Here is a 72,089-nt window from a genome sequence, read left to right on the forward strand (position 1 = left end):
GTGTAACTGCAGGGATTTTTTTTTTAAAGCTGTGCGTGAGAAACGTTACAGCTTTTTATGATACCATTCCTCACACTGAGCATATAACCTGTGTGACGGAGCATATGGATTACCAGAGTCTCTTCCAAGATATCACAAGGCTTTATTAGTAAGGTACTAGGATGCCTATTTATCTTATAAAGTTATGTTAGTTTTCTCCAATTCATGTGTATGGGAAAAATGTTAAAAAGCATTACACGTTACTCCTGAAGTATTTCTACTTCAAGGTCGTGCCACAGTCTGACCGGAAAATATATGTAAATAATTGTTGTGACAATTACAGCTCAAATAGATGCCATTTCAATAAAAGCCAATGACAACATTCCAAACGATTACATATTTGGGTTATTGATGACAAGAAAATCACTAATTTCAGCATGAATTTTTCTTCAGTAACATGGTACAATGTTTTTAATGGCTCAATCTCAGTAGGCAATTTAGAAACTTTTTCTGTCCAGATTCATAAAATTCAATGTTTAAGCTTTAAAATTATATACAATTTATATATTTTTGATCAATTCTGACACTGGCACTGAAGGCTGATATTTGTGTGGAATGACCCTTGTATTGGAAGGCAGAGTAAAGAGCTTAGTTCTTGCCCCAGGCTGCCTCCATGGCCACCTATAAAGTTAACAGTACATTTTCCAGCTGGGCAAAACCCTGTTGAGTTTAGCATATCTCACAGATCTTTTTTTTAGAGCAATCCAAATCATGTATGACACACAAAACCAGTAATCACCGTAGCAGGATGTGAGTTGTCATGTATGACATATAACACCAGTAATAACAGTAGGAAATGAGTTCAATAATATTTCTGATTTGAGGTACTGTACCAATCAGGAACTTAACATAGATGCTCAATTTTTATTACAAAATAAACACTCCATCAGACAACACAAATACATACAGGAAAACCAACAATGCAAGTCAAACTTCAATGAAACTGAGCATTCAGTTAAGAGCATAAAATTAACAAGAATCACACCGTAACTAATGAAATACATATTAATGTTTTCTTATACATTAATAGGGGTACAGGGAGTAAAACCAAACTGAAAAAAATACAGAACTGATGCCTGTAACATTAAATATAAATTATTTAGTTTGATGTACCCAGGGAAGTCTGATGAGCAGAGAATTGTGTTATCTGATAATCAGTCAATTAATACACAAATTTTCATATAAAATCTGATGAAAATACTGTAGGCTACTATGCTGGTCTGAATGATGTACAACAAAAGATGACAAAGAGAATCAGTAGGAGGGGAGAATGGAGCCACTTATAATGAAAATAGCAGAAAAGGGAAGATGAATGAAAGAGTTCAGATGTATAGACTAATCTGTCTGAAAAAATTTTGCTATAGCCATCCCGTGATTCTGCTTGCAGGTTCTAAATACAAAACAAGGTTCTAATAAAAGTGATGAACAGAAAACCAGTGCAAATACAATACAAAGATGCTGCTATTCTACCTGTTTCTGATCCTGGGTATTATAATGGCAAGAAGAACACCAGCAGCCACAGCAGTCAGAACACCGAAGGTAGGAAGGAACCAACTAGGTTCTGAGGCATCATTGTCAGGCTTTGTTTTATTTTCCACATCTTTTTCTGCAGCAACTGTAGAGTAAGGTCGATGTTGTGTCTTTGTTCGATATGAGTCTGGTATTGGTCTTCGGGGAAAGCAGCATACTGAATGGTCTGTGTTTTCTCGAACCTTGAAGTCTGAAAGCAAGATGACAAAGATATGGTAAGAGAAACAAACCATGCAAGAATGAGGTTAGGTTGTATTCGTATGAACTACTGTTGTTTTGGCCTCAGGTCCATCTGAATTTGAACCCAGTGAACTGCAAGCTAAAGTTACCCTTCTCCTGTGATCCACCATCCTTCCAACAGGGAACAGGTAGGGAGCTGAGGGACATTTGTAGAACCTGGAGCTGTCCATTTATGTTGGTGCCACCACATGACGGCATCCCTCTCCATCATCAAGTTACAGTAGAGCATATTGTTCACATGTATAAAGTGCACAGCACTGAATAATACAAACATCTGACAGTCTATAACACAATTAACCCTAACTTAAAGATATTTCATTATTACACTGATTAATTAACATCTAAGCTTCGCTTCAAAGTTGCTCAAGGTTCATTATAAACTTGTTTTGAAGTCCGATATAATTTTTGAGTGTGCGCTTTTAATTCCTTGATGGTGCTGGAGGGGGATGCCTTCATGTGATGACTGATACAACTGTGTAGTTCTGCTACCTGGTTACACAAATGTATAGCCAGGCACTGTCAAAGTAGGAGCATGACCATGCACAGTTTGTGTGCTGGAGGTGGTTAAAAGAAGTTGAGGGAGTTGTTGCCCCTCCTGATATTGAGAGGACTCCCTCTATGCTAAGAAGCCTTTGTCTGCAGCATTTGTTCATTTGTTAGGAGTATAATGCTATATGGTAGTGACACTTGGGCAGTAGGGGAGGAGGATATTCTTAAGCTCATACAGTACATACAGAGGCAAGAATTATTAGATGGATGTGTAGTGTGTCCCTGAATGGGATGCCTTGGGGAATTGGGACTCCAAATGAAGAGCTGAGAGGAAGGATAGGTTGAGTTATTAGTGTGAGGAGAAGAGGCAGACTATGATGGTTTGGGCATGTGGGGGGGATGAAGGATGACAACTGTGTGCAAAGGGTGAGAGGTGTGAACATTGTGAGTAGAGCTGCGAGAGGTAGACTAACAAAGGCTTGGGATGCTGTCATACGAGCTCTGTTCAGAATGTATCTGACCTTAGGCTCTAAAAAAATAAATAGTAACCTCTTGAACTAAGACACTAATTCCCCTCAAAGTAGACCCCTTCTGACTTGACACACGCAGCCCAGCGTTCTTTCCGCTGCTTGAAACATTTTTCAAAGTTGGTTTTCAGTATCTCTTGTACGTGCTTCGTTGCATTCGTCAAGATCTCTTCTCTCGTCTAAAAAAAAAAAAAAAAGAACCCTTCAGCGGAGTTTTGCACGTGGGGAATAACCATAAGTCACATGGAGCCATGTCTCGTTAGTAGGGAGCCTGCTGGACATGTAGAATGATGTGCTTGGCCAAAAAATTCCTGAATCAGTTGAGGAAAATAGGCAGGGGTATTGTCATGGTGCAGCTTCTAGCTTGTCGCTTTCCAAAGGTCTGGCCTCTTCCGCCAAAGTGTCACAAAGACGACGGACAATGTCGAGGTTGTAATATTTGTTGACAGTCTGACCTTCTGATGCATATTCATGATGCACAACACCACGGTAAAAAATGTCAACATGCGAGTGCATTTCACCTTGCAGCAGACCTGTTGTGCTTTTCTTGGCCGAGGCCACCCTGCATGCTTCCACTGGGATGACTGTGCTTTGGTTTCTGGGTCTTACCCATACACTCAAGTCTCAGCGCCAGTGATAACAGTTTGCAGAAAGTCTGGATTGTGATTTGCACACTCAAACATGTCTTACCAACATTCATTTGAGAGATGAGATCATGACAAATGAAACGAAGCACCTGCAGGAGATACCAAAAACTAACTTTGAAAAATGTTTCAGGCAGTGAAAAGAATGCAGAGCTACATGTATCAAGTCAGAAGGGGCCTACTTTGAGGGGTATTAGTGTCCTGGCTCAACAGGTTAACTATTTATTATTTTAGAACCTAAGGTAGGGTACTTTCTGAACAGACCTTGTACAGTGTGACCTCAGGGACAAGGGACTGAACAAAGAGGCTGCCAAGAAATACAGCAGTGTGGAGAGCTGCCATTAGGTGAAAAGGGCTGATGCATGAAAGCATTTTGAAAACCTTTATAAATGAAACAGAACAAAACTAGTCACTTCCCAACTTAACCTAATCTACTCACGTCAATACCTAACCAAACCTGACCTAGTCATTCCTTAGCGTATCCTAACATAGCCACATTCAGTGATGTAACCTAGCCTAACATAAGCACTCTGTAAATTAAACTAACCTAATTGTTCCCTAACCTAAGCTAACCTAACGTACACACACACTATAACCAAACTAAACCTAATCACTCCACAATTTAACCTATCATAATCACTCTGGAGCCTAATTAACTCACCTCACACCCTGACTTATCTTACTCATTCCATAATCTAACTGAACCAGGCTTAATGTACTCAATTCATAATACGATAAGATCAAACCTAACCTTTCCTGTTACCTCTGTACCCTAACCTAACCTATTTAGGTATAGGTGTTGTTGTTTAGTCCTGGTCTGTCTGCCTGAACTGACCTGTCCATCACAAGTAAGCAACTGCTTCTGTGGGGCTGTGCGACACATCTATCTATCTATCTATTGCCCGACGCCCTAATTCCACAAAGGATAGCCACAAACAAAACATCTCCAAGTCACTCTGTCACCCACCATTTAACTGCCTTCCCCCCAACTCACTCCCCCCTCCCTCATATACCTCTCAACTTCATCCCTTCACCTCATCCTCAGACTTCCCCTCCATCTCCCTTCCTCCACTTCACCTACATACAACCTCTTAGTCAGTCTTTCTTTCTCCATTCTTTCTACATATCCAAACCACCTCAGTGTATTTCTCCTAATTTTCTCAATCACATCCACACCACAATGTTCTTTCACTTCTTCATTCGTCAACCTGTTCCTCCATGTCACTCCACATGCTCCTCTCAGGTAACTCATTTCCACTGCTCTCACTCTTGACTAATTCCCCTCTAGCAAAGTTCATGCCTTGCTTCCATACATCAGGGTAGGGATCACAATACTATCATGCAGTGACTTCTTAACTTCCATACTCACCTCCCTATTTCTCATCATGTCCAACACATACAATACAATATATACGTCATATACATCAGGGTCCTTTCCACAGCAGAGTGCAGGGAAATGTGAGGAGATTTGGCTCCAGGGTGGATGCTACAACTGCTGCACTCTTGGTGCATAGTGCCACCACATGTAGGCTCCTCACCAGTGCCATAGGTAGAATAACGTGATGTAATATAATGTGGTGTAACTTAACTTAATCTACCCTGACCTAACCAAGTCACCATAAAACCCGACTTAACCTAACCTAAACACCACCACCATGAGCAAACCACCATTACTTAGACACCACCATAACAGCACCACCACTATCCAGACACCACCATCACCAACCAGATCCTGTGATCAATATCCACAGCTCAGCATCACCATTAACCAGTCACCACCATCACTACCAGCACTACTCAGACACCATCAACACAACCCAGATACCACCATAAAAACTGCCACCTCCCAAACACCACCAGCACCACTCATACACCACCGTAAAAGCATCATCATTCAGACACCACCACCATCATTACCCATACTCCACCACCACAACAACTCAGACACCACCATGAAGCACTGCTAACACCCAAACACCACCAAGACACCATCACCTTCCAGAACTCACCATTACAGTATCATCATACCAGATCCCATCAACACCATTCAGATCCAACCATCAGTACCCAGACCCCACCAACACCACTCAGATCCAACCATCAGTACCCAGACCCCACCAACACCACTCAGATCTTACCATCAGTACCCAGACCCCACCAACACCACTCAGATCCTACCATCAGTACCCAGACCCCACTGTAAGAGCACCACCATAACCCAGTATCCACCATCACAGTAACACCATCACCTAGACACCACCATCACCATCCAGATCAGATCATTACTCTACATCCCCACTATATTAGTACCACCCCTTCCAAGACCCATTCCAGGAATGGTCAGTGTGCATATCCTAAGTCATGAAAGGAGTGGCTTGAGCAACTTGAGATCCTGGACTGTTCAAGGAACAAGTTGCGAGGAGGAAAATTCAGTGATACTAAACAAACAAAACTTAACCTAACCTAGCACAACACCCTTAACCTAACATAATTTAACCTAACTTAAACTAAGCTAGCATAACAATTAATAAAACCTAACTTAACCCATCTTAACCTAACTCAACACTGCCAAAATTAATTTAACAAAACCAAACCTAACTTAACCTAGCCTAACTTAACAACAACCCATGGTTCTGTGAATCCAGTGGACCTGGTGGTCCATACACCAGAGTATAAGGAATGATGCTTGGGTGTTTGGAAAATGAGCACCCAATGAATCCTTGGTTGTAGGTAAACCTGGCAGTGCGAAATCCAGCAGCTGGAGTATGTATGACATGAGATTCTCACACCCACAGACCCTATCATCACACCACCATCACCACTCAAACAGCAACATCATCACTCAGATCCCACCATCATCAACCATACACCACCACCACCACCACCACCATTCAAAAAGAAGCAGCATCACTCAGATCACAGCATCACCAACACTCAAACACCACTAATGCCACTCATACATCAGTATCATCACTCAGATCCCACCATCACAGCATCACCACTACCAATCACACACCACCACCACCACCACTCAAACACCAGCATCATCGCCCAGATCACACCATCACCACTACCAACACATTACCATCACCACCCAAATCCCACCATCACAGCATCATTACAATCCACACACCACTATAACCACTCACACACCAACATTACCACCCAAACACCACCATCACCACCCAAACACCACCATCACCACCCACACACCACCATCATTGTCCACACACCACCATCACCATCCCAACACCACCATCACCACTCACACACCCCCATCACCATCCCAACACCACCATCACCACTCACAGACCACCATTACCACCCAAACACCACCATCACCACCCACACACCGTTGTCACCACTCACACACCATCATCACTACTCACACACCACCATCACCACCCAAACACCACCATTACCACCAAAACACCACCATCACCACCCAAACACCACCATTACCACCAAAACACCACCATCACCACCCACACATCACCATCATCACCCAGACACTACCATCACCACCCACACACCACCAACACCACACACACACCACCATCATCACCCACACACCACCATCACCACCCACACACCACCATCATCACCCACACAACACCATCATCACCCACACACCACCATCATCACCCACACAACACCATCATCACCCACACACCACCATCATCACCCACACACTACCATCACCACCCACATACCACCATTACCACCCACACACCACCATTACCACCCACACACTGACATCACCACCCAGGTACCATCATCACCACCCAAAACATCACCAACACCACCCTACCAGCATCACCTCCACCCTGACATCACCACACAGACACCACCATCACCATCACCACACAGACACCACAATCACCATCACCACACAGACACCACCACAACCATACAAACACGCCACAACCACCCAAGAACCACCATCACCACCCAAACACCACCATCACCATCACCACACAGATACCACCATCACCAACACCACACAGACACCACCATCACCAACACCACACAGACACCACCATCACCAACACCACACAGACACCACCATCACCAACACCACACAGACACCACCATCACCAACACCACACAGACACCACCATCACCAACACCACACAGACACCATCATCACCAACACCACACAGACACCACCACAACCACCCAACCACCTCCATTACCACAACTCAAAAATCAGTTACCTCACAGACACCACCACTAACACCCACATATCACCACCACTCCCAACATCCTCATAATCAATATCACATCCCAGACATGGCTTCCACTGCCACCCAGACACCATTACCACTACACAGACATTTCCATCACCATCATACCCAGATACCCCCATCACAACTCAGACACTACTAACACCTAGATATTATCATCACCACTTAAACATGACCTCCACCAAGACACCACTGTCATCACCACCCACATACTACCATCACCACCCTGCCACCACCTACACCTAGAAAAATCACCACAATTACAAAGCAGACATTATCATCACAACCACAGGACAGACAGTATTATTACCACCACCATTGTCTGCACCATCAGAAGGGCCATTCATAAGGTCCACTGTAATGAGAACACTTACAAACACCACTCTCGCCAAGGATATTCCTTGGTCTAAGTGGTGCTTGTAAGTGTTTTCTGAGCAGTGGAGCTTTGATATTCCACCACTAGCAGTGACATGGCATCTCCATACTTGCTTCATGCACAGGGTAATACAACAACTTGATCACAACATCATACTACAAGCTCCTCCTCCTAATGTCCACTCATCGGAGGTGTTCTGAAAATGAGATGATTGAGTTTACTTAGCCAGGCTTAGTGCATTACATCGCCCAGCCCTCCTCAGCTACCAGTTTAGATATGGGTTGGGTGGAATCACAGATGACATGTGCCCAGCTTTTGGATTAAACCAACATGATATATAATACATATTGGAGCCCTGCACACTACATGCCACATTAAGATGCAGATACAAAATTAATGATGAGGGGAACCTATGGGACAACCCTGCAGGGGCAGCTGCTTACCCGTGGTTCATGGGTCTGCTTGATCAGATGGACTGGGGTTGAGCAACAACAACCAAAGGAAATAATCACTGTGACTACATACTGTACAGTTCATCAGCACTACATTAAAATATGCTAACTTAAGCTGGACACTTTCTTCACTGGCCACAAATGTTGACAACTTTCTATAAATGCAAGGGGTGCCTACTGGTTCTGGTGAGGCACCTACATGCAGTGGTGCTGTACACCTGGTGTGGAGAAGCTGTGGCATCAATCTAAGAGCCAAACATCCTCATATTTCCCTGCACCTTGCCATTGAGGTGCTGGATCCCTATACGTGTGTATTGTACAGGACAGTCCCACAGACACAGTTGTTTACTTCTGGTTGATGGGTCTACTTAGCCAGATAGATCTATTCAACCTTTTGACTATAGTGCATTTACTCTAACCTGACAATGATCACTAACTCCTACCAGCTCAGTTGACAACCATGTGTAGTCATACTACAGGGCCAATGTGACTATAGTCACAGCGCGCGACTCTGAGGTTGTTATTGTCATCCCCTGGCAACCTGCCATTCAAAACTGCATCTGATTTTGTGTATAATATGAGGAGCCTGTGATTCATGTATATTATGTTTGTGTATGATAATATTTGTGTATAATATATTCGTGCATAATAATATGATTCATGTAAAATACGAAATCAGATGCAGTTTTGAATGGTAGGTTGCCAGGGTACGATAATGACAAACTCAGAGTTGTGCGCCACGACTATAGTACACAACACTAAAGGACTCCCTGTTACTACATAACTATGGCTTACAGACTCTCAGCTTGACTTAGTAACCAAGCTCTATGAGTAGTCCAGTTCCCTCATATAAAAACAATTGTGCTATAATATATGTTACATCATCCCAAAGAACAAAGTTAACAAGTTCTCTGCATTATACTGCATAATGCCCTGAAAACATCTTCCCTACCTAAAACTAAGCTGTGCAAACATAGGCCTTTTCACTTACATATGGTCACCAAACCCATTAACCCTTTAAGTATGTAATGTATCCCCTCTGCTGAGTCCCCAGATGCAAAGCACTAGGATAATGGGGATCGATGGTTATGAAATGGGCAAATTCCTCTGACACCTTGTACACGAGACTACATAATGTGACATCATGTACTCCGCTATGTATTTCTATAGTACTAATAAATATCAAGAATAATATATGCACTGCCATTCCAGGATGGCCCATGTTTCAAAATGTTAAGTGCTGTGATTAGCAAGGTGCTCTTTTAGAGAGGTGTGCAATCAGTGAAATAATTCACTTACCGAACAACACTTGTGCTGAATTATAGAAGTAACGATTCTGGTCTTTTGGCTTGTTCATCCCCAGAAGCTGAAGTCCTGCTACAGTCTGACACCCAAAATTAGAGTTCAAGTGATGGCTGTAGCTTGCAGAGTCTATTTTTCTTGGGGTATGCTGTGCAGAAAATTATATACTGAGCACATCTTACTTCAATAATAACAATGCCTAAAACCTGTGCACAAATATATACTGTGACACAGTCTATAACAAAAAGCTAATAGTTGGCTTTTTTTCATGTACATACATTTCTTTCTCAATTACACTGTTGGGCAGTAGGCTTGTAACCATCGTATGAAACCACCTACAGTGATGGAAGGAATCACCCCAGACACAGACAGACAGGAAGAGGATGTACAGTTAGCCCTCCATCACAAACATCCTCACAAGTAGCAAAAGTCTGTGAGCAACTGGCACCCTCACAAAACTGCCCTTGAAAGTGTTAACAATATTCTTGTCTAAAAACTATTTTAGTGCCCTAAACATCATCAGACATTAAAATCTACTTGCTTAAAATGTATTTGAATAACCAAAACTACAAATATCAAATCTGCGAATATGGAACCAACTGTATTACTTCCTGCCACACACTGAAATGCCACACAGAACATGGCAAGTGAGTCTTACGTTAAGGTCAAAATTATCTTGCTTGTTCCAGTTAAATAATCCCTCCTGTAACGCCCGTGCTGCATTTCCTCCTGGTATTGTAGTGCCTACAATGCCATTCCTTCTCTGACTATGCCTTTTCTAACACCGCCATTTTTTTGTTCTCCCCCACCATTTTTATGTGTGTTTGCTGGTGTTCCCTCTCCACTGCTGGGCTAACGTCATTAATTTATCCCTACTCCTCCACTATGCAAGCACCCTGACTAAGAGGGTATTCATTCATCTTACAACACCATCCACATGTTGTGACAGGAGGAAACATCTCAGACTCCGAGAGATACAGACTGAGTGCACTGTTTCTTGTCTAAAATTGAAATGGCTCACAAGGCACTGCAACCTTCCCCCCTGGATCAAGAATGTCTTTTCCACTCATAAATAGCATGAGCCTTATGATATGCCTTTTGTCAATCTCTAGGGGATGTGCCAGAACCCTCTTCTTGTGATGGTGACTAGTGCTGTAATGGTAAAATTACTCCTTCTCTTCTTAATCACTAGATGAAAAGAGGCCTGGTTAATCAGGATTGTTTATATTGCACAGTGCAATTCATAGGGTACAATTTATGTAGTAATGTTTAATCCAGAGTTCTAGGTGTGTGTGTGTAGCGCGGAATGCACGGCTTTTATCTATTAACAAGCTTTGTGGTGTATGGTAGTATCATGATCTTCCCACAAGATCATAAAATCTTGTCTTTTCTTCAAAATTATAGATTCCTGATTAAAAATACTTATCATGACAACAACACAGTACAAGTTATTGCCATCACACAGCAAGGATAAAATAAAAAACAAAAACACAAGCTCCACACACAAAATATTAAATACTGTACCAGGTACACAGTAAAACTTCTCAAACTGAATCCAACGATGAATGACGAAACCAGAGTCCTCAGAAAGGGGAAAATGGCTCCTCCAATCACTCACACACACACACATATATCCTCACAAAGCAATGTGGAAAGAAGGCAAGATTCACCTTCCACAGTGCTCTGAGACTGGGATACTTAGCAGAGGCATACAATCAGAGGAACCAAATAATAAAAATGGGAGGGGCTCTTCCTTCCAGAGATGATACAAAGCATGTATGGCCATTCCCAGGTTGGTCACAGCATTTTCCCAGCAATGAAGCATGGCTGCTGCCACCAATGGAGCCTATTTGGAATACAAAGTGTAACACAACCATGCTGCCTTAATCACAGTGAAGTATGCCATCAGGTGATATGGCCTAACAAGGAGAGGCAGGTTTCTTTCTCACCTCATCTGGATGCTCATTCTCTTTGTCTCAAATACACTGGCACCCAACAAAATGTCACCTTCCAACCACAATGCCCCAGGAGGAAAGGATATTCTATGATCTCCCAAGAGCAGAGAGGGCCAACCTTAAGTCACTATATACAGTAAAACTACCACCTTTAAAGAAAAGAAAATAAGTTGCAGAGCTATCATGATTGCTGAAAATTCAGCAGTAAAAACAGAAGGTGATGGGGGTAGGCTGTCACTCTAGCTAAAATTTGCTTCAAATCCAATGCAGATGTCAGATTTCAATCACTGGTAAAAATGAGACAGATCCTTCATCACAGCAGCATGAGAAACAAGCTGGATGGAAAACACCCTTTAGGACAAAGTGGCATTTGCAAAGACTGACTTCACGTAACATGCTGGGTCAAACCACAGATATTCCCACACACGAGATCAGATTAGATGGGAAACTGATATCAGTTAAGACACCTTTCACCTGCGGGGTTAAGATGTTGACTGAATTCCCGCAAAAAGACCTCCATGCTAGGAGACTGAGAAAGGAAGTAGCTCAAGATTGTGACACACAGAGAGTTGCCATCAGGTAGCAGGATATACACATGTTAGCGTAGTTGAAGATTTCTGTATGTAAACAATTATCAAAGGGTTGGCCAAACTGAACCGAGAGGTCATAAACAGGTGGCAAGGGAAACTACAAACAGTCATATGTTCGAGTCTAAGGAAGCCTCCAGACTTGGTACCAACTCCTCACAATATGGGACTGATGCCACATTTCTAGCCCCACACCCCCAACATCCACAGGCAGGCCTGTGACAAGGGGTATGTGAAATGTTCCTATAGCTAAACAAAGGCACGTGAGACCCAAGGTGTGCACGCTGGCTGAGGTACTGTAGCTAATGAATGCACCTCAGAATTATACTCCAGGTTGGATAATGTTTTGTTTCATCTATAATGGCTCCAACATGCTTGCATGTACTGGCCTTGGTCACCTAATGGCAGCTCTCCACATTGCGTGATCTCCAGCAGTATCTCTATTCAGTCCCTCGTCCCTGTGGTCACACTGTATAACTTAGTCTCATGTCTTTTTCAGTCTGCCTCTGACAACTCTACCCTTAACGTTCATCTTTATCACCCTCTGCATCCAGCTGGTATCCTCCATCCTCTCCACATGCCCAAACCATCTCAAGCTAGCACTTCTCATCACAATGCTAATAAAATCATGACCCATTCTTCCTAACTTTTCAGTATTCCTCTCCGTTATCACTCCATTTCCATTCTCTAAACAGTCTTCTTTTCATTTTAACTGCGACTTCTACCAACATGCAACTAAGGTCTTGGTGGGCCCCTTGTCCAGCCAAACACTGAATCAGGAACTCTCAAGGGATTGTTTTTGAGAGCTTGTACTGCTCATTTACACTTCTGCCTGCAATGGTCTTAGAGAAGAATCCCAAACTGCACCTCTGAGCGAAGGTAAAACCCCAGGCCAGCTACAGTTGCCACTCGAAACGAAAACATGAGAGATACGGTCACTGAGACAGAAAAGTTGTCTAAAGAGATAGAGATCTCTTCAATTTCCTCTGGTAATATCTCTATGCACTCATTAAAGGCAGCAGTAAATAATGCTACACTCCAAATAGTGTACTCTCCTGAAGAACTCGCTACTTGGAAAGATCTCACATCCCTTATACACCCAAAACTTCCTCTATGAGAGAAAGATTTAAGAAAAATAGGTAACCAGCTCCAGACCATATAAGCATGACAATAACTGTGTTGCCCTCCTGTATCATCCACTTAGAAAAAAGACGTGTTGCTTGGGGGCAAACGCATCACAAAAGGACACCTTGTCACAGAACACTGTTGACAGTATATCTTATCTTTCAAAAACCACACTAGGATTCGGGTAAAAACTCATCCTCCTCCAAAAGCCAAACAAGGCAAACACGAGTACCCACTCATGTTTAATAATATCCAGCTCAATCCTGCATTATGTCTGGACATGCTTGGGGTTTGATTCACTCGGGACTTATCTTGAAAAGATCATATTACATCTCCTGTAAAATCAGCTTCCAAGAGATTAGGTGTGCTAAGCCGACTCCGTACCTTCTTTGCCCCTGCACAGTTGTTGACTCTATACACAGGTTTTATTCGCACCTGTGCAGAGTACAACTCTCATGCATAGGGATGCTCCCCACATACAGCTCTTCTCAATATAGTGGAGTCAATGGCTTTTCGTCTCATTAACTTTCTTCCTCTTACTGGTTCCCTTCAACCTCTGTCTCTTCGCCGCACTGTTGCATCTTTATCTCTTCTCTATCGCTACTTCAATGGTCACTGCTCCTCTGAACTGTCTGCTTGCACTCCTCCACCTCTACAACGGGCACATAGCACCCGTCTAGCAACAAACTCTCATCCCTTTTCTGTCCAACTCTCTAATGCAAGAGTTAACCATTGGCGTCTTCATCATGGGTCCACCCCCCAGAGGCTGTCGAAGAGAAGAGGAGGACAGCATGGGGGCCAAACCACCACAAACCCTCCATGGCCCCTCACAAGGCTCGAGTACCTGGGAGTTGCTTTGGTCGCCTGGGCAAGTACCACATCTCCAACACAACACACACAACAACACCGTTTTTTCTACACCGAGAAATGACTCCCTGGCTGTCATTTCTCAACAACTTCTTCTAGCCGGGGACATTGAAAGCAATCCAGGACCCACCAACAAATACATATGTCCAACGTGCTCAAAACCTATCACGTCGAGCCGACAGACAAAGGGTTCAGTTCAGTGCAACTCTTGCAAACACTGGACCCATTACACCTGCACAACACTTGCATCCAAAAAACATTATAATAATAATAATAATAATAATCTGGCCTTTTGTTTCTCAAAAGCGCCAGTTCTTCCTTTTAAGAATTCACTAGCACTCGACACACATACATTATTTTTACAATTACAAGAACTGTGACATTTCTTGTATATAATATAAGCTACATCATATATACATGAAAGTGGCAATAATTAAACCCTATAATCATCCATCATAGTACCTCTCTCCAGGTCATAGCATTTTGAAAAAAGAAAGGCTTTCAGCTGTCTCTTAAAGGATTCAACAGTAGAGAGTTGTCTTATGGACAATGGCAATCTGTTATATAATCTAGGGGCTCTATATGCAAAAAAACGATCAGAGAAAGATGACTGGTGAATGGCTCCTGGCTCATCAAGATGCAAGGAATCATCTTCACTGCGTAACATCACACCCGGGTGTGTCGATGGGAGTTTTAACAATTCAGCAAGATACTTCGGTTCACCAAACTTAAGAACCTTGAATGTAATAAGACACAGTTTAAATTCAATTCTAGCCTTTACTGGTAACCAATGCAACTCAATCAGAAACGGGATAGTTGAGGTTCTTGGGGGGGAGACCAAAGATAAGCCGTGCCGCCCTGTTCAACACAGACTGAACTTTTGTTAGTATATTATTTGGAAGACCAACCCACAGTGAATTACAATAAGCAACACGAGACAAGACCACTGCATGGACCAATGTTAAGAGGCACCGTCTAATCAGGAATCTTCTCACAGAGTACAGATTTCTGATATGCAAGTTACACCCTCTTACAACCTGATTAATATGTTCTTTGTAATTTAACTTAGAATTAAAATAAACACCCAGATTTCGAACAGAACTGACTGGATGCAGCTGTGACACGCCAATGTTCAAAGCCAGGGCATTGTCAGTGTCATCACCCCTTCTGTTTCCTCTGATGATGATGATCTCAGTTTTACCATCATTCAGCTTAAGTTTCCTCTTAGCCATCCAAATCTTAATATCAGACATTAGAGATTCAAACTTTGTCTTAGTATCGTTGATACCTGACATCTTAACATAGAGCTGGGTGTCATCAGCATAAAAATGATAGGACACATCATGAGCATCAAGTAGAGACGATAAACTACTTGTGTAGATAGTAAATAGAATTGGACCCAAAACTGATCCTTGAGGGACTCCAAATAGAAGAGGAGCAGAATCAGAGCTAGCGTAATCAACAACCACTCTCTGAGATTTGTCCAACAGATACAACTTAAGGAGCAAAAAGGGCACTATCACGAACGCCATAAAAATACAGATCATCCAACAATAGTTTATGATCTACTGTATCAAAAGCTGCAGATAGATCCAAAAGAACTAGGAGAGAGGACATCCCACTACAAGTGTTTGCCACCAAGTCACTCTGAATCCTTGTTAGTGCAGTTTCAGTTGAATGGTATTTTCTGTATGCTGATTGAACAACAGGAACAACTCTGTTGTGTTCCAGTAGTGGTAAGAGTTGATCAAGTATGGCCCGCTCAATAATCTTGGATAAAAAAGACAGGTTAGAGACAGGACGATAATTTGTCATGCTCTCGACATCAAGGCCAGGTTTCTTAATTAGGGGCCTAAGCAAAGCACGTTTCTCAGACTGCACAAAATTACTTTCTAAGAAGCATCTATTTATTATGTTGCAGATAAAGTCTGCAGCATGCTCATACACATCAGGCAGTTGTGACATGTTACATGGATCGAGTGAGCAAAATGTTTTATTAAGTTCTCTGATGTAACATTTGACTTTGTTTACATCCAGCGGATGAAATGTTGAAAGCAAATGATCCCCGGTGCACCGTGGCTGGAAGTCAACTGAGTATGCTTCACTAGAAGAACTGCTGTCTAAATCACTTCTTATGCGAGATATCTTACTTGTAAAAAATGAAGCAAAATCAGAAGCCAACTGGGCATCAGATAAAGAAGTTGGTTTAACAATTACATTCCTTCGACCAACCAAATTGTTCACAACTGCAGACAGTTTTTTTTTATCACCACCACATGAATCAACTTTATTTTGATAATACCTAGCCTTTTGGGCTTTTACAGTGTGAACGACTGCTCTTCTCGCAAAAACATAACACAAACGAGTTACTTCGGTCTGCTGCAAGCGCCACTCACGTTCTGCTCTTCTACGTTGTCTACATAAAGAATTAATGGATGGACCATACCATGGAGAATTATAACGTACAGTGATTGTTTTTACTACCTCAGGACAATAATGGCCAAAAATTGACTTGAGCTCGTTGTTGTAAATATCAACCAATTCACCAGAAGAAAGACTTGACGAATCGATGGAGTTTAAACGTTGATCAATTTCAAAACACATCAACTGGCGGTCAACATTGTTGTAATTTCTGAACCTGATGACCTTTTTATATGAAGGGGATTTCGGGACATCAAAACTAAGACTGATCAGAGCATGATCAGAGATGAGGGGGTCAAATGAGTCAACCTCCACATCTGATACGCGCCTGCAACCAACAGGGGACAAGATCAAGTCAAGGACATGTCCTGAGACATGAGTTGGATTACTCACATGACTGAAAAAATTGTTCTGGGTGATCAACTCAAGGAATTCTGTAGAAAATGGTTTTGACTCTGGACTGTCAACCCAATAATTGAAATCACCACAAACAAGAAGTCCTCCAGGTTTAAGAGAAAACCCTTCAAGAAACTGCCCAAACTCCTCCATAAAACCTTGATCTCCGCCCAGATGACCTGGTCGATAGACAATTGCAATTCTAATGGTATTCTGATGGAAATTTATTAATACTTCCATAAATTCAAATGATGATGGGGTCAGGTCTGAGTCAATGAGAGAAACATTTGCAAGTGCTGCCGAGTAGATGAGTGCTACGCCTCCTCCTGGATAGTCAACAGCAGGCCTGGGAATACTAATAATAGAATGTGTCTTAGGCAAAGCATTACGAATTATATCGATATCAGACTCATACAACCAGGTTTCAGTCAAGCACAATATGTCAAGCTCGTGCTGATTTAGGGTTTCATTAATATAGCCTATCTTATTATGGATGGAATGAATATTTAAAAGACCCATCCTTAACTGGTTCAAGAGGGACGTAGTCAGTTTTCTGAATGGTCAAAATTGGTGTTTTCAATCAATCTATTCCTATGAGAAATCATAATTGGACATTCTCTACTTGAAGCAAAATGGGCAACCACCTGTGACTTTGAATTAGCATCTTGATGTCTTAAAGAGGAGTAGTTGATGCATTTGGGAGAATTTCTGTTACTACAGTCCTTAGATTTATGGGCTCCAGCATAAAAGACACATTTAGGTTCATCACTTTTCCTAGAACGTCTCTCAAATGTATGACCAAAGCCTTGACAGTGATGACACTGTGTAACCCAGAATCTATTGAAAGCACGGCATCTTGTAAGATCCACATAGATGTAATTGCCCTGTTCTACAATGGAGGATCTCACCTCTGGCGACATCTTCAAGACAGCAGTTTTGGTGTCATTCCTTGTCCTTGTGAAGAGAAGGTTGAGGGTACAACCTCGATCAACGAGCATCTTAATTTTATTGTTTTTTCTCAGAATATTTGGGATGATGTCAGAGTCATCCAAGGAAGAGGAAAGGCCTGTCACGGTCATTTTAGGCAACATTTTCTTTGGCTCTGATATGCAATAGTGCCCTCAGAGCCAAAATGATCAGTCAGCACCCCAGTTGCTTCCCACTTGGCCTCAGCTGATGGAAACTTCATTACCAGCCCACCAGCCTTGGTCTTAAGGCAGCTGTCGACCGGTACCGAGTTAAGTACGCCTCTGATGTCTTCTGGTCCCATCTGATTTGTCAGGGCACCAGCGCCACTCTCTGGTTTCACAATCAGTACATGCTGACTATGAATGGCTTTTTTCTGGCCATGAGCACTGATCTCAATCACGCCCCCAGGCAGATCCTTCCCTCCCCCCACGAGAGACCCGCGAACAGCATCCGCAAATGACTTGGCCTGACCTTGTGTGACCGCCATGGGTGATGAGACCTTGGTCTCTAGTGCCTCCAGTCTATTTGATATGTTTCTGATTGCTTGAAAGATTGGCCCAATAACTTTATCTTCATACTCCTTCTTGGTACTACTTCCTCCACCAGCCAAGACCTCGTCTGCTGGTGCAACGTACTGGCTACACAGCCAGCAAAAGCCCAGCTGGTGGCTCCTCTTCATGAATGGATAGTCGCCTGCATCCAAATTTTCACAAGCTATATGAATCCACTCGCTGCAGTAGGCGCACTTCAGTGCTTGTGCACTTTTTGCTACAGACCTACTGCAGCGAGGGCACTGGTGTTGTTTACTCATGATAAGGGAGAACAAAAAACAAAACAAAATGACAACAACAGCAAAACGTATATACAATACTACCAGGGAAAAACCTGGGTAGCGCCGCCCCCGTTTGTGTCACCCTAATTTAGGAGAAAAAAAGAAAACCGAAAGAAAGAAAGCACAAAAAACAGAAATGGAAAAAAAACAAAAAAACAGGGTGTCTGCGAGGTCACCACGAGCAGGTGGGGTACGACTTGACTACCCTTCTAGGAAAGGTAACCCAAACCAAGGTGCCGCAGAAGTGCTGAGATGGTATTGAAACTTTTCCCAATTCGAGCTTTACAGCAGCAGCATATACGTCACTTAGGCAAGACCTCATTGGTTACGATACTGCCACTGCGCAAACACCTGGACCTACTCCTTCCCCCCACCCACCAACTACTCCTACTTCCTTCACACCTCCACAGCCAAACCCACTGATTCTTCCCACACCATCCAGTCCCCCAACTCCTCCCATTCCAACCCATCCTAATCAACCTCAACCCATACCTCCATCACAACATCCTCCTACCCCTTCCCCTCCACCCACACCACCTCCCCCCCGTGCTGCAGCGGCCAACACACATTGCACACACAACATAAACATCCTTCAATTAAACATAGATGGCATAAACACCAAAATACAAGAACTCACACAATTCATCAAACAACAGAACATACGCATTGCCATCTTACAAGAAACAAAACTACACAGAGCACAGAAAACACCAACATTTCATAACTTCAGCACCATTCGACAAGACCGGGCCGACGGCGGTGGCGGTGGCCTCATCACCCTGGTACACAAATCCATCAACTTTGCAGATACCAGTGCACACGCAAAGTCACTTCTCCCCCCACATGACACCACAACAGAAATACAATCAATCAAAATACGAACTGGTAACAAATCACACATAACAATCGCTAACACATACATTCCCCCCCAATCGTTGCCCACAGTACCACACAATTACTCACCACAGATACACCACATCACTAACATACCCAACATCATCCTGGGTGGTGATTTCAACGCCAAGTCGTCGGCCTGGCATGTCAACAACCCTGACACAGACAGAGGGCTGGTACTACAATCCCAGACAGACCATCTTTTCATACTAAACAATCTAAACCAACATACCCATATCCCACACCAAGCCCTCTTCCTCCCATCATCTCCAGACATCACCTTCTGCTCCCCAAACCTCGCCCCCACTACATCATGGAGAGTGGTCAAAACCCTAGGTTCGGATCACCTCCCAATCATCATCACTACCAAAACCAGAATCACCCCAGCTGGCCACAGACACACATACGCTAATTATAAGAGAGCTAACTGGGAGGCCTTTGTAACTGAAACAGAACAACATTTCAAAACAGTAAACAGTACACCCATCACAAACATCAACACCGCTATGCACACTTTCAATACAATTATACAAAACACAGACAAAAGACATCCCTAGAGGCAACAGAAAGAGACACAACCCCAACTTCACACCAGAAATTCAAGGCCTCATCAGACAACGGGACACACTGCGACACTCCCCAACACCCCATACACAAGACATCGTACAACAAATACAAGAACTCAACACTCAAATAAACAATAAAATATCAGAACAGCAAACACTAAACTGGAAAAATTACCTCCAAACACGACCACAAAACAAACATCAGCAAACTCTACAAAACACTAAACAGCATCACACTTTCCAACAGCAACACCACACAATCACACGCTGCCATCACAACAACAGACACCATACCCTCAAACAAACAACAAGCAAACACTCTCATCAATCACTTTTCACAAGTCAGCCATCTAACTCCCCGTCCGGAAGACCGACGTATGATCAGACGTAAGAGACAGTTCCCCACAGACCCAGACTACGCACCTTTCACTTACAACCAGACGAAGCACATCATTAACAACCTCAAGCACTCATCTGCCTGTGGACCAGACAACATAAGCAACATTCACCTTAAACACCTAGGACCACAAGGCATACAAGCACTCACCAACATATCAAACTACAGCTACTCACACAACATAATACCCAACATCTGGAAGCATGGCAATATCATCACCATCCCTAAACCCAACAAAGACCCCACGTTACCCTCCTCACATCGCCCCATCACACTCCTCTGCACCCCCTCTAAAGTCACTGAAAGACTGACACTACAGCTAGTCACACCTCACATTCCCCTAGCCCAGTCACAACATGGCTTTAGGCCACTACACTTCACAAACACCCTTCTTAACCCCTACACCGCGGGCTTGTTTACCAATGACTTGCGTGTGCTGCGGGGTTATTTGGGCTCCGACAGACTCTCAAAAAATATTTGCCAAAAATCAGTTATTAGTCCTAGAATAATAAAATTACATATGCTTATGGCACATACCTTCAGCTTTCTCCTGGAATGATTGTTGAGCCTTCGTCGGTTACCGTAGGACTTGTGGAGACCTCTGAAGTAGGGTAACGAAGTCTCCACTTTACACTTCCCGACAACCCGTAATATGATTACCAAAGCCAGATACAAACACTATAAACACTATTCTACAATTTTCAAGTAGTTTGGGATCCATACTCAAAAAAAAAAACACTGTGAAAGCAATGGAAATTACAAGCGCATCTGATCGTCGCACTGGCAGTAGTTCGCTTTTGTTATTCTGTCATTTATTATTCATAAAACCCCTCACACTTTATATTTCTATTACTATATAACACTTATATATATCTACAGTCTTTATCCATAAGTTTCCTTCAGTAGTATTAGTTTATTGTCACTGTAGGGATTCAATTTCTTTCAGTAAAATACGTAGCATTCACTTTCTCGTCCTGTATACTGGCATTGAGAGTGAATGTCACTTTCATCTTCACTCTCATAACTCATAGCATTCAGACATGCTAGAGTGAAACTTTCACTTTCATTACTCCTAGGGTATATACTCATATTCTTATAATACTACTCATTTACATTTCTATTTACGTTCTCTATTTTATTTACGTTATTTACATTTCTATTTTATTTACACTGTGTTGTGCACTGTCACTTGAAATAACTTATAAAACTATTTTCCGTTGTTCACGTATATTTACATTCATTACTTTCACTTGCTGTTTACACATTATTTACACATTATTTACAATTCCACTTGCACTGTTTTACTCAATAGAAAGATCGTAGTCACTCTTTTATCAATTGTCAGCCCTTTACCTCTTTCCACACGAGGTTTAGTAGGGGGTAAAGGTCACAGAGCCATTTGCATGGGGGTGAAAAAAGGCCCTGAAGTCAGCAAGAAGAAACATACGTCCCCTCACTTCGGAAGATGAGAGTAAACTGATAACGCAGGGCCAGCCTGGAGGCCTGTTTAGGGGTTATTCAGAGTTACCAATATTGGTTCTTGAAACAGCTAAGTCTAGCACTGATATGATTGGCAGGAAATCTAGACAATACATTATAAATTTGGTAGTTCCAGGTGAATGTAAATATCACTTAGGCTTCTCCCTTCCCTCCTTACATGTATATTTATTACGAAAATAGATTAGAGGCCTACTTAGGAGATATATAATCAGAGCTACCAATGTTAAATCTTGAAACAGCTTTGTGTAGCACTGATATGATTGGCAGGAAATCTAGACAATACATTATAAATTAGGTAGTTCCAGGTGAATGTAAATATCACTTAGGCTTCTCCCTTCCCTCCTTACATGTATATTTATTACGAAAATAGATTATACGGCATATTTCAAGGGGAAAAAAACAGAGAAAATTAGCGAACGAGTGCACGTGAGGTGTTGTCAGGTGATAATTAGCCAATTCCAGGTGTATGGCACTCTCACTTACCTTATTTCTTTCTTGTATATATTATTTGGTATAAGAATACGACATAGGGCTTATTTCAATGGATGAAATCAGTGAAAAATTCCAGGGAAGATTTACTTAGCGTAGCATGGCCGGGCAGGCGAGAGGATAGGGTAATGGAAGGGGGGGTAGGGAGGGGAGTCAAGAACGGGGAGAAATGGCTAAATTGTCAACAATGGATGGGAGTACAGATGAGATTAGGAGTGCTGACTAGTGTTGGACATTGGCAGTACTGATAGATGATACAAGCCCCCACTTGGAAGCCCGGGTGAATTCAAAATAACAGAGAATCACAAAAGTGACGCCCCGCGGTATGATCCCTTGCTCCCAAGCATCACGAAAGTGACGCCCCGCGGTTAAGGGGTTAAAGACCTTACACAGAGAGTTTTCGATGGCATAAATTCAGCTAGGCCACCACACAGAACACTCCTAGTCACACTAGACATTAGCGAAGCTTTTGATGCCATCCCCCGCCACAACCTCACAAACAAAATACTCAACACAAACATGCACAACAACACAAAAAGATGGCTGGCAAACTACTTAGCAGGCAGATGTGCACATGTAACATTTGGCGGTCAGTCTTCTAACATTAGAAACTTCACAAACGGCGTCCCCCAAGGATCTGTTTTGTCCCCAACACTCTTTAACCTATACATGCACGACGTACCCACACCCCACACACCACAGATACACATAGCTTCTTATGCAGATGATATAACACTTACATGTACACACCAAAACGGAAACACAGCTGCACACATCATTCAACCTTACCTCAACATACTACACGAATGGTTCACCACAAACAGGCTCAAAATAGCCCCAGCCAAATCTACAGTGACCCTTCTCACAAACTGGACAGCAGAACAGTCACATCCCACATCTCACCATAAACAACACTCCCTTACCACACACACACACACACACACACACACACACAAAATCCTTGGTGTAACATACAATACATCAATGTCATTTAAACAACACATCACAAACATTAAAAATAAAATAACACCAAGACTCAATGCTTTAAGGTCACTTGCCCATACAACATTTGGACACAACAAAGAAACCACCACCACAGTATACAAACAATACATACGTTCAGTGATGAATTATGCAAGCCCTGCCTGGGCTTCTAACCTCACCAAAACACACTACAACACTCTACAGACCATACAGAACAAGGCCCTAAAAATAATCACAGGCTGCACAGCTACTACACCCACAGACCACCTACATCAAGAAACCAATGCCCTCAAAGTCAAGGATCACCTAGACATGAGAGGTACCCAGTTCCTAGCTGCAGCCTCCACAAACCCACAACATCCACTACAGAACATGGTGGCACATCCACCCACACCAAGGAACATCAAAACAACACCCAGCACACGATATCATACACAAATACTGTCATCTCTCCCCCCTCGCCCACCTCAGACCAGCTTCCAGAAGCACATCCACACTCAGATCACGCGCCGCTCCATTCAGTCACTTATAAGACAACACACAGCTGCATGCACGGACTCCTGACATCCACCCTTCTGAATCCTATCTTCCCCGTGAGGACAGGGTCCACCTGGCCAGGCTGAGATGTGGGCACCATCCAGCCCTCTTAAGCTAACAGAAGAGGCTGGATGAATCCGTCGCTGATGCTTGTCCAGGATGCAACACAGCACCCCATACTATTAAGCACATTATGGAAGACTGCATTCCACACAATCACCTACGCCAACAACACAACATCCACTCTTTGAGAGCTCTGTGGGAAAGCCCGGTCTCGGCCATGGCCTTCCTAAGGGACTCGCGGCTGTTCGGCCAGATTGCCTAGGGAACAACCACTACTACTACTACTCCCAGTCCTTCATTTATGCTACAGGTCAACTCTGGAACTGTCTCCCTCTGTCTGTATTTTCTGCTTTCTATGATCTCCAGTCTTTCAAACACAGTGTGTCCAGGCATCTCAAAATGAGTGGATCTTCAATTTGGTTCTCATTTGTAGTGTTTTTGTTTTTTCTTGGATGGAACAGTTTGCAGGCTCCTGGTCTTTGGTTCCTTCTTCCTAGCATAAAAACAAAAAAAAAAACTATTTCCATCCTGCTTTTCTATTCAGTTATTACTTTAGTATAAAGTATCAATTTTTTATTGAGTAGATAATGCTGAATGTAATAGTCTTTAGTACGTAAACAGGTGATGTTTTGATGCAGCTAAACAATGCCAAAATGGGTTATATTTTATCGCTATTGTTATTCTAAAGCACAGAACATGTGTGCATGCAGTGTTTTTGTTATTACAATTAGGCTAATCACTTGGTTCACTTTGTTTCAGGAAATTTTGGTAAATTAAAGTTAATTTTTGTACTGAATAGTTGCCTTAAGCAAATATGGGACAAGTAAAGGCATCGCAGTGAAACTCAGTATCATTTTTTATCTTCAATTGGTGAAATCACCTTAGCAATTTGGCCTATTTCTTAATACAGTCATGGAATGTTTTCATATAAGATAAGTAATACCAGTGTTAGAGAATGAATTTACCTATTGGTTACAACACTGTACAATATATCTCAAAATGACAAGAAAAACTGAACAAAATTGGGCAAAAATGATCCACTGTGGGGAAGCAGGAAGCACCTTGGGTACCACATGACATGCTACCTGTGACATCAAAGATTTTATGACGTCAGTAGCAGAGTGATGACGTTTCAGTGAACTATCCTTATTGTCTCTCTTCCTTCGAGGCAACCATCATCCACTCACTTGATGTAGTGCTGCTGACTCTACATTTTGTGACAAGCATAATGATTTCCTTATTGTCTCTCATCCTTGGTAGCGACCAACATCCACTCACTTAATGCAGTGCTGCTGACTCCACACTGTGTGACAAGCATAATGATTTTCTGACATGCAGGAAACCAGCTGCAATTCTGAGTGGTAACCAAATAACCTTTTACAGAGTGATGTGGAATCTACCTGTACAACAGCACTCCTGTTACTGGGTGGAGATGCTAATGTGGTATCCATCCGGGAGCCAAACCTCCACACACTTCTCTGCATCTTACTGTGGCATAGCACTGTCCATTGTAAGGGAACATTCACTACATACAATGGTCCTGCAGGGGTGACTGCTTGCCTGCTGTTGATGGGTCTGCTCAGCCAGACTGACTGGGGTTACTCTACTATTTCTACTACTAATACTAATACCGTTCAAATATTTGTACAATATTGTTCTTGGCAATCACACCACTCCCATCTCCCTCATTCTATCCTCTTACCCTGCTCCTCTTCCTTCCATATTCTTTGCCCTAACTCCTCCCCCTCCCACAGTTACCAGACAAATAAGTCTGTGGCAGCTGTTTCAACTTCATGAGTCTCTGATTCCACGGTTTAAATCTACTGTATAACCAGGAGTCTAACATGGAAATATTCATCAGTGAACCTCCCTTCTCAGAAGGCTCCTTCACAAAGGATGTACTGCTTCCTCCAGCTACTGCTGCCACTAGGGCACCCCCAGACTCTGACACTTGTGGTGGCTTGTTACCCTGAGAAGCTGGCAAGCCATTATGGAGATCATCCTATGAGATTATGCAACATCAAGATGATGCTCAAGAACTGCAGCAAGGGTGACCCCGGAAAGAATAAACGTGCACTTTATCATGTAGCCATTATGGAGATCATCCTATGAGATTATGCAACATCAAGATGATGCTCAAGAACTGCAGCAAGGGTGACCCCGGAAAGAATAAATGTGCACTTTATCATGTCTTTAGCCTCTGCACTGAATTGACAGGACCTATGTTGTTCAAAGGTGTATTTGCCACACTGGGCTGATGAAGCCAAGTGAACACCATAGCAGTTACTGGACCCTCCCAGAGGCAGGTCGTAAAACACCACTATCACTGAGTTACTGAGAGTCTGACTTTGATGTGTTTTAGCAAGCCTGGCATCCAGCACCACATTCAGCCCAGCATATTATGCCACAGGAATCATCTACCTCACCTCGTGTGACCCTGGGAGCTGTCAAGTGTTGCTTGATTTTTCATTGTCGTGCTTTCCTAATGGTCTGCCAGATGCGACCAACATGCACACTTGGCAAGAAGGGGGTGGGGGGGGATGGATTCTGGAAATCTGTCCCACCATGAGAAATCGCTATCACACGTAGCACACACCTGACGTATATTTAACATGTTCCCTCAAGATGATCAGAAGACATGCCCACATCTTTACAGTACAGCACAGGCACATGGAGGTCCAATTCAGGCACCAATTTAGTGTTTTTTTGTATGACCATTTGTTCTGCCTCCACTTTTGATGCCGGCCTCAGAGTCATTCCAATTATCTGTCACTATGAAAACAGCTTCCTGTCCACTTGGCCAGAATCACTTTCACAGAGTTTAGGTTACAGGCTTTGATTTGCACTGTTGCTGGGAGCTGGAAGATTCTTGTATCTGTCTTTGTGAAGGTAATTCAAGTACCCATGTCCGACAGGCTGGATTCAGCACCAGTATACTGATACCAGTTAAGAATGAAAAATTCAGGTATCATTATTATATTGGAAGAGCAAAGCAGTTCAGACACAGCACTAGTCAGATGAACTAAGCTAGTGGTGGGTGATGGGGCAAAGCAGGGATACAATACAGTAAACTCTCAATTATTTGTCGTCGTAATATACAACCCAACGCAATATCCACTGCTACTAGCTCGATTAACCTTTATGTACTGGGCATCAGTCAGGACTGATGCTAAAAGGGCGGATGCTTACCGCCAGGTGTCGGTAGGAACTGCAAGCGCCATCCTGCCACAGTTTGAATTGGCCGCCATTTGATCATGTCACCAAAGGGTAGGGAAAGAGTCCTGCCACCCGACACAAGCACTGATCAGTCTTCTCAGTGACTTAGCCAGGTGTACAGCGGTCATAAGAATCTGCCTTGTCTGATTTCATTCCCACTTCACATGGACACCTTGCCTCATCCACCCCTGCCAAGCCTCTGTGCAAGCATACTAGGAAAGGGCTCAGTGGTAGTGCTACAAGGCATGTCTTGGACATCACTGTGTCTTGTGAACCTAGTAGTGGAGAAACTTCCTCAGAAAATGATGGAAGCTATCACATTGTGTGCGAAATGTCATGTCTGCCCATCCCTGCCCACTATGAGACATCTGATTATGTCCTCACACTGCTTCATGGGGTAGGAATGGCCTACGATCGTGATGCCCTCCCATCAGAAGAAGAGGTGCACAATCCAAGAGCTGTGGAATGCGAAGAGGGTGGTGAGCGTGGAAGCCATGTAGGTCATAAATGCCTCTGGCCTCCCCAGTGAAAGCCAGGGCCGAGCACACACACACGGAGACATCCCACTTCAAGTGCCAAATGTTACTCATCTTCTTCAGGTCCCTACTCACTGACGCGATCACCTGCAGACCTGGGGATGCTTTCATTCGCAAGAAGAAGAGTTGGTGAGTAATATGGTATTTAATTTGTTTCCCTAACTGCTATATTGTACTTTTTCAGATACGGAGGTTTGGAAAAAGGCTATTCTGGGAAATGTGCCCATAAAGAGAGGGAGGCCAAGCCAAAACAAGCCTGGCATCAAAGGGTTAGAGCAATACCTAGCAAAATTATGCAACAGGTAGTGGTGAAACTGGCAGTTCTATGCAATATCCGGCGTTGAGGTGTATCAACCGGATCATAAATGGTAGCCAACTGGTGCTGTATTACTGTACTGTATCATTATTTTATTGTATTTTATACTTAGCTTTCATCTTTTACTAATATGAAAGTTTTCAGAATAGACGGTCGAGATGGATAATAACACAATATCCAGCTCGACGCTGAATGTTGAGTCGATGGAGGGGGGGAACTATGCAATATTTGGCATTTCACTTTATTCGACATATAGCTTAGCTGAATTAGAATAACTTATTGAGACCATACTGTACTGAGAAAACAGTCACTGCATGCTGACTGGTAAGGACATGGGAAAGGTTGTTTAAAGTAATATTAAAGTACATGACACAGAAATTTAACAACAAGAAGGTAAATATGCTTAACTCTTTCATGCCTCACACCTCACAAAGTAGGGACCAGTAAAAAATACCATATGAATACAGTAGGGTACAGGTAGTGTACAGATATTCTGCTCTGATGATATACTGCCTACACTTTGTAACATGAATGCAAAAGGTTACCGTATTGTAATTTCTTCAATTTGGAGGTGAGTTTTATCTATTCCTTCTACCTCCAGATGATTCTATTCAGCTTTGGAGCACCCTATTAAGGGGTAAATGATGGTTTTATCTAACTTCCTGAGTATGAAACAACTCTCCAACCCAATTACAATCATATGATTATGATGGTAGTAAAAATGAAACTCACACTATGTCACCAGAAAGAAAATGATAAGTTTTTAAGCTATGAGGACACATTACAAAGTCTGTGACAATTATGCATCACCTGTTATTACTGTTGTTGCCTCAAGCTCATCTGAACAACCTAATGGAATGCAAGCTGATGATTTCCTCTCTTGCTGGCCACCATTCACCTTCTGAAGGGCATGGAGGGAGTTGTGGGATATTGGTATAACCAGACACTCCTCACTGCCCAGTTATATCACTGCCACCATGTGAAAGCATCCCTCTCCAGCACCATGCATCACTGTACAACTAAGAAATATCATTATCTGTGTTATAGAGGTAGGTACTGTACCAAACATCCATTACCAATGTCACCTTGAAAACTAACCTTGCCCTTAATACGAGGTGCTTTGCTCAGCTTGGCAATGGTGAGGTGCGGGAAAAAAGTGCGTGTGTCAGGCATACACACTTGGCACTCAGTGAAAACACTCCTCACACACTCTCCTAAGTCCAGTAGGCGATGATAGTCATCGTCTTCAACCACCTGAGCATACACAACCTGGATAAAATACAGGAACATCTCATTCTACATTGCCTTTTGTTTTTTTACAATACTTTTTGGTGTAAAAAAATCACAGTAATTTGCCTTCAGTTGCCAAATTAAGATTCACTGATATCTATAAAAGCTGATCTGCAAATTCAACAGAGTACAGTACAAGCAGTAAGGAAAAGTTGTTATGGTTTGGAATACACGAATGGCATATAGCCAGAATTTACAGTGTATCTAATGATTAAACACAGGATTTCATGGGTACAACACAAAGAAAAGCTGACAGTACATCACATAAAAGTTTTCTAATAATGAATACAGTGATACTGGTAGGTGGGGGCACTCGCCATCCACTCACTCGATGTAGTGCTGCTCTCGGGTGTCTGCCCTTTCCTCTCATCTGTCCTTCATTCCTTCCATCCTCTTCTGTCTGTCTTTCCTTCATTCTTTCCTTGTCCTTGTGCCTACAGGTGACTTTATATTCTCTCTTCTGTCTTTCTTTCCTTCATTCTCTCCTCTTACTTCTGACTGTGGGTGACTCTACACTGAGTGATAAGCCAAATGGTTTCCTGTACACCAGGAAACCATTTACTATGCTGGGTGGTAACCATATAACCAAATTTTGGCACCTGGTGGTTTAGCGGGTAATTACGGCACTCCAATCGGATTGAGCTGGTGAAGGTTTATATCCAAGGGGAGGCTGGGGTTTATTGTTCATGTAATGCCACTCAGGGATGAGTAAGGCTGGTCACTCTCATCTTAGATGTCAGGACCAACTTGCCTAGCCCTGGGCTCCTATGTTCCTCATGGGGCAATGTAGGACTGGATGATGAATGAATGAATGAATGAATGTGAGTGATAATGGCAGGAATGCAGATTTTCATCTAGCAGTGGTAATAAAATCTCCTATAACCAAGTGCGTGATCACCAAGGAATCACTGCACAGTAAGAGTTTTCTATGTCTGGCTTTTTGGGAGAAGTCAATCTGAAACTTACAAATCAGATACAAATAAATGGTACATGTTCTGTTTTACTTGCTCCACCTACTTACACTGTTAAAATTTCATGGTACTATACATTAATGCATCTGTAGGCCCATATAGTATTGTATAGTACAGTATATGTAGACCTATGCTGCACATTTCTGTATATGTAGATGAACATAGTTCAGTACAATACTGTGTACAATATGTAGACCAATACAACACTGTACATGTTTGCATATATAGTACTATATATATGCATGCCTATACAGTACTGTATATGCAGGTTTTCTGCAATGCTACACATGTTTGCCTATTTGGTACAATACTGTATTTTATGCTTCAGCTTAATCTTAGTTAAGCTTAATTTTTATTTAATGTTATATTAACATTTTCTTTAATGTTATATTTGGCCCTGCCAAATATAACATTAAATACAAAATCTGGCATGTCTGAACTATTATGAATAGTGTTTCATTATCTTAACCCTTTTTCCTATTTACATAGAGTGGGAGGGATCCAGAAACAGGTGAAGGAAAGTACAAAAGTATCAAAACTATTATCAGAAGGCCCAGTGAAAATAAGCCACACATCCATTCATTCATCATTTAAGTCTTCAAAATTCTTGGTTTTGGCTCAATGCTCAAATGATCCATACAACACTAGGCCACTAAGTAGCTGTAAGGTAGAGCCATTATATTAACTGCCACATAAGAAAAGAAGTGCAACCCACATGCATCTCCGTACATATTTCATCCATCCATTTTTGCCCTTTTCGTTCTCTTGCTTCCTTAAATTTCCCACCTTGCTTATTTATCCACTCATCTTACTTTTCGATTTCCATGGCTCCTCCTACCCTCAAACTCATTCAGATAGAGTAAACTCATATCACTATCCCTTTTGGTAGGATACTTATAGACAGAGTTAGAGAAAGAAGAGAGAAATTAGTTGGAGAAGAACAGGGAGGCTTTAGGAAGGGAAGAGGTTGTGTAGATCAGATATTCATTCTTAGATCTTTAGTGGAAAAGTTTCTAGAGAAGGGAAAGAAGTTGTATGCGGCTTTCATGGATTTGGAGAAAACATATGACAGGGTGGATAGACAAGGATTGTGGAAAGTGTTAAGAATATATGGAGTAGATGGGAAGTTGTTGAATGCTGTGAAGAGTATGTACGATGGTGCGAAGGCTGCAGTGCGTGTGGATGGTGAACTAAGTGAATTTTTCTCTTTGAAAGTTGGTTTGAAACAGGGATGTGTCATGTCTCCATGGTTGTTCAATCTGTACATGGATGGGGTAATAAAAGAGGTACAAGGTAGGGTAGTGGATGTTGGAGTGGCCCTGGTGAGAGAGGATAGTGTTTGGAAACTCCCTGTACTGTTGTTTGCAGATGATACTGTGTTGTTGAGTGAAGACGAAGGGGAGCTGCAAGGCTTGGTGGATGAGTTTGAGAGAGTGTGTAAGAAACGGAGCCTAAAGGTGAATGTAGGGAAGAGTAAAGTGATGGTCTTTGAGAGAGGTGAAGTTAGTGAATGTACAGCGAGGTTAGATGGTGAGGAATTGGAAAATGTGAGTACGTTTAAGTATTTGGGTAGTGTGATGAGTAAGGATGGAGGTTTGGAGGGTGAAGTGCTTGAAAGGGTACAGCAGGGAAGAAAGGTTGCTGGTTCCTTGAAAGCAGTGATAAGAAACAGGGAAGTGAGCATGGAAGTGAAAAAGTTACTACATGACAGTATTGTGATACCAACTCTAACGTACGGAAGTGAAGCTTGGACATTGTTGGAAGGACACAAGTCAAGAGTGAGAGCAGTGGAAATGAGTTATTTAAGAGGAGCCTGTGGAGAGACAGGCTGACGAATGAGGATATAAAGGAGCGTTGTGGTGTGGATGTGGATGTGATAGGAAGCGTTATGAGGAACACACTGAGGTGGTTTGGCCATGTGGAGAGGATGGAGGGTGAGAGACTGACGAAGAGAGTGTATGTGAGTGAGGTGGAGGGGGGAAGAGGGAGGGGGAGGCCGAGGATGAGATGGAGGGATGGGGTGGAGAGGTATATGAGAGAGGGGGGTGTGAGTTGGGAGCAGGGCAGTGAAATGGCGGGGGACAGGGCGACTTGGAGGCGATTTGTTTGTGGCCACCCCAAACGGGATTGAGGCGTCTGGCAATAGATAGATAGATAGACTATCCCTTTTACATCCATTCTTTATATCTGATCATATCATCTAATTAAGTGGGTGGAGAGACTATCTATCTATCTATTGCCAGACGTCTCAATCCCGTTTGGGGTGGCCACAAACAAATCGCCTCCAAGTCGCCCTGTCCCCCGCCATTTCACTGCCCAGCTCCCAACTCACACTCCCCTCTCTCATATACCTCTCCACCCCATCCTTCCATCTCATCCTCGGCCTCCCCCTCCCTCTTCCCCCCTCCACCTCACTCACATACACTCTCTTCGTCAGTTTTTCACCCTCCATCCTCTCCACATGGCCAAACCACCTCAGTGTGTTCTTCATAACGCTTCCTATCACATCCACATCCACACCACAACGCTCCTTTATATCCTCATTCGTCAGCCTGTCTCTCCATGTGACTCCACAGGCTCCTCTTAAACAACTCATTTCCACTGCTCTCACTCTTGACTTGTGTCTTTCCAACAACGTCCAAGCTTCATTTCCATACGTTAGAGTTGGTATCACAATACTGTCATGTAGTAACTTTTTCACTTCCATGCTCACTTCCCTGTTTCTTATCACTGCTTTCAAAGAACCAGCAACCTTTCTTCCCTGCTGTACCCTTTCAAGCACTTCACCCTCCAAACCTCCATCCTTACTCATCACACTACCCAAGTACTTAAACGTACTCACATATTCCAATTCCTCACCATCCAACCTTGCTGTACATTCACAGACTTCACCTCTCTCAAAGACCATCACTTTACTCTTCCCTACATTCATCTTTAGATTCCGTTTCTTACACACACTCCCAAACTCATCCACCAAGCCTTGCAGCTCCCCTTTGTCTTCACTCAACAACACAGTATCATCTGCAAACAACAGTACAGGGGGTTTCCAAACACTATCCTCTCTCACCAGGGCCACTCCAACATCCACTACCCTACCTTGTACCTCTTTTATTACCCCATCCATGTACAAAATGAACAACCATGGAGACATTACACATCCCTGTTTCAACCTAACTTTCATTCATTCATTCATTCATTGCCAGACGCCATGTATCCCATATGGGGTGGCCAATGGCTTAGAGTTAATTGTTTTACAGGGAGGGGCACTAATCCTCCACCAACCCCACTTGACACGTAGGGATGCCAACAGCATCTGGTGTTCCCAGGCGGTCACCCATCCAAGTACTAACTAGACTCAACGTTGCTTAACCTAACTTTCAAAGAGAAAAATTCACTTAGTTCACCATCCACACGCACTGCAGCCTTCGCACCATCGTACATACTCTTCACAGCATTCAACAACTTCTCATCTACTTCATATATTCTTAACACTTTCCACAATCCTTGTCTATCCACCCTGTCATATGCTTTCTCCAAATCCATGAAAGCCACATACAACTTCTTTCCTTTCTCTAGAAACTTTTCCACTAAAGATCTAAGAATGAATATCTGATCTCCACAACCTCTTCCCTTCCTAAAGCCTCCCTGTTCTTCTCCAACTAATTTCTCTCTTCTTTCCCTAACTCTGTCAATAAGTATCCTACCATACACTTTTCCTATTATACTAAGAAGACAAATGCCCCTATGATTACCACACACTTCTTTTTCCCCTTTTCCTTTGTACAAGGGAATAATTATACCTGACTTCCAATCCTCCGGGACTCAACCTTCCTCCCAGGCCAATCTGCACATCTTCCACATCCATTCTATTACTATCCCTCCCCCATGCTTCAGCATTTCACCACACACTCCATCAATTCCTGGGGCTTTCCCCGATTTAACTTTCTTCATTGCTTCCACAACTTCTATCCTACTGATTTCTTTCTGTCTTCTCACCCCCCTCCTTCTCCCAGCCATTCCCCAGCCACTTATACTCACATTACTTCCATCCTCTATGTTCAACAATTCCATAAAGTGTTCTCTCCATCTGCTCACTTTTTCTCCATTCTCCACTAGTAATCCACCATTTTTATCTTTCACTCCCCTGGTAACTTCACTTCCACCCTGTCTTACTCTTTTCACCTCTTTCCAGAACATTTTCTTACAGTCCCTCCACTTTACACTCAAATTCCTTCCAAATTCCTCATCCACTCTCTTCTTACTCTCTCTTACTAATCTTTTCACCTCTCTCTTTCTCTCTACATATAACTCTCTCTTCCGCCTCTCAACTTCTTCCACACCCCTATTTCTCATCCATTCATTGTATGCTTTCTTCTTTTGTGCCACAGCCTGTCTCACCTCTTCAGTCCACCATGCTGTTCCTTGCACCCCCCTCCATCTTCTCTTTCTTCCACACACCACATCACATGCTGCACATATTTCTTCTGTAAATATCCTACACACACCTTCCACGTCTCCCATCTACTCCAATTCATATTTGCCCAATCGTTCCTCCACTTCTCTCTTATACTCTGCCTTTTTCTCATCCTCTTGTAACCTTTCCACTCTCCTTGCAACTACTCCTTCCTCTCGTCTTTCCCTTCTTCTATTCCTCCATCTTACTTGAATCCTAATTCTGGCCACCACCAAGTAGTGGTCAGAAAGTCCACTCCCCCAACCTCTATAAGCTCTTGCATCCATTACACATCTTTGCATCCTTTCATCCACACACACATAATCAATCATTGCCTTCCTTTCATTCAGTTCACCACCCACCCTTCTCATCACTCGCCATGTATACCTGTGGATCATTTTATGCCTGAAGAGGGTATTGGCTATCACCAACCCCCTCCCAGCACAAATGTCCACTAATGCACTCCCATTCTCATCTATCTCAGCAGGCACACCTCACTAACCAACTATTCCATCCACCTTCACATTCCCAACTTTACCATTCATATCACCGATCAAAAACACTCTCTCATTCCTTCCAAACTTTTCCATGCACACCTCTACATTTGTCCAGAACTCTTCTCTCACTCTTCTAGCACGATCTTGCATTGGCGCATACACACACACAATCGCCCACATTTGTATTCCACAAATATGATATCCATCCAGGAGTCAAGTCTCCACTCTCTTCCCAGTGCTTCACTTTGGCAAGGTGCTGTCTACTGCAAGGAAACTTTGGTTCACCGTACAGGACAGCCCTGCAGGGACAGTTGCTTGTTTGAAGGTGTTGGGTCTGCTGGGCCAGACAGACTGGGTTGGTCAACAACAACCCTTTCATCAACAAATTTACTTATTCCATATCTGTTATAAATCTGTATTTCTTACTCTATCTAGTCCATGCAACCCACATGTATTCCTTAATAGTCCCATTTATACTACTCTCACGTTAATGTGGACAGTAATACACCTTCATGCAGTCTTCTTGCAGCCCCTGAATGAAGACCTCTGTTCCATATTAAAGCTTTCAGAGCATCAGCCACCTTAATTCTAATAGCATCAGCCACCTTGATTCCTAAAGCCACTCTCAATTCCACTTCTTTCTCACACATCTACCTCTCTCTTCAATCACTGCATTCAAATATTTAAACTCTTCCACAACTTCCAATTTCTTTCCACTCACCAATGCAGCAAACAGTAAGTCATCTTTTCTTTCAGCAACCATCATTTTACTCTTCCTTATATTTACTTTTCAGTTATCATGGCTGAGTGGTCAATGTTGCTGACTGTGAAGCTGCTGGCCTGTTAGTGCCAGGATTCAAATCTTGGTGTGGGCAGCTGGCATCACTTTACTCAGGTGTCCATCCACCCTTTAAGGGGTGGTAGATATACTGAGCACCTAGGGTCCAACTTATGAAAGGTAACTGTGATGTAGTGATCTTATATCCCAAGATATTGGGTAAAAAACCCACCACAGCCTCATAGGACTAAGTTATGGGGATGAGCACCACAGCTATACACCTCAGGGCATTTGCCCCACCTTTACTTTTTCCCCTTTCTTCCAAAAAAACATAATAAAAAATAATACTGTATACTGTACTGAAATCTAAATAATCTGTCTGTGCATTTGTTCATTTCTTTCACAAGAACAGTAATAGATATGAACCTAATTCATTTGCACAGGGTCGGGTCATGCCCAGGAGTGTCAGGTGGGGGGAGGGGAGGCGAATGTGCGCAACGCAACGACCCAAAATTGTTGAAAATTGTGATGCATGATGATATGAAAAAAGAATTTTTTCTCATGTGGTAGGTGGGGGCATTCAGCATCCACTCACACAATGTAGTGCTGCTCTCGGATGTCTGCCCTTTCCTCTCCTCCATCCTTCTTTCCTTCCATCCTCTTCTGTCATTTTTTCCTTCATTCTTTCCTCGTCCTTCTGCCTACAGGTAACTTTACACTCCCTCTTCCGTCTTTCTTTCCTTCATTCTCTCCTCTTCCTTCTGCCTTTGGGTGACTCTACAAGAGTGACAAACCAAATGGTTTCCTGCACATCAGGAAACCATTTGCTACGCTGGGTGGTAACCATATAACCAAATTTTGGCACCTTGTGGTTTACTGGGTAATTACGGTGCTCCAATCGGATTGAGCTTGTGTAGGTTTATATCCAAGGGATGGTTGCAGTTTACTGCTCACGTAATGCCACTCAGGGATGAGTAAGGCTGGTCACTCTCATCTTAAATGTCAGGACCAACTTGCCTAGCCCCGGGCTCTACGCTCTTCGTGGGGCAACGTAGGACTAGACTAGATGAACAAAAATTCATCAAATGAATGAATAATGAATTTTTTTCAACTCAATAGTCAATTGCAATTTCTTAATTGGCAACAAGGTGTGACTCCCACAAATTTTTGAGAGTCTATTCATGGAAAGAAGCCAATATTCACCCAATTCCAAAGAAAGGAAGTTCCTCTGACCCCTCTGATTACAGACCAATAGCTGTCACATCTTCTCTTAGTAAGGTTTTTGAAACTGTAAATAATAAGCACACAGTTAAACATCTTGAATCCAACAACTTAATTAGTGATAGACAATATGGTTTTTGCCAAGAAAGATCTACTATTGACATACTCAATCTCCTGACTCATACCATCAATTAATCAGTTGACCTACATGGAGAAACTCACGAGAACCCTGGATATTTCTAAAGCTTTCGACAGAGTGTGGCACCGTTCCCTGTTGTCCAAACTCCCTTGCTATGGACTAAACTCTTTTGTTCCTTTGATTTCCTCATATCTCAGAAATAGAAAAATAAGAGTAAAAGTAGATGATGTATATTCCACTTTCCACTCAGTTAATGCTGGCGTGCCGCAGGGATCAGTTCTGGCACCAACCCTGTTCCTCGTTCATATTAATGATCTCTTATCTGTCACCCACAATCCCATCCATTCATATGCAGATGACTCAACACTTCATAGTTCATTCACACTCAAACATCCATTTACAAAGTCTGATATCTCTAACTTTCAACTCAGTACAGAAATCTCTTTAAATCAAGACTTATCCACGATCAGTGAATGGGGACAAAATAACCTTGTCTCATTTAATGCTAGTAAAACTAAATATATACAATTTACTAATAGGCAAGTATTGCCAGAATCGTATATTCCCTTCAATGCTACAAATATTCCCATTTCCAAAAGTATTGAAATTCTCGGCGTCTCGCTTAACAACACCCTCAGCTGGACCTCTCATGTCAGATCACTTGCTAAAACAGCCTCAAAGAAACTTGGATTATTGTAAAGAGTCCGTAACTTCTTCACTGATGAGCAGTATTTTATAATTTATAAGAGTCATGTGCACTCTCAGCTTGAATACTGCTCACCCTTGTGGAATGGATGTGGAGAGGTTGCATTAAAACAACTAGACAAAATTCAGAAAAAAGCTGTTAGAATTATTAATAACCCTGCTATTACTAACAAACTACTTCCCCTACAAGTAAGAAGGAATGTTGCCTCCCTTGCATTATTTTACAGATATTTTTATAGCAAATGCTCAGACGAAGTTGCATCCATGGTGCCACCTCTCCATGCCTTCCCTCGTGCTACACGGGCAGCTGGCAGCGCTCATGACTGGAATGTCACTCAGCCATACTGCAGAACTTCTGCCTATCAGAATCCTTTCATTCCCCGAACTGCATCTCTCTGGAACTCGCTTCCCCAGAGTTGTTTCCCTCCAGACTTCAACCTACAGCTGTTCAAGTCTAACTGTTACTGATATTTTATGAACAGAGGACACCAGTAATCTGGTGCATGGATTTCTTTTTTTTCTTGTTCATTTGTTTTTCCTTCCTTTGTTCTATTAAAAAAAAAAAAAAATTATTGATAAACTGTACTAATTTTTCTTCTACTTTACTTGAAGAGAATGGAGAATGAAAGACTGACTAATAGGGTGTATGTAGGTGAAGTGGAGGGAGGGAGAGGGAGGGGAAGACCGAGGATGAGGCGAAGGGATGGAGTTGAGAGGTATATGAGGGAGGGGAGAGTGAGTTGGAGGGGGGGCAGTCAAATGGTGGGTGACAGAGCAACATGGAGGTGTTTTGTCTGCGGCCACCCTTTGCGGGATTAGGGCGTCGGGCTATAGATAGATAGATATCCTAGATTTATGAATTGGTGCAATCATTAAGGATTTCTGGCATCTTTGATACATAATTAGTTAAACTAAAAAACAAGACATCTCCCCTAGTCCAGTGTGCAAATTACTAAATTTTTAGTGATTTCTATCTACCTAACTATCTACTGCCAGATGCCTCAATCCCATAAAGGGTGGCCACAAACAAATCCGTTCCACATTGCCCTGTCCAATGCCACTTCACTGCCTTGTTCCCAGCTCACACACCCCCTCTCTCACATACCTCATCACTACATCCCTCCATCTCATCCTCAGCCTACCCCTCCCTCTCCCCCCCTCCACCTCACTTGCATACACTCTCCTCTTTAGTCTCTCACTCTCCATCCTCTCCACATGGCCAAACCACCTCAATGTATTTCTCCTAACGCTTTCTATCGCATCCACATCCGCATCACAAACTCCTTCACTTCCTCATTTGTCAGTCTGTCTCTCCATGCAACTCCACATGTAATGGGGTCTATTAAAGCCTGCACTGCCTAGAGGCAAAGCAGGGGATCATCTCTTTGGCTCAGCAGTAATATGCATGCTTGTGGAGCACGAGGACCTGAGATCGAATTTCAGTCAAGCCAGTGATTAACTTGTTAAGTTTCAGTTTAGTTATTACACTGGTTGGCAGTGGTGTGGGATGTGAGGAGAGGCTTGGAAGGCAATGATGTTGTTGGTTAGCTGACAATGTCCCCAGTGGTGACCTCCAATGCTACGCTACCATATGTGTTTGAAACTCACCAAATTAATCACCAAGGGGAGAGAAGAGTGATGTAATGGGGTCTATAAAAGGCCACATTGCCTAGAGGCAAAGCGGGGGATCCTCTCTTTGGCTCAGCAGTAATGTGCACACCTATGGTGTGTGAGGGCCTGAGACTGAATGTCGGTCAGGCCAGTGACTGATTTGTTAAGTTTCAGTTCGGTTATTACACACATGCTCCTCGCAAATAACTCATTTCCACTGCTCTCACCCTTGATGAGTGCCCTTCCAACAAGGTCCAAGCTTCACTTCCATAGGTTAGAGTTGGTATCACAATACTGTCATGCAATTACTTTCTTACTTCCATGCTGACTTCCCTCTTCCTTATCACTGCTTTCAAAGAACCAGCAACCTTTCTTCCCTGTAGTACCCTTTCAAGCACTTAACCCACAAAGTTTCCATCCTTACTCATCACACTACCCAAGTACTTAAACACACTCACATTTTCTATTTCCTCATCATCCAACCTCACTCTACATTCAGTGACTTCACTTTTCTCAAAGACCATAACTTTACTTTTCTGTACATTCACCTTTAGATTCCATTTTTTACACACACTCTCAAACTCATTCACCAAGCCTTGCAGTTTCCCTTCATCTTAACAATACCATATCATTTGCAAACAACAGTACAGGGAGTTTCCAAAAACTGCCCTCTCGTATTAGCGTGGCTCCAACATCCACTGCCCTACCTTGTATCTCTTTTATAACCCCATCCATATACAGATTGAACAACCATGGGGCCATGACACATCCCTGTTTCAATCTAACATTCAGATAAAAAAATTCACTCAGTTCACAATCCACAAGCACTACAGCCTCAGCACTGTCGTTTATAATCTTCACGGCATTCAACAACTTCCCATTTACTCCATATATCCTTAATACTTTTGTTTTGATTTCAAAATATCAAAATCATCCCTCATACATATAGATGATTTTAATGTTTTGAAATCACTAGGAACTAATTAGGATTAAGTAATCTGCACACCAGACTAAGGAAAAGGTGTTGTTTTATTAGTTAAACTAGCTATTTATCAAAGATGCAGGAAATCCTTAGTTACTGCACCAAATTCATAATGATGATATATTTTGCATTTCAATTAAAGTGGAAGACAAAGTAGTATGGTTTATCAATACATTATATTCGTCCTAAGCAATAAATGACTTTGTCTGCAAATCTCGTAAACTAAGTGGTACATTATAAAAACATGCAAACGTTTTAATTATTTAGCTAAGAGGGGGAAAAAAGTAAAATTCAAAAATACTAGATATCAAGTTAATGTGAGTCCAGTAAACATCAACAAATCAATGACATACAGCAAAGTACTTCTTGTTCTATTCTTGTTATTTCCATATTATCTTCCTCACCACAGGATTAATTTTTCAAAATAACCATCAGATGTACTGTTCACTATACTCTTCATAAACTCTTTCACAACAATATATCTCCCTTGAGTCTTCATAAACTCCATGATAACAATCTGCCTTCCTTAAGTTGATTATACATGTCTAGTGCTAGGCTGAGGAAAGTGAAATCTACGTAACTGAAGCCATGGGCTGATATCAAGACATGGGTTCATCTATCTATCTATCTATTGCCAGACGCCTCAATCCCGTTTGGGGTGGCCACAAACAAATCGCCTCCAAGTCGCCCTGTCCCCCGCCATTCCACTGCCCTGCTCCCAACTCACACCCTCCTCTCTCATATACCTCTCCACCCCATCCCTCCATCTCATCCTCGGCCTCCCCCCTCCCTCTTCCCTCCTCCACCTCGCTCACATACACTCTCTTCGTCAGTCTTTCACCCTCCATCCTCTCCACATAGCCAAACCACCTCAGTGTGTTCCTCATAACGCTTCCTATCACATCCACATCCACACCACAACGCTCCTTTATATCCTCATTCGTCAGCCTGTCTCTCCATGTGACTCTACAGGCTCCTCTTAAACAACTCATTTCCACTGCTCTCACTCTTGCCTTGTGTCCTTCCAACAACGTCCAAGTTTCACTTTTGTACGTTAGAGTTGGTATCACAATCCTGTCATGTAGTAACTTTTTCACTTCCATGCTCACTTCCCTGTTTCTTATCACTGCTTTCAAAGAACCAGCAACCTTTCTTCCCTGCTGTACCTTTTCAAGCACTTCACCCTCCAAACCTCCATCCTTACTCATCACACTACCCAAGTACTTAAACGTATTCACATTTTCCAATTCCTCACCATCCAACTTCGCTGTACATTCACTGACTTCACCTCTCTCAAAGACCATCACTTTACTCTTCCCTACATTCACCTTTAGATTCCGTTTCTTACACACACTCCCAAACTCATCCACCAAGCCTTGCAGCTCCCCTTTATCTTCACTCAACAACACAGTATCATCTGCAATCAACAGTACAGGGAGTTTCCAAACACTATCCTCTCTCATCAGGGCCACTCCAACATCCACTACCCTACCTTGTACCTCTTTTATTACCCCATCCATGTACAGATTGAACAACCATGGAGACATGACACATCCCTGTTTCAAACCAACTTTCAAAGAGAAAAATTCACTTAGTTCACCATCCACACGCACTGCAGCCTTCGCACCATCGTACATACTCTTCACAGCATTCAACAACTTCCCATCTCCTCCATATATTCTTAACACTTTCCATAATCCTTGTCTATCCACCCTGTCATATGCTTTCTCCAAATCCATGAAAGCCGCATACAATTGTCTTCTTTCCCTTCTCTAGAAACTTTTCCACTTAAGATCTAAGAATGAATATCTGATCTACACAACCTCTTCCCTTCCTAAAGCCTCCCTGTTCTTCTCCAACTAATTTCTCTCTTCTTTCTCTAACTCTGTCAATAAGTATCCTACCATACACTTTTCCTATTATACTAAGAAGACAAATGCCCCTATGATTACCACACACTTCTCCTTTTCCTTTGTACAAGGGAATAATTATATCTGACTTCCAATCCTCTGGGACTCTACCTTCCTCCCAGGCCAATCTGCACATCTTCCACATCCATTCTATTACTATCCCTCCCCTGTGTTTCAGCATTTCTCCACACACTCCATCAATTCCTGGGGCTTTCCCTGATTTAACTTTCTTCATTGCTTCCACAACTTCTATCCTACTGATTTCTTCCTGTCTTCTCACCTCCCTCCTTCTCCCAGCCATTCCCCAGCCACTTATACTCGCATTACTTCCATCCTCTATGTTCAACAATTCCATAAAGTGTTCTCTCCATCTGCTCACTTTTTCTCCATTCTCCACTAGTAATCTACCATTTTTATTTTTCACTCCCCTGCTAACTTCACTTCCACCCTGTCTTACTCTTTTCACCTCTTTCCAGAACATTTTCTTACAGTCCCTCCACTTTACACTCAAATTCCTTCCAAATTCCTCATCCACTCTCTTCTTACTCTCTCTTACTAATCTTTTCAACTCTCTCTTTCTCTCTACATATAACTCTCTCTTCCGTCTCTCAACTTCTTCCACGCCCCTATTTCTCATCCATTCATTGTATGCTTTCTTCTTTTGTGCCACAGCCTGTCTCACCTCTTCAGTTCACCACACTGTTCCTTGCACCCCCCTCCGTCTTCTCTTCCTTTCACACACCACATCACATGCTGCACATATTTCTTCTGTAAATATCCAACACACACCTTCCACATCTCCCATCTGCTCCAATTCATATTTGCCCAATCGTTCCTCCACTTCTCTCTTATACTCTGCCTTTTTCTCATCCTCTTGTAACCTTTCCACTCTCCTTGCAACTACTCCTTCCTCTCGTCTTTCCCTTCTATTCCTCCATCTTACTTGCATTCTAATTCTGGCCACCACCAAGTAGTGGTCAGAAAGTCCACTCCCCCAACCTCTATAAACTCTTGCATCCATTACACATCTTCGCATCCTTTCATCCACACACATAATCAATCATTGCCTTCCTTTCATTCAGTTCACCACCCACCCTTCTCATCACTCGCCATGTATACCTGTGGATCATTTTATGCCTGAAGAGGGTATTGGCTACCACCAATGCCCTCCAAGCACAAATGTCCACTAACGCACTCCCATTCTCATCTATCTCAGCAGGCACACCCCACTCACCAACTATTCCATCCACCTTCACATTCACAACTTTACCATTCATATCATCAGGCCTGTAAATACGGCACATTGCTCGAGTTCATAGAAGTGAAGCACCTAGAGTCTGAAAAACCTAAGGTAGTGACTGGTGGACAAGGCCACTCCACGAGTTGCTCCAGCATACAAGAATACTAACCTAAAGACCAAAAATACTAACTTGATGACCAAAAATATAAGCCTGGTGGCCAAAAATACTAACCTGGTGACCAAAATGACTGATTCCTGAGAAGGTGAGGTGGAGGGGACAGGCACTAAGATCCTCCTTCACTCTGTTCCCACACTTTTCAAGGGCTGTGGAAGCTCTGTGGAAGCACAGAAATTCATCATATATTGATCACTTCACTCCACTGCTCTCCCATATTTTATTTTTGCTGCTCTCTGAGGATTTACAGCATTATGTTTATGAGAGATTTTCTGAACTGAAGACATTAGATACAGCTTTCACTAATCCCTTCATTACAAGAGATTTTCCCAAAGCTGAATAAAATCACATGGATGTAGCAAGAACAAACTGAAAAAATATGTCACCACATTCAAAAGGTTGTGCATAACTTTTCCACTACCTATAGTATATTCTTGGTATCACCAGATGGTATACTGAAGTCAGTTTTAGAATGACTTTTCAAACTGAAGGAGTTAAATATAGCCCTTACTAACCCCTTCATCACTAAAAGTTTGACCTAAATTGAAGAAAATCGTCTGGCTGTTGCAAGAAGAAAATACTATAAATATAAGTCGCCAGATTACAGGAGTTAACATTCTTGCTGCAGTAAGCTACTGAGTATACAGTTCCACAAGAAAATGAGATAATTTCTTTAAATCTGAGATAATATGAGCAATGCAGTGTTACATCACAGAAAGTGAAAGTCTAATTATGTATACTGGTATTGTACAGGGGAGACAGTTCAATATTACTGTCCGCACTCTCTTAATTACCATACAGAAGTGACCATTCAATATCCAGGCCTTCCTGTAGTCTAGCACTAGATGGCTTCAGTACCCCAACAATTTTGTCATATTCTAAGTTTGATACGTATATACAATGCCACTTCATTAACTACACTTGACCAATTCTCTGACCTATCAGTGACAGGCTTAACCCGCCCCATCCCGACCACTTTTCCACCACTGACTCCCCCCAATCCCAACCATTTTTGGAAAAATTTTTTTTTGGCTCAAACCTCCGCTTTTGGTGAGAAACATTGAAAATTCATAGAGAAATCGTTCACCTGAGGTTTAAAATACTCGATCCAGGTAGGAGTACCTCCTAACCTTACTGGGTTTTCTAACAGGCTGGCACCAAAGAAAACAAGTTCTATGGGAGGGTAACTATTTCACACCACTCATAAATGGTATTTATTTATTTACTTGGTATGAATTTATATGTAGTACGAGAGTATATTGGTTTTCAAACAGTAATATAGGCATTATAAGCACTGTTTCACTAACTAACTCATCACCATACCTGACCTTTTTTTGCCACATTACCTGATCATCATTTCTGACTGTTTCTTCCTCTAATGTTTGTCCTCCACATTGTCATCGATTGGGGAATCACTCTGGCCCTGAATTTCGTACCGTGGCCTGACATGGCTTTACTGGCCAGGTCACTGATAACAGGAGAATTGCTGAGACAATGGCATGCAGGGAGGGGAGGAGGTCATGCTGGGTAAAGCATTGTCCCTGCCTGGCATCTTGTAGAGGAAGGTGTCCTGTGAATACGTACCAAAAATCACTAGTGAAAATTGAAAATTGTGCAAATTAGGGACCTTGCAATTGATTCGCGTTTATGTACGTCTATGGGATTGGCAGTGACAAAACGTGTGGATGTTAATTCACGTCAACGGGACGCCGCGGGTTAAAGAAGGGATTTTTTCACTCTCCACTCTATCCTCTGCAAGGCACCCCCTGCAGATGAGGCTGTTCAGCCACTCACAACACCACATATGCATTAGAAGTGGTAGATGTTGTGGCCACAGGCTCCTCTGGACTTAACCTGCAGGCTGAAGCTGCCCTTTTCCTGCAATCTACCATACTCCCTTTGAGGGACAAGGAGTTGAGGGAACTTTGTATAACCAGGCAGTTCTGTACCCACTGTATCAGTGCCACCACATGAGGGAATCATCTCAGACTCAGAGAACTGAGGAGTGCGAGGCCTGGCGGGGCTATGTTTACAATGGAATACTTAAGAGGTAGGATGGGACTGAAGTGTACTGGTGCTGTGATGAAGAGAGGCAGATTGAGGTGATTTAGGCATGCGGAGAGGATGAGGGATGACAACTGGGTACAGAAAGTGAGAAGTGTTAGCGCTAGGGGAAGGGTTGCGAGAGGTAGACCGAAAAAGACATGGGATGAGGTCACTGAGTGTGACCTCAGGGATATGGGACTGAATAGGGAGGCTGCTAGTGACTGAGCGGCATTGAGAACCGCCATTAGGTGACCAAGGCTGACACATGCAAGCATGTTGGAGCCTTTAAAAACAAAAATGAATAATGGCCTTCCTCAGTTGTTACTGGTTTGTTCCTCTGAAAATTAATTTTTTGATTTCAGAGCTTATGCATACCAAAAATGTCATCAGATTATTTTTGGCATAACTTGCCTGGTCACAACTATTTGTGTCCATATTTCTTTATTCTTCCTTGTGCTTAATGTGCCCCACTTCTGGTATAGATCTATCCACCTTATTTGTTTATGTTATGGTCATTCTGTCCTGGCCTGCTGTTTGTTTGTTTTTTCAAATTTTGTGTTATTTTGTTTCATTGTAATTCATCACATTTCTGAACCTGTTGGCATATTTCATCAAATATGCAAAGCCACTGCACTAGCTATCTGCACTTTCTGTGAGGCAGTAGCCACAACTTTCCACCATTTAATATCCCTGACTCCCTCCTCATGAAGTTAATACTGTACTCTTATCATCACACACCTTCTTGACATTGATTTGTTGTGATTAGCCAGTGTTAGGTAACTGGGGTGTCCAGATCAGCAGTTCACAGGTAGTTAGCTAGTCACACTTTCCCCCCTTTATATTACTCTCTCTTAAGTATCGCTTTTTAATCAAGATGGTTACTCCACACTGCTGGGTCATGGAAATACTGCAAAGCCAATTTATGCCTTCTCAATCTTATTTCTTTGGTTGGATGTCACAAAATGAAACTTTGGTTTAAGGAAAGATACCAGCCATTGTGATGGAAATACAGTATTGCCATTGGGTCTGGATTCCAACAGTGTATGTAGCTGAGCAGAAGTGTCCCCTCCAAATGCCCTCTAAAATGATTTTCTATCCATTTTGATAGCAACAACATAGGCAGTGGCCCACCTGAATTATGGGGCTTATGTGTTAAACTAGGATCCAACATAGCTCATAACTGCACATTTGGATTATGTAATGTATTATATGAAAACCAATGTTAACCACAACGAAGGTCTAACCCTCAACATCACCTGATGAATGGAGCCTAAACACAGTACAAATCATCTCATCATCATTATCACCACAGACACACAATCCAAATCAAAGTGATCACACCTCATGTATACCAACTACATGAAAGCAGACTGTTCAAAATTAACTGAAAAGACAGAACATGTCAGCACACTCTAAACACCACACCCAGCACCAACATTAACAGGCATATTACATAACAAAGTTCAAAAACATCATACCTAACGCAGATAAACATCACATTCCACGAGGCAACAGAAGACATTAAAACCCAAACTTTACACCAGAGACTGCCTGTCTCACAAGACAATGCAACTGAAAACTCCCCTCTCCCACACACACAAGACACCAGTACATGGCTCCAAGAATTAAACAATGAGATCAACAATCAAATTAGTGCAAAGAAAATGGAAAAATGGAAGGCCTCTGTAACAACATTCAATCATACCACAGACCTCTTTTGGGTCAACAAAATACTGAACAGTATCATTACATCACATTCTGCACTTCCAAGACCCACCCCACCATCACCTCCATCACCCAACACATCTCTTCCTACAAAGAACATGCAAACATAGTCATGAACAACTACACAAACATTAGTCACTTAATAGCAACACACACTGACACTAAAACCAACCCTCTCAAAGTAACAGTCCTTTCCACTCAATCACAGTACAACCTCCTTCACTCCAGAGCAAACACGAAACATTATTAAGAAAACAGAGAACTCTACAAGCACACGGCCAGATTGCATTAGCAACCTGCACCTGAAACATTTGGGAACACACAGCATCCAGTTCCTCACAAACATCAGCAACCATTCATATGCACACTAGTGTATTCCCAATATTTGGAAACTTGGAGCAAATATACTTATATCAAACAAGGACCCAACACTCCCTTCTTCATACAGACTCACAACAATACTTAGCACACCATCCAAAATAAATGAATGCCCCATTCTCAACAAAGTAACACCTCATGTCCATCTTGCTCTTTCACATTTGAAGCACTGCACTCAACAAACATCTTACTAATTTCACACAAAAAGAATCAGATGGTATAAAATCCATGACTCCTGCACAATGCACACTTCTCACGATAGATAACAGTAAAGCTTTAAATGCCATCTCTCAACAAAAACTATTCACTAAACATGGAGAACTACACCAAAACCTGGCTTGCCAACCATTTTTCTGGCAGACAAGCACATGTTACATTCTAGGGTGTCATCATGGAATCATGAACATAAAATTTCCCTAACACAGTTCCACAAGGCTCCATTCCCTCACCCACACTCTGAAACCTATACATTCATGTATGATATTCCCACACCCCAGCTGCACACAAACACTGTCTTATATGCAGATGTCATCACCATAACCACACATCACATTGCAGACACAGCCAGCACATTGCAACAGAGCTATCTCAACACATTATGGACTTGGGTTGGGGAGAACAGGCTAACAAATACCCCAGCCAAATCCACCACCACACTCATCACCAGTAGTAAAAATGAACACAGGTATTCACATCACATCTCACTAAGCAATATATTTCTTGGAGTGACAAAACACCAGACTCACCTTCAAGGATCATGTACAAAACACCAAGAGGCAGTGCATCCCTAGACTCAATGCACTCAGGGCAACTACAGTGCCAGACTTTGGGCAACAAAAAGGAAAATTTTCCTCATTCTACTAACAATACATCAGTAATGTTCTATGCCTTCCTGGCATGGGTTCCCATCCTAACTAATACTCACTAAAAAACAACTGCAAACCATACAAAACAACATCCTACACATCACCATTAGCTGCACCAAAACCACTCCCACAGCTCACTTACACTCTGAAATTACTGTCCTCCATGTCATCAGAGATTACCTTGATATAAGTACACAATTCTGTGCAGTCCCCAGTAGTCAATAGCCCCTACCACCCCAAAAAAAAAAAAAAAAAAAAAAAAAAAAAAATCTATACAGCAATATGTGGCAATATACAATATAACCATCATTACATGACAGAGACACAATATACAGCTAGGCACAGAAAACAATCACCAAACAACAAACATTATCAAACCCTTTACAATAATATCTCACCTCCAAACATTCCAACCCTAGCAATGAGGAAACTGCTACATACTCATTTCGTGTGGAGGGCAATACAACACCTCAGTCCGAACACTATATTACAGGCTCCCCTCCAGACATTCACCCATTGGAGGTGTTCTTAAATAGATGTGGTTCAGTTCATCAACCTAGATTCGAGTGTGACATCACCCAGCCCTCCTCAGCTATCAGTTTATACAGTGATCCCTCCAATATCCGATGTAATAGAGCCAAAGGCATGTCTGGATAGTGATCCTGTCCGGATCTTGGGCCCCAGCCTCCTGGACTTGTACTTATGGACCCTAACGCAGAAAAACACCTATACAACTCCCTCTGGACATGCATAGCACCTATTTAAGACCCAAATCACACCAATAAGGGATATAAAAGACTGAAATAAATGCAAAAGAACCATAAAATGAGGTTTCAGAGGTAGGTTTATACAATATTAAACATTCTGGGTACTTACAACAAGTCCCTGGCTCCTAGACTGGTAGTTATGGACCCTAACCTAGCCTAACTCAGAAAAACACCTCCCTACTACACATGCATAGCACCTAAGACACTATTCACACCAATAAGGGACATAAAAGAGTGAAATGAGGTGTTAGAGGTAAGTATAGGAAATACAGTACAGTACAATATGAAACATTCTGGGTACTTACAGCAAGTCCCTGGCCATCTCAATGAATAACCCACCTCCTCTCAGACTCTGACAGTAAGGAGTTCCTGAAGCACTTGCAGTACACTGTTCATGAAGTCTTGCACAGGACTTAGTCATCTGCATTCAGAATTCCATTCTCTTAACACTGTGCACTCTTGTCTTACTTGCACTCCATTGTACCTTAATGAAATAAGTGTTGCACTCTGCACTTTAAGTCTTCCCACTCATAAAACCATTTTCTAAACAAAACACACTCTAGTTAATTTATGTTACATTGACAATCCATTAAATCTTTGTCTTTTCACTCAGAACTCAAATTCCTTAACACTATGCACTGTTTTTTTTGCACTGCACAACACTGTAAATTCCCGTGTGGTCTAGTGGAGAAGTTCTTGGCGTCTAATCACTGTCAGAGTATGAGAGTAGCACATGCAGGTGACCTAGGGGCGCGTCGCTGGGTCGTGGTAATGGCGTACCCACTGCTGACGACTCTGAAGAGAGGCGCAAACTCACGTCGAGTGGTGACTCCACCGTGCCTGATGTGCTGGGCTGTGGCTCGGAGCATGAGGGCCTGTCTTGGGAAGGCAATGGAGTGGAGCCAGGGCTGGGCACAGCGGGGGTCATGGGCCTGAAAAAGCTGTCAATGGTTGATTGACGCAAGGAACGACGATTTTGACGATTAATGATGCGCTGCCTGAAAGCGCGCACTTCCTCCACAAGTCCCAAGGGCCCCATCTCCCTGTCGCAGTCCGGGTGCTCCAGGTAGTTCAGAATGAACTCTAGGTGTTCCCGGAGTGCGCTCAGCCTGGGGATGGCTGGAGTAGTGTCACGCTGAGAAAAGTCCACATCATTGTCGCCGTCCTCATCGGAATCTTCAAGCTGGGTACTGACAACTGCAACTGAAGATGCGATCACAGTATCAGACATGGTCTGATACCCAGGATCGCCCTCATCGTCATCCAACCACTCACGCACTTCGTCCACATCAACATCGTCCCCATGCACACGTAGACATGCATGGAAGTCATCCACGTCAAAACCTAGGAAATCGTGCACCACATCCGTTCCGAGAACAGAGGAGACCAACCATTTTCTAGAGTCTTGACAGAGATTTCCTTCCATGCACTGGCCCAGTTGTAAATGGCAGACTTGATGTTGTAGCGGCAAATGTTTTCCAAAGTCCGCTGGCCTCGCGTGTCCCGTCCCTCCCTCCGCTTGTCCTCGTCCTCGAGAACAACCATCACCTCGTCCAGGAACTTCCAGCAGTACAGCCTCTTCATTGCCACGATCACTCCTTGGTCCATTGGTTGGATGAGGGCAGTAGCATTAGGTGGCAGAAACATGCACCTAATGCGCCCATTCTCAGCCACTAACTCCTTGTCGCATGGGTGGGCAGGTACATTGTCGTGGAGAAGGAGGGCCTTTACCTGGTCGCGTGGGATTTCCAGTGTCTCCGTCTGGTAATGGATGACCTCCTTGACGAAATGGCGGTGGAACCAGTCTTTGAGGATCTGGGCTGTGAACCATGCCTTCAAGGAATGGTACCAGACGACAGGAAGGACATCCATCACCCCACGAAGACACCGAGGCTGCTTTGCACGGCCAACAATAACGGGCTTGAGCCGGTGCATGCCGTTAGCATTGGCACAACACAAAGCAGATATCCGTTGCTTGCAGAGCTTGCGGCCAGGTACATGCTTCTCCGTCTCCTTGGCTAGAGTGTTTGTAGACAAAGAGCAATAGAATAAGCCAGTTTCGTCAGCGTTGTAGACTTGACCGAGAGTTAGGCCCTCCCTGTCGATCAAGCGCTTCACCTTGTGCCGAAACTCGTCCACTCCATCCTTGTTGGCATCCAAGGCTTCGCCATGAGACTTATGGTTGGTAAGGCCATGTTGTAACTTGAACGCGAAGAGTTAACCTTCAGATGCCTTGAAGTCTAGGGCGTCGTGAAGCCTTGCGAACTTCTCAGCAGCAGCCTTCAGCTCCATGCCACGCACCATCACACCAGCAGCACGTTGCTGTCGATACCAAATCAATGTGGTTCGGTCGACTTCTGCATACTTGGGACTATACATCACCTTCCTCTCCACGTTGCATTTGCTTTTCAGCGAGAAGTCATCCGTGTACTGCATGAGTTTGTCGCGGGATCTCTTGATATCAAACAAAGTAGATCGGGCCAGGTTGAATTCACGGAGGATGCGTGAGGTAGACCATCCCGCATCCACCTTGTCCAATATCTCCTTCTTCTTCTCCAGAGTCAAAACCACTCTCTTCCTCTTCTCAGGCGGCGGGGCCATCATCACACACATGAAGGAGAGGCACGAGAAGAGCAGGAGAGCCTGCAGCAGGTAAGGCACAACCACAAAAGCAAGCATATGGGCGGCCATGACGATGAGCGTGCACACACAACAACAGATGGGCGGAAAATGGGGAGGATGCAGGGGCACTCTAGCGGACATCGGCGGAACAATGCACCAGAACACAGCTGGCCCGTGCCGCGCGCCGACTTCAAATAACGGGCGGGAAAAAGTTAGATTTTTTTTTTAATTTTTTGCAGTTTTTGGCCCATTTTGGGAATATTGGATCCCAGGACGAATATGTCCGGTTATTGGGGATGTCTGGAAAATGGGTGTCCGGATATTGGAGGGATTACTGTATATATATTTATACAGTGGAACCTTGGAATTCGTACGCCTCTCTACTCGTACAACTCGGTTTTCATACACCTTTTTCTTCCAAAAATCGCTCCAGTTTTCGTAAGGTGACCCGGTATTCGCACTAAGAGATGCGGTGTCGTAGGTGCCACATGGTCGCCAGTCTCGCTTTGTCTTCCGCCAGCTATGCATCAGTCATACACGCTCCATTAAACTTCGTGATGAATTACGTATTTTCGTTAGAAAATTGTACATAATCGTGCGCCCTAAGAAGATCAGTGAGTCAGCTGGAGCTAAAAGTAAAGCAGTGAGAACAACAATTGAGCTGAAAAAAGAACTCATTGCAAAGTTTGAAAGTGGAACCCGTGTCTCCGATCTTGCCATTCATTATAGTATGGTGAAATCTACCATTTAATCCATACTTAAGAACGGATTAATGCAAATTACATTGATTCTTATGGAAAAAAAGGATTCGGTTTTCGAACAATTCACAAATAGTACAGCCTCCAGGAACAAATTGTGTACAAATTCCGGGGTTCTACTGTTATATATATATATATATATATATATATATATATATATATATACATATATATGCACCGATATATATATATATATATATATATATATATATATATATATATATATATGCACCGATATATATATATATATATATATTGTATCTGTAGTGGGGTTGGTGGAGGATTAGTGCCCCTCCCTGTAAAACAATTAACTCTAAGCCCTTGACCACCCCGTTTGAGATACAAGGCGTCTGGCAATGAATGAATGAATGATGAATTGTATCTGTTTCATTATGGTAAATCAAGTCTTTACATATCAGGACAGCAGAGCAAGGAGGGGCAACAGAGTGAGGTGGGGGAGCAGTGGGAGGTGGGAGAGGGCTGGAGGTGGGAGAGGGCTGGAGGTGGGGGAGCGGGGTGAGGAGGGACAGCAGCAGATGACGAGTGATGTATAGATGAAGTGATGCTGTGTGTTGTTATTGTTTGTGACCTACTTACCATAATGAAAATGTTGCTTTTACTGTATTGTTTCTATGACCTACTAATGCATTAATAATGTTGAGGAACTTTCACAATACCGTGAAAGAAGCAAAACTGAATGAAAATCCATGTAAAAAACGAAAACAGTCCTGTATGTATTTGGGGAGAAGTAAACAATGCAGTGGCCCAACTAAGGCTCAAATATTGTTTACTTCTCTCCAAATATACTATTTTCTTTGAGTGGATTTTTGTTCAAATTAATATTGTTGCTTTTAAGTTTAGATTAGCATAATTTCCTAAATGGGTAGACTTTCCCAGAGTCCAGGAACATAACCCCCAATATTACCATTGTTTCTTATGGGAAAATTATGTTTAAATAACGCATTTTTTGATAAAGCGACCTCTCCAGGAACATAACCCTCGCATTATTTGAGAAGTTACTGTGTGTGTGTATATATATATACTGTATATGAGTTACTTGAGAGAAGCATGTGGAGTGACGTGGTGGGACAGGTTGACGAATGAAGAAGTGAAGGAACGCTGTGGGGTGGATGTGGATGTGGTTGAGAAGATTAGGAGAAATACACTGAGGTGGTTTGGACATGTGAAGAGAATGGAGAATGAAAGACTGACTAAGAGGGTGTATGTAGGTGAGGTGGAGGGAGGGAGAGGGAGAGGTAGACCAAGGATGAGGTGGAGGGATGGAGTTGAGAGGTATATGAGGGAGGGGGGGGTGAGTTGTGGGGAGGGTAGTCAAATGGTGGGTGACAGAGCGACTTGGAGGCGTTTTGTCTGAGGCCACCCTTTGCGGGATTAGGGCGTCGGGCTATAGATATATATATATATATATATATATATATATATATATATATCTATATATATACAGTATATATATATATATATATATATATATATATATATATATATATATATACTGTATATATATATATATATATATATATATATATATATATATACTGTATATACTGTATATATATACAGTATATATATATATATATATATATATATATATATATATATGATATAAAAAAGTAACTTTCAACTGCTTATTGTCCCCTTTAGATTGCTGAGGCTTGTAACTAGGCTACTATAATCCACAACATTCAAGGATAGGAGATTGACCTATGCCCCTGGTAATGCTTTACATGACTGAAAAACCTCCAGTCGCCTCAAGGACTCATACTGTAGCACTTACTCCACAATGCTTTCTGATTCTAGAGCTGCAACTGGGTGATAAACAGATGGAGTGCAAGTGTAAATGAAAAAAAATAATAATAAAATTATACTACTGTAGTTGTGGTGCCAGTGTAATTTTGATGAGAACCTGGGGACTGCAGGCTAAAACTGACCTCTTCATGCAGTTCATCATCTTGCCGTCAGGGGACAGGAAGGAAGATGAGAGACATTTGTATACAGTACCTGGGAAGTAGAGCCATCATGTTGTATCAGCGCCACGAAGTGAAGGCATCCCTCTCCCAAATAATGTGATAATGTAAAAGTCCAATATTATGTGGCAATCTGGTTAGATTCAACACAACTCACACTGCCAGTGCTTCCTCTGTGTCAATGTGGGCAACAAGGAGTGTGATGTGTGATGTGGCCACATCCACCAGAGTTCTCATGAGGCACTCATCATGTGCTACCATATCTTCCTGTACTTTGACAATAGCCTTGTGAATCTGCAAAATGGGAAGAAAATATTAGACTGACTGTTTCACTGATTAAAACTTCCAAATATCATCATCAACCTACCAAATATCCAAATGCTATATGGAGGAAATGTTCATGTTAAAAACAGAAGGAAAAAAATCCAACAAAAATACACAAAACCATTAAAAATCTCAGGCCTTTCATAGTAAAAATATATTAAAATGCATGGTCACAGATAAAATAACATTAATGCAAAGATGTAGCTGGGGAGCAGAGGGGAATGAAGTGGAGGACTGCAAAAAGTGACACTCTATCTATCACTATCTATCTTATAGCCAGACACCAGAATCCCATAAGGAGTGGCCATTTGACTCTGATTTAGTTGTTTTACTTGGAGGGGCACTAACCCTCCATCAACCCACTTGCTAACAAGTAGGGAACACAAATGAGTTGGTTATATGGTTACCACTCACCAATGTAAATGGTTTCCTGGCTTACAGGAAATCAAAAGGCTTGTCACTCAATGAAAAGTCATGTGAAAAGGAATGAAGAGTAATAAAAAGTGACAGGAAAAATGGAAGAAATAGGAAGAGGGAAGGACAGACACAGAAAAAGAATGATAAAGGTGAAGGAAGAAGTGCATAAGAAAATATAACGCATACATTGATAAAGAAAATATAAACTGCCAAGTTTCAAGGATTTCAGTATTACTACATTATAAGAAATAATGAGTCAGCATTTTTCAACTGACACAGTTTGGTATTTCCAAGTCTACCGTAAGGAGAAATATGGTGCAATATCCTGCTCAAAGAATTATGCATACTTCTATCAGTAATAAAACTGATCTGTTGAGAGAGAGAGAGAGAGAAAGAGAGAGAGAGAGAGAGAGAGAGAGAGAGAGAGAGAGAGATCCTCTAGACCCATTAAATCAACGTGAATGCAGGAGAATGGGTTTGGATGTGGATGAATTACAGTACCATACTAATGTAAGAATAGGATACGCTACATCATAACATTCTAGCTCCCTTATTATCCTGCTATTTTATAATGTAAAAACAATATGGTAGAATATTAAAAACCATAAAACCTTTTAAACTCCAAGCAATACTTACATCAGCATTTGAAATCTGGATTCCCACAAAGTAGTTAGGTCGTAAAATCTTCGCATCAGCCCGTTGTGCTTCATTCTTGGCTGTACTTCTTCTGCTGCTGTGCCGACTCCTCTTTTTCCTCTTCTTCTTTCCTTCATGTTTCTTTGTGTCAGCAACGCTTGACACTGCATCTTCAATCTTGCTGGGAGGTGGAGCAGATTTTGAGAGGGGTGATTGTTCCTCAGGTAAATGGAGTTCTGAATCATCCTGAAGGAGATACTGACTGCTGGTGAGGGATTCACATTCAGTGCCAGATATATCATATGAAAAATCCCCACTTTCTGTCATACATGCCTCCTGGTACAAGCTGTCCGTCAGAGATATATCCTGATCCAGACTGTCCTCTGATATGCTCTTTTTCAGGTTATATCTTGAGCTGATAATTCGGTCTTTTGTACTCTCTATGCTGTTTTGGGAGTGATTCTTTGGATATAATGCTTCCAATGGTTTACTAATATCTAAATCATCTGTAGTATATGACCTAATCAGTTCATTATCACTGTTGTAAACTGAGGAACTTTCATTAGTCTCAGGTAAATCTTCACATTTTTTCATGTCAAGATGACATTCATCATCATGTTTTCTGTCTTCCTCTATATTTCTGGCTGATGCTACTGCTGCACTCTGCCTGAACTTTACTACTTCCTTTGGTAAAGTCTGCTTGGTCTGTAAATGCTTTTTTGATGGAGGACTGATGGATGAAACAGGATCACTCTCTCTCTGTCTCTTTGTCTTTTTGTTCATGGTACTTCCATCCTTTCCTTCACTCTCATTTTCATGAGTGTTCTCCATATCCAGTCTCTCTGCAGTAGCTGGGAAAGGGTAGAAAGTCCCACTTACACAGACAACAGATGAGAATGACCCACAGAACTTTTCCTTTGTTTGTTGTGGATACTTGATGGACAGAAAGTTATGTATATGTCTTACAGCTTGAAGTGTTGTGGCATTTGACTGTAGCAATGAAGCTGAAAATAGAATTAAAATAATTTATATCCAGAGCATCCAAATGAAAACTATGAAATAAACAAGCAGACTATCTGCAAGGCTGCATATATATCTACATATAAATATAAATATATACCAGTATATATATATATATATATATATATATATATATATATATACTGTATATATATATATAAATGTTTCATTTTTAAAGGCTCCAACATGCTTGCATGCATCGGCCTTGGTCACCTAATGGCAGCTCTCCATGCTGCACAATCCATTGCAGACTATCTGTTCAGTCCCTTAACCCTGAGGTCACACTTAATGACCTGGTCCCATGTCTTTCTCGGTTTACCCCACGTAACCCCACCCCCAATATTAACACTTCTCACCTTCCTCACCCAATTATCACCCCCCATGCTCTCCACATGTCCAAACCATTTCAATCTACCTCTCCTCATCACAACACCAATACACTCCAGTCCCATCCTACCTCTCAACTCTTCCATCGTGAACCCAACCCCCCCAGACCTTGGACGCAGGGACGCACTACACATCCACCTAATCATTGTCATTTCTGTACGTCTCAGCCTGCGAATATCCTCTTCCTTTACCGCCCAGGTCTCACTACCATACAGCATCACACTCCTAACACATGCTGCATACAAAGACCCCTTAGCACATAGGGAGAGTCCTCTCAATGTCAGGAGAGGCAACAGCTCCGTGAACTTCTTCCATCCACTCCTCGCCCTAGCCACAGAGCTAGCTCCAGCCCCACCTCCAGCACACAACATGTCTCCCAGATAACAAAACTCTTCCACACACTCAAGAGATTCACCAGCAAGTTCAATTCTTTCACGTCTGACAATCTTCACCTGCTCTCCCCGACACGCTGTACACAAAAAATCAGCATTATCTCGCAGTCTACCTCTGATACCAATACATCTCTTATGCACCCATTTATCACAAACACCGCACAAGATGGAATTACTTCCCACACCCTTGTGGCACACTGCACATGGCCACTCCCCCTCGTCTTTGACAGTACCGCCACCAACCCTATATATCATCACTTTTGTTTTATCTGCATTTTCCCTTAAACCCTTGTGCCCCATACCATCTCTCCACTTCCTAAACCTTTCCTCCGCCTCCCTTTCGTTCTCTGCAATCAACACCAAATCTTCGGCACACAACATCTCCCACAGGAGTCCATTCTTGAAGTCAAGTGAGAGGGCTTCAAGTACCATAATAAATAACAAGGGACTCAAGACAGACCCTGATGTACACCAACATTCATGGAAAACTCCTCACTCAAATCCCCAGTCACCCTTACCTTGGTGCGAGCATCCACATGAATGACAATAACCACCCTAACCAGCCACTGCTTGATCTCAAGCTTTCTCATTGTCCACTCCATCACCTCTCTAGGGACTCTGTCAAATGCCTTCCCCTAATCAACAAAAACAAAGTACAGTTCCTTTTTTTTTTCCTCTATATTTTTCCTGAAGCTGTTGAACAATGAATAAGACATCAGTGGTCCCTTTGCCTGATATAAACTCAAACTGCATCCCATCAACATTCACTCTTTCCTTAATCATACCTTCTTGAACTCTCTCCATTACCTTTATTATTGGTCCAAAAGCTTTATGCCTCTATAATTTCCTCTTTCCAGGGCATCACCCTTCCCCTTGTACATTTACAAGTGGGGTTGGTGGAGGATTAGTGCCCCTCCCTGTAAAACAATTAACTCTAAGCCTTTGGCCACCCTGTTTGGGATACATGGCATCTGGTTTTTATTATTATTATTATTATTACTCTTCAGCCAATGACCAGGGACAATACACTCATATATAATCGTATTTATCAAATCAGTGACGAAGCCCACTCCTATATCTCCCGAGGATTTCAACATTTTGGCAGTAACCCAGACACCTGCTGCCTTCACCACCTGCATCCTGCCTATTGCCCTGCTCACAGTAGCAGCATCAATCAAAGGCCATGAGCCAGAAACTGGATCTGCTGGCTCCAAACCTTCCCTGTCCCAGTCAAACTCCTCATTCAACAACCAGCTGCACTGCTCTCTTCAGGTGTCTTTAATATCCTCCCTGTCCACCATTGCCTTTCCCTCATCATTCTTCATACACTGCTCACCTATGATATCCTTATTCTCCCTCTCCATCTGATTTGCCACCTTAAATATCATATTCTCCCTTTCCATGGTATTTACGTTATCAAGTAAAAGCCTCTGTGACTCAGGCCTTGCCCTGTAAACCTCTCTTCTAGCCCAACGGTTGGCAGACAAGTATTCTTCTTTATTAACACCCTTTTCCATTCGCAGAAGAAGCCTTCTTTTCTCCTTAACTGCAGCTGCTACACCCTCGTCCCACCACCAAGTTACTTTACAGCTACCGCAAAGTGACTCAGGACCTCCCCCCACAAGGTATTAAAAAACACAGAAATCATAGTAGGCCTATATCACAATGTTTGTTAATGAAATGCCATTCATTAATATGAAATAATGTTTTACTTGTTTTTCAAGAACAGCCGGATGTGTTTTGGCATGGAATCACTTACACCTCTAAAGTAATCTAAGGACATTTCTTTGCACCAAACGTTTGTCAGTTCAGTCTTGAGGTTGTCCAGACTGGGTGTCTTCATCTCCGCCATGATTTTCTTCATCTCTGCCAAGCAGTTTTCTATTGAATTTAGATCCGGACTGTTGCCAGGCCAGTTGAGGACCTCAATCCAATTATCCTGAAGCCATTTTGTCACCTTTCTTGACTTGTAACATGGAGCTGAATCGTGCATGAAAAAGTCGCACCTACGAATAGCAAAAAAGTTTAACAAATGATCTTTCAGAACTTGAATGTACTGGCCACCATTCATCATCAAGTTCTTAGGAAGAAAGTAGAGGCCTCTCCTTCCCATTTCACCTGATAAACACCCCCATACCATTACTGATTGTGGGTGCTTAACAGTTGACACCATGTAAGCAGGGTCACATCGACTACGGGAGGCAGGACAACGAACCTTGGCAGAATGCACCTGGAACACGTGAAATGTGCTTTTATCAGAAAACATAGCTTTTCTCCACTCATCCGATGTCCAGTGTGCATACTTCTTGGCAAACTGAATGCGCAGCTTCTTCATGAGGTCTGTGAGAAGCGGTTTCTTGGCTGCAGTGCAGCTTAGCAAACCCAGCTCTCTCCAAATCCATGAAGGCTCCATACAACTTCTTTCTCTTCTCTAGAAACTTTTCCACTAAAGATCTAAGAATGAATATCTGATCTACACAACCTCCTCCCTTCCTAAAACCTCCCTGTTCTTCTCCAACTGATTCCTTTGTTATTTCCCTAACTCTGTCAATTAGTATCCTTCCATATACTTTTCTTATTACACTAAGAAGACAAATGCCCCTATGATTACCACACACTTGTTTTTTTCCCTTTCCCTTTGTACAGGGGAATAATTATACCTGACTTCCAATCCTCCGGGACTCTACCTTCCTCCCAGGCCAATTTGCACATCTTCCACATCCATTCTACTACTATCTCTCCCCCATGTTTCAGCATTTCATCACACATTCCATCAATTCCTGGGGCTTTCCCCATTTGACTTTCTTCATTGCTTCCACAACTTCCATCCTACGGATTTCTTCCACTCTCACATCCCTCCTTCTCCTAGCCATTCCCCAGCCACTTATACTTGCATTACTTTCATTCTATATATTCAACAATTCCTTAAAGTGTTCTCTCCATTTGCTCACTTTTTCTCCCTTCTCCACTAGTATACCGTACTACCATTTTTATCTTTCACTCCCCAGCTAACTTCTTTGGCACCCTGTCTAACTTTCTTTACCTCTTGCCAAAACATTTTCTTACATTCCCTCAAGTTCCTTCCAAATTCCTCATCCAGTCTCTTCTTACTCTCTCTTACTAATCATTTCAACTCTCTCTTCTCTCTACCTTTAACTCTCTCTTCCATCTCTCAACTTCTTCCATGCACCTGTTTCTTATCCACTCACTATAGCCTATGCTTTCTTCTTTTGTGTCACAGCCTCTCTCACCTCTTCAGTCCACCATGCTGTGCCCTGCACCCTCTTTTGTCTTCTCTTCACCCCACACACCACCTCACATGCTGCACAGATTTCTTCTGTGAATATCTTGCACACACCTTCCATGTCCCCCATCCGCTCCAATCTATATTTACCCAATCGCTCCTCCACTTCCCTCCTATATTCTGTCTTTTTCCCATCCTCTTGTAACTTTTCCACTCTCTTTGTATGAACTACTTCCTTCTGTCCTTCCCTTCTTCTATACCTCCATTTTATTTGGACTTTAATTCTGACCACCACCAAGTGGTGGTTAGAAAGTCCACTCCCCCAACCTCTGTATATTCTTGCATCCATTACACACCTTCTCATTCTTTCATCCACACACACATAATCAATTATTGCCTTCCATTTATTCAGTTCACCACCCACCCTTCTCATCACTCACCACATATACCTGTACCTGAAGAGGGTATTGGCTATCAAGAAGGATAGTTGATGATTGGAACTCTTTACCAGAAGATGTTGTGTCAGCCCCAAGTACTGAACGTTTTAAAAAGAAACTGGACTGTTTTTGGAAGGAGAGCATTTTTGAATTACCACATTGATATAGATATACAGTAATCCCTGTACTTTCCGGACGCCCACTTTCCGGACACCCCACTTACCGGACATTATGGGCCTGGACCTTCATAACCCAAAAATGGCCAAAAAAAGAAAAAAATCCCCCCAAAATCCGAATTTTTTCCCCACCCGTAATTTGAAATTGCCGTGCGGCACTGAACATCTGTTACACCACGGACCCTTCACTCCTTCCTTCCTCCCCCCTCCCCTGTCAGGTTGCCATTTGGTAATTTTTCATTACCAAATGTGGACCAGTTTGGTAATGAGAAATTCTTTTGGTAATGACTCAGAATAATCCATTACCAAATGGATTTTTCACATGTATAAGGATACACAGGATGGAGATGGTGGATTGTTTGCTCTCTCTCATTAATCTGCTAGCCAACATAGCATGAAAATAATCCACATGCTGTTAATTATAAGGAGAGTGATTACATTTATTTACACTTGTATAATTATTGAAGAATAAATGCTAGCTTTACGAATTAGGTAATGAAAAGTTAAATTTGGCAATGAAAACTGAGGAGTTTGGTAATGTGGCCATTGCAATCTGGCAACTCTATTTCCCCGTCACCACCAAGGCACAAACAGTTACTGCCTAACTTCGATCGTGAGCAGATGCTTATCGTAGTGGAAGCTACACGTGCTCGTTTTTTGTTAATAAACAGTGAATAAACTTCAAAACCTCGCCACTAGACCACATGGAAAGTTACAGTGTTGTGCAGTGTTAAGAAATTAGAATTTAGAATGCAAAGGCTTAACTGTGGAGTGCAAACTGACGGCTGAAACTGGCCTGGTGCAATTAACAGTGTGTAGTGTTAAACAATTATAACTCACAGTGCAAAGAATTACTGTAAGTGCAGCACAACACTAGATTACTGTACATGCTTCAAGAGCATTTTACCACTGCCAAAGCCTTTAGAGAAGGCACCACAGACATGCTGTAAATACCCTGGCTGTGGTACAAAGTGAGTGAGTTTTACGCCAGGTACCCCTTTTTGGATAAGGGCTAAGGCGTTGCCCCTGGGTAGAGGACTTTGGTTTGGAGCGTGTAGCATTTTATGACCGGATGCCCTTCCTGATGTCTACCAATGACCCTTGGGTGGATTCGATCCTCCGACCCTACGGTCAGAGCAGAGCGCTCTAACCCACTGAGCCACGGCTGCTACAGTCAATTCTAATTCCTCATTCTTTGATTCCTTTTCATTTATATCATGCTTTATGTCCATTACTGGTGTGAATAGGGTCTTAAATAGGTTTAAATAGGTGCTATGCATGTCTGGTAGGGAGCTATTTAGGTGGCTTTCAAAGTTAGAATGGGTTAGGGTCCATCAGTACCAGTCCAGGAGGCAGGGGCCCACTATCTGGACGGGACCACTTTCTGGACATGCCTTTGGCTCTATTACAGTAAAACCTCTACAACTCGGCATAATACATGGGCAAGCCTTGCCGAGTTAGCCTATTTGCTGAGTTGTAGGGATGAACTTTAAGTTGCCCCCCAGCACACACACCAAAAAGGAAAAAATGGGAAAAAATGGAAAAAAAATTAAAAGTTTTTACAACAGACAGTAAAAGCTGCCTTACCATGATTCCATGCAGTTGTAGGGTGTATTCCAGGCATGGAGGAGGACTTTTGGTAGTTTCTGGAGGTGTTAGGGGGGCTCAAGATCACTTCTGGGCACACCTTTACTGTACTGTACTTGACACTGTACACTATGTAAAGCACAATTAACACTATATAGGCAATTACTGTAATGTACTTATCACTTGTACTATACAGTACTGGGGAACTAAACACTAAACACTTAAACATTACTGTACAACTCAGCATCTTACCGAGTTGGGGGAATTTTTGCCGACTCTCTTCCTCTCACGTGTGCATTTTGGGGAATTTTTGAATTTTGATTTTTTAAATGAATATTTTGGAGCCTTCCCGAGTTGTAGAGGTTTCCGACTTGAAGAATGACGAATTGTAGAGGTTTTACTGTACATCGGATAGTGGAGGGATTACTGTATACTGCAGTCCTGACACGATGCCACCTAATGTAGTATTAATGTAAAGGAATCTGGCATACAGGCGCAAGCCTTTCAGCCAGACTACTCAGTATGAAGATGTCACCAAGCCCCTCCCAGCACAAATGTCCACTAAACCATTGCCATTCTCATCCATCTCTGCAGGCACACCCCACTCACCAACTACTCCATCCACCTTCCCATTCCCTACTTTTCCATTCATATCTCCAATCAAAAACACTCTCATTCCTTTCAAACTTTTCTATGCAGGTTTCCACATTTGTCCAGAACTCTTCTCTCACTCTGCTTGCACGATCTTGCGCTGGCGCATACATGCACACAATTGCTCACATTTGTGGTCCAACTTTTAATCTTACCCACACACTCCTTGAGCCAACTGATCCATACTCTCTAATATTCTCCTTCCATCTGTTACTCACAACAATACACAATCCTTCTTTTGCCCTCTCATTGTCACGTACTCCTGCACATATACCGTTACTCTATCCATACACCCATTCTCTCACACTCTCACCTCCCCATTTAGTTTCAGTTAGCCCACATACATCCACTTTTGCACCCTCAAGCACCTGGACAATCTCTCTCTCACCTCATCATTTGCACCCCTTACCTTCCATGTCGTTATCCGTACCAAGTCCTTAATTCGGTCCTTAGTTGCCACCTTTTGGTCAGTCCCGGTCCAAGGCTTCTTGTTCGAATTTTTAGTTAGTTGTTTTCTGGGGAGGGACACTAACCCTCCACCAACCCACTTGTTGTCACGTAGGGAACCCGGTTGGTTGGTTATAAGGTTACCACCCAGCATTGTAAATGCTTTCCTGGTTTACAGGAAATCATTTAGCTTGCCACTCATTGTAGAGCTACCCTAAAAACAGAGTATCACTACACTAAGTGGGTGGATGATGGGCGCCCCCACCTACGGCTGATCATAACACTAAATTCTAGAAAGATAAGGTTTTAGGAGGTGAAATTTTGGGTGTCCGTTTTTCAGCATGTTATGGTTCCATTTACCCTGTATTCCCTGTTGTATGTATTTTATGTATCAAAATCCTATGCTAGAAACAAAAGAGGCAAGCCTTTCAGAGAGCACCAAAAATGTTCAGATAACAATTAATTATGGGGTAATTAGCAATGGTTCAAGTTGCCCAGTAGGTTCAAATGGCTCAAGTAACCCCAAAAGATGTTACATAAACTGAGTCAACAGATGAGAAATTCAAAATGATAGGAGAAAATAACACTGACACTCTCAATCTCCTAAATCATACCATCCATCAATCAGTTGACCTACATGGTGAAACTCACGCAGTAGCCCTGGATATTTCTAAAGCTTACGACAGAGTGTGGCACAGTTCCCTGTTGTCCAAACTCCCTTGCTATGGACTAAACTCTTTTATTCCTTTGATTTCCTCATATCTCAGAAACAGAAAAATAAGAGTAAAAGTAGATGATGTATATTCCACTTTCCACTCAGTTAATGCTGGCGGGCCGCAGGGATCAGTTCTGGCACCAACCCTGTTCCTCGTTCATATTAATTACCTCTTATCTATCACTCACAATCCCATCCATTCATATGCAGATGACTCAACACTTCATAGTTCATTCACACTCAGACATCCAATCGCAAAGTCCGATATCTCAAACTCACCTCAGTACAGCCATCTCTTTAAATCAAGACTTATCCACGATCAGTGAATGGGGACAAAACAACCTTGTCTCATTTAATACTAGTAAAACTAAATACATACAATTTACTAATAGGCAGGTATTACCAGAATCGTATATTACCTTCAATGCTACAAATATTCCCATTTTCAAAAGCATTGAAACTCTCGGCGTCTCACTTAACAACACCCTCAGCTGGACCTCTCATGTCAGATCACTTGCTAAAACCACCTCAAAGAAACTTGGATTATTGTACAGAGTCCGTAACTTCTTCACTGACGAGCAGTATTTTATAATTTATAAGAGTCATGTGAACTCTCAGCTTGAATACTGCTCACCCTTGTGGAATGGATGTGGAGAGGTTGCATTAAAACAAGTATACAAAATTCGGAACAAAGCTGTTAGAATTACTAATAACCCTGCTATTACTAACAAACTACTTCCCCTACAAGTAAGAAGGAATGTTGCCTCCCTTGTGTTAAATGCTCAGATAAAGCTGTGTCCATGATGACACCTCTCCATGCCTTCCCTCGTGCTACACGGGCAGCTGGCAGTGCTCATGACTGGAATGTCATTCAGCCATACCGCAGAACTTCTGCCTATCAGAATTCTTTCATTCCCCGAACTGCATCTCTCTGGAACTCGCTTCCCCAGAGTTGTTTCCCTCCAGACTTCAACCTACTGCTGTTCAAGTCTAACTGTTACAGATATTTTATGAACAGCAGACACCAGTAATCTGGTGCATGGATTTGTTTTTTGGTAATTTTTTACAAGTGCACAGGGATGCTTTTTTTGGTGAAACCAAGGTATCTCTCATGGCTTTTGATGTGTTTTGAACGAATCTGACCTTCATTTCTGCCGGAAATCAATATATTTCAAGATATCCCCCACTCCCCACAAGAATGGGGGAGATGGGCAAACCCGGGGTTTTTGGGTGGGGGAAATCATATAACATACTGATTTGCGATAGAAATGAAGGTCAGAATAATTCACAGCACATCAAAAATCATCAGAAATACCTTGGTTTCACCAGCCGGGCCGCCGCGCGCCGGGCAGTCTGGCTTTCTCCCCACCGCCTCGCATTGCCTCGCACCGACAATCCCCTGCCCGCCGTCACCAGCAAACCATAACCTCCTAAGCTAAACTAAGCTAAGCCAAGCTAACTGAACCTAACCTAATCTAAAGCTAACCTAACCTAACCTAAACCAAACCTAACCTAACCTAACCTAACCTAAACCTAACCTAACCTAACCTAACCTAACCTAAACTAACCTAACCTAACCTACTAAGCCAAAGGTGAGACCACATCAACAGAAAAACTAACCTTAAGGTTGCAGTCCTTGCACCCACTTGCCATGACTGACCCTTGCGTATCTGAAATTCAAATTTGCACGCCGGTTGTATCAGTTTGAACTTCACGCATGAGCCGATACCGCGTGACATAACAGTAGACACACGCTTTAGCACCACCCGTAAATCATGTGAACAGTGATGTGATGGTAGACACACGCGAGACAGGACCACAATGCATTAGGCACGCACCGCGATGGGTTTCACGTATCGCTAGACTTAATGTCGAGAGTAATTTTTCGGAAAATTTTCAAAAATAATTTTTTCCATTAATATTCATTTGCGGAAGTTGTTTCTGGGGTTCAAAATGTTCACAATGGTGAGATCTAGATATCTGTAGGAGTAAAATAGAGATTCCAAATCCCTGTCCACTTGTATAATAATACTTTTTTTTTTTTTTCTCTCATAAAAAAAAAACAAAAAACATAATGCATGTGAAAATGAGAAGTAAACAACTGATCATATCAATTTATACTACCCTGAATATCAGAGTGAGACTTAACAGCTGTTTCTTCAAATGCTGAAGAAACCTTACATTTTTGGTACATTTTTTTGTACAACAAACCATACTCTAACACAGAGGAAAAAAAAGTACGATAAAGACAAGGTCTTAAGGCACAGAATGTTAAAGAAATGCAGATCTGAAAAATGACTGTTGCAACGGTAAATAACCCTTGACCTTCATCTAATGATCTATTTGACCGTCAGCTACATACATTCTTCTTCACTGCTGTTTACACCAACTTGACTAATCTAATCCTGTTTCATTTAAACTAAATATATGCATTTCACCCTAAAATACCAACGAACCTCGAAAATACGGCTGAAAGCAAGAAAACACTGCAAAGTTGCCAAAAAACTTTGAAACTATGCCATAACCTGTGCTGACCAGTTGTGTGAAAACTAAAATAATGAAAAAAGGCCTAACAACGTGGAACAACGTCAGCATTAAATACTATTACAAATGCATTCAATACCGGTACCTTTTGTCGTCAGGCTCCAGAGTCCCCTAGAATAGCAAAATAATCGCATTGTATACCATACTTTATTATGAGATGATTCGGATAATGACTATTCGGGTTTATCTTCTATATATATTTTTTTTCATGATCAAAAATCAAATATTTTGCCATTCCAATGTCAGGTTAATAAAGAGCCGAAATGGCTCGCTTGGTAGGCTGCTGTACTCAGGCAGTTGCAAGCGCTGGTTCGAATCCTCGCAATATTTAATTTTGTCCCTGGGGGTAGGGGGTTCCAAGAATACTCCCCCAGTATCCCTGCTTGTCGTACGAGGCGACTAAAAGGGTTGGTGGTGGGTTAGTGCCCCACCCCGTAAAAAGAACTAACTAAAAAAGCAAATAAAGCGCCTCGGACCCGGACGGACCATACGTTGACGACTAAGGAACGGACAAAGGACATTCTGAGAGTAGGAACGTGGAATGTGAGAGGAGTGAATGATGAAGTGAAAGAGAGAGAGATTGTCCAGGTGCTTGAGGATGCAAAAGTGGATATATGTGGATTGACTGAAACTAAATGGAAAGGTGAAAGGATGAGAGAATGGGAATACGGTGTAGGTATATGTGCGGGAGTCAGTGAGAATGAGAGGGCAAGAGAGGGAGTATGTCTGATGATAAGCAAGAAGTGGAAGGAGAATATAAGAGAGTATGGAACAGTGGGTGCAAGGATTGTATGGGTGAGGATGAAAGTAGGTATACAAGCATGGTCGATTGTATGTGTGTATGCTCCAACAGAGGATCGAGTGGCAAGAGTGAAAGATGAGTTTTGGGCGAGAGTAGAAGCATGTATGGACAAGTTTGAGAGGAGCGAGAGAGTGATGTTGATTGGAGACATGAATGGCAAAGTCGGGAATGTACGAGTGGATGGAGTGGTTGGTCAGTGGGGTGTGCCAGCAGAAGTAGATGGGAATGGTAGTGCTTTGGTGGACATCTGTGCTGGTAAGGGGTTGGCAATAGCCAACACCTACTTTCGTCATAAGATGATCCACCGGTATACATGGAGAGTAATGAGGAGGATGGATGGTGAACTTGTTGAACGAAAGGCAATGATAGACTACGTGTGTGTGGATGAGCGAATGAGAAGACAAGTGTTGGATGCAAGGGTGTGGAGAGGGTGGGGGAATGGAGTCTCGGACCATCACTTAGTGATGGCCAAGGTAGAGCTGCAAAAGAAAGTGGTTGAGGAGGCGAAGGGGAAGACAGGAGGAAACAGCTCCTGTGAGAAGAGTGGAGAAATTGCAAGATAGTGAGAAGAGGACAGAGTATAAGAGCATAGTGGAAGAAAGATTGGGAAGGTATGAGCTAGAGCAGATGGAAGGGGTGGAAGACGTATGTAAGATATTCACGGAAGAGATAAGCGCAGCGTGTGAGGTGGTTTGTGGAGTGAGGAGGAGATGCAAGGGTGTGCAAGGGACAGCATGGTGGAATGATGAGGTGAAACGAGCTGTGGAACAAAAGAATAAGGCATATGGTGAATGGTTGGCGAGTAGAGGGAGGGGAGAAGATGAGAGAGAGAAGAGAGAGGTATATGTGAGCATGAGAAGGGAGGTTAAGAGACTGGTGAAGGAGAGTAAGAAGAAAGTGGATGAAGAGTTTGGGAGGAATCTGAGTGTGAAATGGAGGGAGAGTAAGAAATTGTTTTGGAAGGAGGTAAAGAAAGTAAGGATGTGTGAAAGGGGAAATAGTAGGGGAGTGAAAGATAGGAATAATAGATTGTTGGTAGAGAAGAGAGAGAAATTGAGGAGATGGAAGGAGCACTTTGAGGATTTGTTGAATGTAGAGAGTGAGAGCAGTGTGAGTATAAGTGGTTGGGGAATGGCTGGGGAGAAGAAGAGATGAGAGGAGGGAGGAAGAGATCAGTAGGTCGGAAGTAGTGGAAGCGATGAAGAAGATTAAGCTGGGAAAGGCCCCAGGAATTGATGGAGTATGTGGTGAAATGCTTAGGTATGGGGGTGAGATTGTTGCGGAGTGGATATGGAAGTTGTGTAGATTGGCTTGGGAAGAGGGAAGGGTTCCAGAGGACTGGAAATCAGGTATAATTGTTCCTCTGTACAAAGGAAAAGGGGAGAGAGAAGTATGTGGTAACCATAGGGGTATTTGCCTTCTTAGTGTGACTGGTAAAATATATGGTAGAATACTCATTGATAGGGTTAGGCATATGACAGAGGAGCTAGTTGGAGAAGAACAAGGGGGATTTAGAAAAGGAAAAGGGTGTGTAGATCAGATATTTGTTCTAAGATGTTTAGTGGAGAAGTATCTAGAGAAGGGAAGGAAAGTGTACGCTGCCTTCATGGACTTGGAGAAAGCTTATGACAGAATAGATAGGAAAGGTATGTGGAAGGTATTAAGAATATATGGAGTGGAGGGGAAATTGTTGAGTGCTGTGAAGAGTATGTACGAGGGAGCTAGGGCTACGGTGCGAGTGGATGGTGAGCTGAGTGAGTTCTTTGATCTCAATGTGGGACTGAAACAGGGGTGTGTAATGTCTCCATGGCTGTTTAATATATATATGGATGGGGTCGTAAAGGAGGTACAAGGTAGGGCAGTGGATGTGGGGGTGGCCCTAATGAATGAGGGTGAGATTTGGAAGCTTCCGGTGTTGCTGTTTGCCGATGATACAGTATTGTTGAGTGAAGATGAATGGGAGTTGCAAGGTTTGGTGAATGAATTTGGGACAGTGTGTAGGAGGAGGAAGCTGAAAGTTAATGTAAACAAAAGTAAAGTTATGGTGTTTGAGAGGAATGAAGTCACAGAGTGTGCAGTGAGGTTGGATGGTGAGGATATGGAGAATGTGAGTGCATTCAAGTACTTGGGTAGTGTGATGAGTAAGGATGGAACTTTGGGGGATGAAGTGCGTGAAAGGGTACAGCAGGGAAGGAAGGTTGTAGGCATGCTGAAAGCAGTGATGAGAAATAGGGAAGTGAGTATGGAAGTTAAGAAGTCTCTGCATGATGGTATTGTGATCCCTACTCTGACGTATGGAAGCGAGGCGTGGACCTTGCAAGAGGGGAACAAGTCAAGAGTGAGAGCAGTGGAAATGAGTTACTTGAGAGGAGCATGTGGAGTGACATGGAGGGACAGGTTGACGAATGAAGAAGTGAAGGAACGTTGTGGGGTAGATGGGGATGTGGTTGAAAAGATTAGGAGAAATACACTGAGGTGGTTTGGACATGTGGAGAGGATGGAGAGTGAAAGACTGACTAAGAGGGTGTATGTGGGTGAGGTGGAGGGAGGGAGAGGGAGGGGTAGAACGAGGATGAGGTGGAGGGATGGAGTTGAGAGGTATATGAGGGAGGGGGGGGTGAGTTGGGGGGAGGGGAGTCAAATGGTGGGTGACAGAGTGACTTGGAGGCGTTTTGTCTGCGGCCACCCTTTGCGG

The 72,089-nt window shown here is 42.6% G+C and overlaps 1 protein-coding gene across 1 annotated transcript; it reads right to left on the bottom strand.

Moving 5' to 3' along the window:
• Positions 1-787: 787 nt before the first annotated feature.
• LOC145402860 (uncharacterized) lies at positions 788-57,964 on the bottom strand. Its single transcript, XM_080274768.1, has 6 exons — positions 56,993-57,964; positions 55,773-55,909; positions 44,526-44,628; positions 29,595-29,765; positions 9,844-9,994; positions 788-1,759 (listed from the first exon to the last, which is right to left on the bottom strand). The coding sequence occupies exons 1-6, from the start codon at positions 57,821-57,823 to the stop codon at positions 1,506-1,508; spliced, it is 1,647 nt and encodes a 548-aa protein (XP_080130894.1). The 5' UTR covers positions 57,824-57,964; the 3' UTR covers positions 788-1,505.
• Between the last annotated feature and the right edge of the window lie 14,125 nt (positions 57,965-72,089).

This window comes from Coenobita brevimanus, chromosome 59 (assembly GCF_032717465.1).
Source record: "Coenobita brevimanus isolate Jiangsu-jjx chromosome 59, ASM3271746v2, whole genome shotgun sequence".
Lineage (NCBI taxonomy): Eukaryota > Metazoa > Arthropoda > Malacostraca > Decapoda > Coenobitidae > Coenobita > Coenobita brevimanus.

What these genes read in the sequence shown, in the direction of transcription:
- LOC145402860 (XM_080274768.1), bottom strand. Translation starts at nt 57,823, where the DNA reads ATGGAGAACACTCATGAAAATGAGAGTGAAGGAAAGGATGGAAGTACC. An exon ending in ACAGAGGAAGCACTGGCAGT is followed by an intron (nt 44,629 to 55,772) that starts GTGAGTTGTGTT and finishes GTGCTTCCACAG; the next exon opens with AGCTTCCACAGCCCTTGAAA. An exon ending in TTCAGCACAAGTGTTGTTCG is followed by an intron (nt 1,760 to 9,843) that starts GTAAGTGAATTA and finishes TCTTGCTTTCAG; the next exon opens with ACTTCAAGGTTCGAGAAAAC.